The sequence below is a fragment of the Watersipora subatra genome, chromosome 5 (genome assembly GCF_963576615.1).
Source record: "Watersipora subatra chromosome 5, tzWatSuba1.1, whole genome shotgun sequence".
NCBI classification, from domain to species: Eukaryota; Metazoa; Bryozoa; class Gymnolaemata; order Cheilostomatida; family Watersiporidae; genus Watersipora; species Watersipora subatra.
This window is the reverse complement of record NC_088712.1, coordinates 60814864-60886952: the sequence shown is the minus strand read 5'-3', so window position 1 is coordinate 60886952 and position 72089 is coordinate 60814864. Positions and strand designations below refer to the sequence as shown.

General features: G+C 36.0%; 2 protein-coding genes across 2 annotated transcripts; both read right to left on the bottom strand.

Annotated features, from left to right (window-relative positions):
* Positions 1–23900: 23900 nt before the first annotated feature.
* On the bottom strand, positions 23901–27550 carry LOC137397555 (uncharacterized). Its single transcript, XM_068083846.1, has 2 exons — positions 26950–27550; positions 23901–26866 (listed from the first exon to the last, which is right to left on the bottom strand). The coding sequence occupies exons 1-2, from the start codon at positions 27548–27550 to the stop codon at positions 23901–23903; spliced, it is 3567 nt and encodes a 1188-aa protein (XP_067939947.1).
* Positions 27551–30702: 3152 nt separating this feature from the next.
* Positions 30703–60474, bottom strand: LOC137396905 (N-terminal kinase-like protein). Its single transcript, XM_068083204.1, has 16 exons — positions 60303–60474; positions 59861–60001; positions 59494–59616; positions 56287–56510; positions 55355–55445; positions 51747–51902; positions 46499–46657; positions 45321–45542; positions 43273–43428; positions 41013–41129; positions 39015–39162; positions 38142–38336; positions 37025–37161; positions 36287–36496; positions 34616–34751; positions 30703–31284 (listed from the first exon to the last, which is right to left on the bottom strand). The coding sequence occupies exons 1-16, from the start codon at positions 60414–60416 to the stop codon at positions 31145–31147; spliced, it is 2469 nt and encodes an 822-aa protein (XP_067939305.1). The 5' UTR covers positions 60417–60474; the 3' UTR covers positions 30703–31144.
* Positions 60475–72089: the final 11615 nt, after the last annotated feature.

The window sequence follows — 72089 nt, the reverse complement described above, 5'->3', positions numbered from 1 at the left end:
TAATAATTACTCATTTTACTTCAAACTATGCTTTCGCTCTAAAATTTAGCTATAAATGTACTTTTTTTCTTTCAAAATTTGCAGGCTGCAACACACTTGTCTTTTTTCTGCTAAAATATTCTCTATACTTCACAATAAAGTGTAGAGTTCCTGCTTGAGTCAGTCAATGATGATTCTGCTTGGGCCCTTATTATTATTATATATATATATCATCATCATTATTATTAAATAGACACAGCAAATATCTGGCACTTTCAACCTTGCATCTACAGACGCACACTACATAGTGTGCGTCACACTACAGCACAATGGAGCATTTCATAGCTCTATAAACAATAACATATTCATTGATCACCAGAACTACAATAATCACTCTATGTTTTAGGGTATTTATGCATGCGCTAGGCTAAGAAAAGACAAGTTTGATGAGTGTAAAATGGTGGTAAGCTCTGATGAATACACAGCAGCTGGAAGTCAAGTAGGAAGAAAACTTATTAGAGGCTGGAACCATGATGGAATGTACAGCAATTACTTATGGCAAGAACTATCAAATGGTAAGATATACATGTATCTGTACTGAACGATGAGTTATATTTCTGTTTCCATGTTTCAAGTTTAATGCTTTCATCATGGCTCTAAATATTTCTATCTAGTGTCAATTGTTTATATGTGAGAGAACCTGATGGAGTTCAGCCTGAAAACTTTTATGTTCTCATGTTAGCAGACCAGAGAATATATTAATTATGGTGATGACCCACTTGTTAATCCAATAAAATTGTGATTGTACCTGTTCACTTAAATATTCATCTAGAGACTGATAAACTGCAAGCTACAATTGTTAGTGTCAGTTTGCTTTAAACATTTATAGCATTTTTAAAGGCAATTATTGCAAATGAAAGGCCATTACGCTGAAATAGTTTACACATATTTTATAATATATACTGTGTTTCGTTTAAAATGTTGCTTAAAATTATAACAAGATTTTTAATAGCAAAACAACTTTTTTAATTTGAATGTTTAAATACTGATGTACTATTAGCACGTAAAACTTTTATAAATTTTTTAACTATTATTTAAATGCAATAAAATATAAGAAAGTTAAAACCACTATTTATGCATTGTTCAACCTAATTTTAAAAAGGCTAAAAACAATAAAGCATCACTGTGCAACAATATGGTATTTCCTAAAAGTAATTAGTAATTTAGGAACTCACAAATATAAATATTTAACAATACAAGTAAGTGTTCATATCTACTTTGTTCATATACAATAATTCTGACAATAATAGTTTAGGTAAATTTGTATAAAATGTCAGTTGTGAACACAACATATGCTATTGGCCAAGAACAGACAATGTACATGTAATTATTGATATGACAAGCATAGCGTTTAGACTAAGTCTTGTACAAAGCCTGTTTGTTATAATATTTATGATTGTTGATTTGCTATGTAAAGAAATTTTCTACTTGCATCATTTTAAATCTCCTATCTTCATGTTCTACTGTATTTTTGTTGATACTGTTCTAGCCACTATAGGTACTTGTGATATGTTGCTTGAGTTTTTGAATCATAACTGGTGGTGATTAGCACAATAGCTAGGTAAATCACAAGTTTAGTGTATGTCTGCGGATGACCAAGACCTTCAGATATTAGAAAAACTGTGAAAAATCTCAAAGACCTCTCTAGTCACCTTTAGTTTAGATTATTCAATCTCATTCTTTTACTTTAAAAAGTTTAGATGGTAAACCAACTCGGTCTATTTGGCATTCAAGTCTAGACCTGAGTTCATATGCTTTCATCCTTTTCTGTATTGGCTATATAATAGCATGGTTATTACTATATTGGTATAATCATGCTGTTGGTATAAGAATAGCATTACCATCGATATGAGGCTTTTTTTGCACACTCAATGATGATGTAAAGGTTTTTATTCAGAGGTTTATTTTTAACCTTCCTTCTTCCCAACTTGAGCATTTCTCAAGGGATTTTGTTACAGCTTGCTGACCAACCATTTTTAATTGTTTTAGTACTCTCTCAATTTTTAAGTATAGCTCAAAACTAAACTGTGTCTGTTCAGATTTTGGAAAGCAATAACATCAATATATGACTGTTGCTTAAAGGGTACATTAAAAGTACTTTTTATTTAAAAGTAGTCTGATGGCAGCGTTATTCTTTGGTAAATTTTGATTTTGCCAAGCATAGGTATTACGCTTTGGTATATTTTTATGCCTAAAGGTGTTTCTGAACGTTTAAACTCTGCTTTGACCAGCTGGTTGTAGATCTTGTTTAAAGATGAACTGACATGACAAGTTAAGGTAAAATATTAAATGGTAAGCTCTAATCATAAATATAAATATGAAATGAAAATGATTACAGGTGTAAACCGATATGACTTGACTAGCTATATTGAAGACTTTGAAAATGCTACGATGCTCAACTTTGACAATCAAACATTCATCAGATATATCAGGTAGGAGATTTAATTACGTTTATTAAGTTAAAGGAATCTATTTTGTTTCCATTAATATACATACAGGCTGATTAATGTTTACGCAAACATTTATTTGAGAAATTATGTATGAGCTTTATACAACGAATACCTTGTTTAATTGTCATTTGTTTAAAGGTCATTAGAAGTCATTTGTTTAAATAACTTAGTACTATTAGTAAGCTCGACACAGACATGGATGTGTATCAATGAGATCTACCTAAATTATTGTACTAGAGCCAATATATAACCAGTATATAATATTTGCGCTTCTGATTTTCTCATCTTCTCTTTATATAGTATACATTTCAGGTGATGACAAAGAAAAAATAAATCTATTTTAGGATAAGAACTTTGTCAGCTGAAGGTCTCATATGTAGAGATGTTAGCTAATTTCCTTGCATAAATGAACATTTACAAGACCAACTAAAAGAATATCTAAACTAATTCAATTCATACAAAATAATTAAATATTTTATAAAATTTTCGTTTTCTATCAGTTCAACTTTAGGTAAAATAGATTATAATTTAAATAGCTTATTATCATAGCCATTATATGTATGTATTTTTTCTAGTGCAAGTACAACTGAACAATTAGATTCTACAGCTTGGTATCAAGCAGACAATGTTGACCTTGGAGAGAGAAAAGCTACTATGGCCATCCCTTTCAATGAAACCTTCATGGTTCTAGCTGATGTAAAAGGTGTGATTCTTTTCCTTGAATTGGAACCTAAGGAAAGTAGAGGTGAGTTCACTTCAAAAAAATTTTTTGTCATAATAAATAAATTAAATATATTTTAAATGAAAACATACCAGTTTAAACCTTTTAAAACAATTTGCAGTTTTTTTGAGTTAATTTGCTAAAGAAACCTTTTTTCTTTACAAAAAACAATGATTATAACCACTACTTGTGATAACTATGATAACTACTACCCAGCACTTACTTGCCATTTATATTTACTGCAGATGTCCTACATGATGCTTGTGCGAATGACTTTGCAAGGACCAGAAATGAAATACACAGGCTAGAAGGTTGTGATTTTACAGGAGATCATTACAGATTCTTCGACCTGTCTGTAGGTAAGATAAGAATATTGGGAAAGAGAGGAAAAAGCTGGAGGAAGAAGAGTGGGGAGGAAGGGGAGTAGGAATGGGTAAAGAAAGGACAGTTGGGAGAGAAAAAGAGGGTGAGAGAGAAAAATATGAAGAAAGCGAGAAATGGAAAGAGAAAGAGAGGGGGGAAGGGAAGAGCAAGAGAGAGAGGGAGGGAGAAAAAGGAGACAAGAATAGAGAGAGAGATGGGGAGAAAGAAGGAGGGAGGGGGGAAAGAAGGAGGGAGGGGGGAAAGACGGAGGGAGGGGGGAAAGAAGGAGGGAGGGGGGAAAGAAGGAGGGAGGGGGGAAAGAAGGAGGGAGGGGGGAAAGAAGGAGGGAGGGGGAAAGAAGGAAGGAGGGGGGAAAGAAGGAGGGAGGGGGGAAAGAAGGAGGGAGGGGGGAAAGAAGGAGGGAGGGGGGAAAGAAGGAGGGAGGGGGGAAAGAAGGAGGGAGGGGGGAAAGAAGGAGGGAGGGGGGAAAGAAGGAGGGAGGGGGAAAGAAGGAGGGAGGGGGGAAAGAAGGAGGGAGGGAGGAAAGAAGGAGGGAGGGGGGAAAGAAGGAAAGAGGGGGGAAAGAAGGAGAGAGAGCGATAGAGAGAGAGAGAGAGAGAGAGAGAGGGAGAGAGAAAGAGGGGAAAAAAGAGGGAGTCAGGGCAAGAGGGAGTCAGGGCAAGAGAAAGCTAGAGAGAGCGAGTTAGAGAAAGAGGGAGTTAGGGCGAGAGTTAGAGTTAGAGAGAGTTAGAAAAAGATTGAAAGAGCAAAAAATTGAGCGAGTAAAAGTGTGTACGAGTGAGCAAAATAGTGAATGAGAAGAAAAAGAGCAAAACTTGCAGAAGCGTTGTGGATAAACAAATACTATGAATGACTGTAGGTGACTACGAGCCTGAACCTGAACTTCTGGCAGACCCCATACTTGATATTGATACCGTCGCGTATTTTAACCTAGCCGAGGATACACCGATTTTGGAATATGTATGCCTCAACACAATTCAGGTAATTGTTCTTCATATAATTGTTGCATCATCAAGTTAAGTCATCTAGGTTACTACTGATTTACGTGTAATAGGACATACAAAAATGAGCTTTATGTGGTTAACACGCAGGCTGTCAACAACAAAGACTAGGTTCAAACTCTCACATACTTGACTGTTTTTTAACAAGTTTTACCTGAAGTGTAGTCTCTTTCTACCTTTCTCTATCTGTTCATCTCTCCATATCTCTTCAGCTCATTAACTTATAAGACTTATATAACTATATATATATATATACATGATATATGCATATACATATATATAACTATATATATATATATATATTTTTTTTTTCATTTTAGTACAATCGCGTCTGAGGAGTGCTTCGCACGAAACAAATTTGTAACGCAAATACTAAAAGTTTACTTTTTTCGCAATAATTTTTCATATATATATATATATATATATATATATATATATATATATATGGTAACTAAAAGCAGGTGCAGATGCATATAAAAAGAGAACTCTACACTAAAAAACCTAAAAATCTTTTTAGGTTTTCAGTGTAGAGTTCTCTTTTTATATACTTTTGCACCTGCTTTTAGTTACTATAGATTTACTCCACTGACGTTTTTCACATCGGCAAGATATTTTTGATTTTCAATTTTATTTTGTTGAGAATTACTACGGTGTTGAGCACTCTCCCAAAAGCTAAAAATGGAAAAAGTAGATTTTGGTTACTCTATGAAAAATGTACCAATGCCAAAAAATCAAATTACTTGCAAAGATTAATAGAAATGACCAAAAAGTTAACTCACCGAATGAGGTGGAAAGCACATTTTTACTTGAACCCAAATCAGCAATCAGAACAAAAAGAAACCTATGGATTCAAAACAAAGCAACTGCCACCTTTTATAAAATAAATGCCAGATTTTGAAAGTAAGATAACAGAAATGATACAAAACATCAAATTCAAGTCATACAACAGTGAGCTTCAACGAAGACTGCTTCAAGACACATGGTTCAATCACATGGTACAACCCCCCCATTCAGCGCCAATGTTGCAACCAATATTGGACAAAAATTCTTCAGCATAGTTACGACATGCTTCCCAAAGAAACACCCACTCCAAGCAATATTTAATAGACAAACCTTAAAACTGAGCTACTCAGTAAGGCCAAACATGAAAACAATCATTGATGCGAGCAACAAAACCCTTACTAAAACCATTACACCACAAAGAGAAGACAACGAAAAAAGTTGCAACTAAAGACAGAAGAACAACTGCCCTTTGGAAGGAAAATGCAGAGCCAAAATTTGATCTATCAAGCAACAGTAAGCAACCATACAACTAACCACGTAGCGACCTACATAAGACTTTGCTCAACAGAATTTAAAACTAGATACAGCAACCATAAAGCCTCGTTTAACCACAAAAACAAACAACACCACACAGAATTGAGCAAGCACATTTAGAAGTTGAAAGACAGCAACTCAACATACAACATAACATGGAACATATTAGCTCAAGCACAACCATAAACCAAACAAAACAAAACGATGTAAACTATGTTTACTAGAAAATACTTCATAATATGCAAACCACTCTTAGGCACATTGAATGAAAGAAATGAATCGACTTCTAATTGCAGACATGCTAGGAGTTACCTTCTCGGTTACACTTAGCACTAAATGAGGTTAGTTCTACATCCGGACTAACAAGCATGTCCTAGCGAACCAACCAGATATAGTGGTGGTGGACAAGGAGAACAAGAAGGCTACTATAATAGATATAGCAGTACCCAATGACTACAATATAGCCAGCAAAAAAAAAGAAAAGGTAGAGAAATATCTCCCTCTTGGAGAAGAGATTGAAAAATGCTGGAATGTAAGAACAACTGTAATCCCAGTAGTCAATGGGGCACCGGGCGCAATGACACCGCCGCATAAAATGTGGCTTGCCCAAATACCAACAGCAATCAACTCAGGTGAGTGGCAGAAAAGTGCGCTATTGGGAACAGCTAAGATCTTGAGGCGAGTGCACAAACTCCCAAGTCTCTGGTAGGAGACCCGAGTTAGAGCAGAAATTACCACCTATACGGGTTAATCGGGTTGAGGAAACAATTTATATATATATATATATATATATATATATATATATACATAAGTAAAGTCGTAAGATCCGAGCAGAGTGCTCAATGATAAAATCAGAGCAAGTTCAAATCAATAAAACAAACTATAACTTCAGATAAAACACTTTATTACTATTACTTTCATGCTTGGTAAGAGCAATCTTCAGATAAAATGTGAGCACCAGTTTTGGTTACATATATACAGCTAGAACTATTAAAATTACTAAAACTTCATAGCTGGGAGATTATGGATTCATAGAAGCATTAGGTTTTAAAATTGGACAGTAAAAATTTGCTAGCATATCTGCAGGCGCTGACGGGTTCAGTGCGTTTGTTCAATGAACCAAGGTGTGGCCTGTATATAATATAACAATTATCTTGTAGACACAAGGTACAGTTTTTAGAGCCATTGGCCAGCGGTATGGACTGCTCCAGTATTCTCCAGTTGATGGAATAGTTAGTGTTTGAATCCTTCAACCGACATATGTGCTTGCTGAGTTCAGTGGCAGTTCTTTCATGTCGTTGTGTAAATGACGCTTTGTGATTGTTATAGCGCGTTTTAAATGAAGTTTCTGTTTAGCCAATGTAGTTAGCTTCACCGTCGGAGGAGGTGACAATGGCTTGGTAAATTATAGCAGACTGCAAACATTTCCCCTGTAGTGGGCAGTTGGCTTTTACACAACAGTTGCAAGAATTTGCTGGTGAATTTTTCCTAGTAGATTCTTCGCCCTTCAAGAGTTTCAGGTTGTGCGAGTCGATGATGTTTTTTACGTTTTTCATACAGCTGTAGCTGATTTTTAGAGTGTTCTTGTTGAATATGGTGTGCAGTGGATGGTTCTCAGGAAATTCTTCCCTGACGATTCTTAAGAATTGTCTGCCGATGTTGGTTGCGACATGTTTGCTGAATGGGGAGTTATACCAAGTAGTGTTACGCGCTCGGTTTTTCCTTTTAGTTTGAGGTGTTGTTGCTATAGGAGAGTATTGGAGTTTGTGGTTGTACCCACTATTCTTTGAGGCTGTTTGGTAGATTTTGGTCGATGGCTCGAATGTATTGCGGTCAGAGGAGAGCGCGCAAAGCCTGCTGCTTATACCTGCAGGTGGTTTTTGATGATGTTTCTAGGGTAGTTGGATTTTGAGCTCACATAGATTGGCAAGTTATTTGGCTTGTTGAAAGGCTTGTAATTGCCGTTGTTTAAATCCAGGGTAATGTCGAGGTAGTTCACTGACTTTCTGTTTGCATCAATATTGATCCACAGTCCATGGTTTTTGAATATCTTGCAGAGGTCTTTTTTAATTTTTTCTATTTGTCGTAAAGTGTCTTTTATTATTCCCAGCCCGTCATCTCTGTACAGTCCAAATGAATTGCCGTACTTTGCTGCTAATTTGCTTAGTATGAAGTTTCCTACAAGCTCACACGTTTCGGCTCCGTCAAAGTATCCCAATGGATGCTTCGATGGAGCCGAGACGTTCTGGTGTGAGCTTGGTGGCCGAGACCAAGGTGTGAGCTTGGTTCGTTTGCTCAATGAACCAAGTTCACACCTTGGTTCATTGAACAAACGCACTGAACTCGTCAGCGCCTGCAGACATGCTAGCAAGTTTCTACTGTCCAATTTTAAAACCTAATGTTTCTATGAATCCATAATCTCCCAGCTATGAAGTTTTAGTAATTTTAATAGTTCTAGCTGTATATAAGTAACCAAAACTGGTGCTAACATTTTATCTGAAGATTGCTCTTACCAAGCATGAAACTAATAGTAATAAAGTGTTTAATCTAAAGTTATAGTCTGTTTTATTGATTATATATATATATATATATATATATATATATATATATATATATATATATATATATATATATATATGTATATATACATGTATGTTATATGTATATATACATGTATATATACATGTATATATACATGTATATATACATGTATATATACATGTATATATACATGTATATATACATGTATATATACATGTATGTTTTATGTATATATACATGTATATATACATATATTGCTACATATATATATGAATATGTAGCTCATGTTATATATATATATATATATATATGTAGCATGAGTGTATATATATACTAGCTGTGCTACCCGGCATTGCCTGGATAATAAACAGTTCTTTGGACAGAAAATTGATTTGTATGTAACATATAACAACCTTTCCCATTCTAGCTTTCAGACTACATATCCTGAGAGAAGTGTTTGGTGTAGTTGAAATAAATTAAAAGAGAAAATAAAAACAGCTGTAAAGTTTTTCAAATTTCGTCAAACAGCTGTAACTAAAGGTTTCATGCAAGACAATTAAATTAAAAATAAGTAAAAAACTGTAAAGGTTTTCAAACGACTGTAAATTTAAAATTTCATAGCTTTTAGGGACGTAAATCTTTCAATGCTGTACCGTAAACCTCAGTTCTTGGACATAATCAGTTCCTGAAGAATGCTCGAGATCCGAAACAATTTTTTCCATTAGAATGAATGCAAGTAAATTTTAATCCATTACAAAGTGCAAAAACAACTTGGGTAAACTATTTTACATCTCACACCATAAACTGTACTGTATGCTGCATCCTATAAATAAAAACGGGTAGATATGGATCGTGTTTATTTTTAATAAAAGGTTTTCTATTTATGATGATGGAATAAGAAAATAAAAGTAAACATTCTATATGTTTTGCTCTTAAAACATCATAAACATTAAAGGTTAACATACAATGACAAAAATTGCAGAAATTGATAATGAAACCGCAAAAAGATGCAACAGATCAGTTACATCAAAAATCATTGGAAAAAGAAAATATAAACAGCAATGGCACATTTACTTCACATCTTTGAAGGTTAATCCTCCTCCGAAACAATTTAGGGTAACTCGACTGGAGGGGTTATTTCCCTAGCAAATCTTTTCCATAAAGGAGACCTCGTTCCAGATGGTTCCTCCATTTTTGTAAAGAATTAATGAAGCATAAATTGCTTCTCCGTTTGTTAACGAATGTTTCTATGCTGTTTCTAGAGCTGTTCCAATTCCAACGCACATGCTCCCTGCGTACATTGTTTTTTTAACCATTTGGCTATACTTAACACGCTGGTTTAAAAGTTCTTAAACCATGATTTACTGAAAACTTACTTGATTCATTCAAAAATGACTTGAGTTAATAAAATTTGACAAACACTTGCTTCTAAAAATCTATATTGATCTATTGCTGCTAACGCTTGCTTGCTAAACATATACCAACCTCAATTTGCATTCTAAATCTATCACAAGCTAACCATTCTTTAGTTATTCATGCCACAAAGTTTTTGAACAAAACCCCTGCTGTGTCTAGCTTGTGCTTTGTGGTGTGACAGACATTGATTTAAGCTTGTTATGCAGTGATTACGCTGGAGTGTATTTGTCCATGGCTTTGTTCATGAAGGCAGTCGACAAAAAAGGATTTTCTGACTGTCTGCTTCACTTAAAAGCCTAGAACTTTTCAAATACCTTCCAATTTAATACCTCGTCAGATGGAATTAAGTTGAGCTAGGCACAAGTACTTGCCATTGTAGCTCTGAATGTAACTTCACAAAACTTATCTTTTAATGTGTTTTTAGCATTGTACAATTCTGTAATGAAATGATATTTCACTTTTGACATAAAATCATTCTTAGATAATTTAACCAATCCCATTGGACTCACCCAGTAGTTTGTTGACATGAACAACAAGCAACAACAAAAATTTAAAAGTTCCGCCCTTTGTCTCTGACAGTTTATAGAATAATATTTCATGTATAGTGCTTACTTTACATGTGGACATATAGTAGGTGTTGTGAAGGGACTATAAACACTGTTTGTAGAACTACAAACACTACAAGTTACTACTAACAATACACACCAATGTTTTCTTGTGATAAAACTTTGTTTAATCTTTATTACAAGAGACGTTTGTGCGACAGCTCAATCTGGGCTGCTAATCAGACAAAAATTATATATATAAAAATGACTGTTAAATTTTAAACAAATGATGGAAATAAAATTAAACTAATATTATCATAAAATTTGAACATCATGAACAAATATTTTTAGCTTGCTTCTACCAGAACAATGAAGAGCATTATTCAAACAGCATTATTATTGCCATGTGATCATTGGCACTTGTTCTTTATCAACTAAAAAGCGATAGTTTATACAAATTATTCTTTTTTTATAAAGTGTGACCCATTACTGATACGCCTGTTTGTGGCAAACCAGATGGTCAACTTATATAGAGGGTGTTCAAAATAACTTATCTTTTATGTATAATACATAAAATACATATATACACTAAATAATATACTTAGTAGCTTCAACGAAGCTTTTCGGTTTTAATTGAGTAGTTTATACAACCTACTCAGTTCTTATTTGGTAGTGTAACCAACCTGCTCAGTTCTGACTGGTTAGTGTAACCAATTCGCTTAGTTCAGATTTGGTGGTGTAGCCAGTCGCTCAGTTCTGATTGGGTAGTGTAACCAACCTACTCAGTTGTGATTGGGTGGTGTAATCTCTGCTCAGGTAGTGTAACAACATTAACTGGAAAAATTCCCTGTAATGGTGGTTGCTTGAATTTGTGACGACATTCTACTTTGAATTAGTTGTGACATAAACAGTAGTGCTTATCGTTGTTAACACTTACGCTAACAAAGGTGATTGATGGTGAAATACTCAGACAGAGTTTGGGCATATTATTTGTTGGCAATCTAACAATCTTTGAGACATTTTGTCTGTCTCTAAAATCTGGTGGCTACCTGCTTTAAATGAGGGATTTCTAGAATCTCCGGCAGCGGAATCAGAAGGCAAGCCAGCAATCATGGAGAGCATCATTAAGCAGTGGTTCATTCTCAGCATCATTCACAGCTAAAACCCTAGATAGTATCTGAAACTAAAGAGTGTCAAAAATAAAGAGTTCTCTTATTAGTGTGGAAATACTTCAATATTTACTATAGTAAAAAGCGTGTATATCCGTTTGTTTGTTTAAAGCCATAGTTGGAAATTGTGAAAAAAGATGGCATCGTAGGGGGTTCGAACTTCTGTGTATAAGTGTATGACAGCATTATTTTCTGTTAAGTTGACAGAAACGCTACTAGAACGATAAGACATATGTAGTAATGTGTTTGCAGGTAGACAAGTTAGATGAGGAAAAACTGCTGATAGGAATATGCCAGCCAATTGATCTCTCCTCTGGGGGTTTTGTCAGCAGTTCTTCAAGTGGTATCGGGCATCTCTTTGCAAACATTTTTACAGAACTACAAGTAACAGATGTTGCTGGTCAGTCAAACCATTATACATGACAAATAATTATATCACCAGTTGACAATCATAAGATCAAAACAGAAAACTGATTTATTTGAGGCTTTAAGAGAAATCACACAACTCCTACAGAGAAGCCTTTTTATTCAATACTCTATGAAAGAACACGAGTCAACTTTGCTACCCTTTTAGACAATTAGAGACACAAAACTTCATGATTTCAACTTGAAACTCGCTACACAAATAATGTACATGATGATGTGATAACAGGCTTTTGGCATGAAAAACGTAGGAGCTAGTAGTTAGACCCTGACTTTTTGTTAGTTTGTAGTTCTATAAATGTACAAATTATTTCAACCCTCAAGCTGCAAAGGGCCAAAATAATCAAATTCAAAGAAAGTGTTTTCAACTCAAAATACTTCCAAAGGCTCTACTCACTGTAGACCAGACGTTGCTCATTCTGCAAATAATTGTATAAAGGATTGCTATATGAACAACAAATTATATTGTCTGGCTATAACAAATATGACTATGTTTTAGTTTTATATGGAAATCCAACGACAGCTATTACCTTACCTTCTGATTCTTGGGATGGTGCTGCTGCGGACTCCATCATCGCCTTACCAGAGCACTTGACTCAGACTTCAGATGGTAGAGCACTGTATTTCATTGATGCAAGGTCATGCTTGAGAAAGATCAGTAGGGTGAATGGAGAAGTGAAGACAGTACTAGGTGGGTTCTGGTGATAAGAAACAAACTAAGGTGTGTATGTAAACTGTTGTTATAATGTTACAGTAGTAGAGCAATATGGTGACATATTTTATAGTGTAAAGGTTTCTGTGCCACACACAAGCAGGTGACTGTCCTAGCAATATGGTGACATATTTTATAGTGTAAAGGTTTCTGTGCCACACACAAGCAGGTGACTGTCCTAGCAATATGGTGACATATTTTATAGTGTAAAGGTTTCTGTGCCACACACAAGCAGGTGACTGTCCTAGCAATATGGTGACATATTTTATAGTGTAAAGGTTTCTGTGCCACACACAAGCAGGTGACTGTCCTAGCAATATGGCAACATATTTTATAGTGTAAAGGTTTCTGTGCCACACACAAGCAGGTGACTGTCCTAAACAAAATTTTCCTCTGTTTCATAATTTGGTTCTTTAAATTAACGGATCAGCAAAAACCAACAAGGCTCTTTTTTACATTATAATGCAGGCAGCTGAAAGTGAGTTGTACTGCTGGCAGCAATAATGAGCTGCAATAATGAGCAATAATATAACTGTTAGCCATAATGAAAATTTCTGAACAGTTAACCTTGAAATAATGGTAGCTTTTGCTTAAATGTAGTAGCGTTATTGTTTTTAAATGAGTAAGTTAAAGAGTCAATACAGTGTACAGAGTACAATATATTTTATAGTTACTATATGATGCTAGAGTATTCTCTTCACTGGTGGGGGCCTTCACCTGAATACATATAGCAGTATACTGCCAGCGCAATTGCTAAGGCATAAAGAGAACACAGTCTATTGGTACGAAACTCTCATCACCTGGTTGTGAGCCGGTTGATGTCAACGATACAAATGAATTTCTCACAAGAATAGCTTGAAACGGCTTATGAACTATTGAATGAAAGTTGAATATTCCTCCTACATAAACATATAGTTGCTATATAAAGGCTTTTATTACTTTGGTAGCCTGACACTGCCAGACACTGCCTGACACTGTCTGACACTGCCTGACACTGCCTGACACTGCCTGACACTGCCTGACACTGCCTGACACTGCCTGACACTGCCTGACACTGCCTGACACTGATACAAATGAATTTCTCACAAGAATAGCTTGAAATGGCTTCTTAACTATTGAATGAAAGTTGAATATTCCCCCTTCATGAACATATAGCTTTTCATCACTTTGCTAGCCTGACACTGATTGGTTGAAGAATATTTATCATTGATTATGCCTCCGATTCCTACCCCAGTCGTTCTTCTTCGTTCAGTTCCCTTTTATTAAATATGCGCCATGTAAGATGACGTGGATGAGCAGTTGCATGTACATGTAAAAACCAATACATGTAAGTCTGTGTAAATGTAGGTAATAGTACATGCAAATACATGAGCGTGTTAATACATACGCATGCAAATACGTTTGTATGGAAGTAGATGTAAGCACACGTACAAGTATGTAAATTTATATGTAAGTACATGTATAGTTAAGCCAATGTACTTGTAAGTACATGTTCATTTAAGTACAAATGCATTAAGTACATGTAATACACATACATGTAAGTACATATACATGTTTGTGCAGGCATACATACATGTGAGAATGTATGCATGAAAGTAAACAGACACAGCAGTACACATACATGTAAATACACGTAAGTACACATACATATACATAATTGTACATTTAAGTACATGTGAAAGTAAGTCCAGGTTCATATGTACATGTAAGTACATGTACGTGGAAGTACATAAGGTAAAACCTCTGCTGAGCGCCACGGCGCCCTATTTTTCAACCCTTCTTTTATATTGGCGGTCAATTGGAGGCGTTTAAATAGAGGCTGTCAGTGTATCTTTCAAATGCCTCGTCAGAATTTTGAGAAGATTTGGAGAATGCCGCCTATATTTTGCCCTTTCTTTCCGCCAGAGCGATGTTAAACTTTTCAGATGCAATAAGTCTGCTAACTTACCTCCAACTTGTGGAAGATCTCCTAATAAATATGCATTGAGAAACAGAGAAATATCTCTACCAGTTGATATCTATTGCTTGTAATTGACCTGCGATGATATTATAGACTGTCTCCAGCTTAGGAGTTGGACAACAAGAAAACCGATTGTCATTGATGTAAACGATTCCATATTGATACAATTTTGTGGACACTTTTCTACTGATTACTTAATATTGAGTTCATAAAAATCCAATATTGTCAAAGTGGCAGTCCAATGGAAGTGGTGTTCAATTAGAGGTTTTAAGGTACATGTGTACTTACATGTATATGTAAGTATATGGAAGTACTTGAACTTGCATGAATTTATACGATCTAAATTGGCACCCGATAATTTCTCAGGCTACATTAATGGTCCTCATAATATCGCAGACTACATTAATGGTCCCCATAATTTCTCAGGCTACATTAATGGTCCTCATAATATCGCAGGCTACATTAATAGTTCCCATAATATCCCAGGCTACATTAATGATCCCCATAATATCCTAGGTTACATTATTAACTATGTTGAAAACAAACTTACAGGGAGCTGCCTTAACAGTAGTCTTGGAATACCAGGCTCAGGTGACATGAGTGTTCATGGAATGGTACACTTTGAGAGCAGACAACTCTTTGTATTCACTGTTGCTAACTCTGTAAGTTGGCTTTTATTGTTAACGAGCCCTGTTGCTTAGTGAATAGGGTGAATTTTACATAGGGCTTTCAAAACAATCTGTCAATACAATGTAGAAAAAAAGGTTTTACATTGGTTATGGCTGATTGGATTATGTTGAACAAGGGTTTGATTAAGAAGAACAAACCTGAATGAAACAATTATTTTTTTCAATACAAATGAAAATAAATATGATTGGTTAATAGAAAGTTATGTTTGTTATTGACCAGCCAACCAGGATTATTGTATCATTATTTATTTTTATTTGTAAATCTGAATACATGTCACAATTTATTCCTGTTTCATCTTAGCCAACAATTTATTTGCCAGAACTGGTAGACTTTACTTTTTTAATAAATATATGCTGAAGGGAATTTACCTCTGCTACCAAGAAAACATCACTGAAGAAACGTACGCATGCAGACAGCTAATAGATAGTCATAACTTGGAAGGGGAAGGATGGATGATGAGCAGAGGGTTTGACACATCTGGGGAGCCAAATAACTATATCTGGCAGAAAGTCGGTCATGGTAAGTTGCTGATCTGTTTTATAAAACTTGTGTCTCTAACATCATTGTTATTTATCTGAATCACCAGATAATCACTAACTAGTATTATTAACTGGCTAATCATGAAAAAAATTAGAACTTACAAATCATTGAGACAACTTAAGAACTGATACCATTCATAAATGCTCATTACAAAATGGAGTTTATAGATGCATAAACACGCCGCATGTACATTTTCAAAATCTTCCTAGCTGTATTCCAATGTGACACCGATGTTTTTAAAAAAAATTCTTAGACCATTACCAGGTCAAAACAAGTTATCTATCATAACGATGTTTTTGTATCATACGTATTTTAGGTATAAATCGGTATGACATGACAGAAGTCTTTCAGCATTTAGACAACCATTCTACAGAGTTACTATATGACAACAAGACATTTATTTACTATGCAAGGTTGGTTCTATGGGTAAATGCTCGCAACTCCTACGTATACTCTTTCTTATATAACTTTCTTGCAGCAGCAATTGAGTAGACAAATCCCAACAATGTGTCAAGGAGTGATAGGAATTACCAATTGTCTTTACTGTTAGATCTACACAGCTATGGTTTTTCATGTACTGATTTATTATCAGCAGAGACTCAATTTCTATTACATTTAGTGTGAGTGAAGGAGCCAGCCTTCAACCTAATGCTTGGTATAAAGACAACACAAAGACCCTAGGAAACTCAGCAGCGAGTATTTACTTGTCACCTGATGGTAAACTCATGCAGATAATAGACCCTGATGAAGGTGGACTGTTCTTTCTTGACCTAGATGAAAGTGATGGGATAGGTGAGTATTTGGACGCTCTCTGCTCATTCTAGTGATCAATTGTTGTTAAATTCTGATTAGATATAAATAATCATTTAAAAAGTTAACATTGAACTCGGCTCATCATTGCTATAAGAATAACTCCAGATTAAACACTTTTGCTATTTAAATTTATATGCATATAAAACTGATAATCCTTGTTGTCTTGTTTGATACCATCATGAGAAGACAATCTTTTGAAGGTACCTGTTTGCACTAATAATTGAGCAACTGGTTCAAAACTTATTTAAAAACTTCAAAATCTTTTATAAGACAAAAGCAACAAACTATTTTATGTTGTCTGTCAGTACTTGTGAATGTATTTTTATTAAAGAAAATGTCAGCAGCCTTGTCATTAACTCACTTACTAAGGGTTTTTATCATTTTATCAAAATAATTTTAAGGGATGCAGTTTTCATATCGCCTTTACTAAAAATGTGAAGGCTTCCTTGATTCGTCACTGGCTGATAATTTGCAATATGACAAAAGACTGCATTTGTATCAGAGTGCTAACTATAAATATTTTACACCAATTTAGATTTTCCTGTCCAAGCTTTCATATGACAAGTATTTTCTATTTTAGCACGAATTAAAAAATACTGCAATAAAACCATAGGCGCTTTAATAGATGAAATAGAAAGCTGTACATTTGGACCAATGATCAGCGGTGGGGCTTGGCTTCATGACAGACACCTGACTGTTGTTACAGAGGCATTTCCTTATTTCATTAGGATTGGTAAGAACATCTATTGCTCAATAGTCACTACTAACAATCAAACTTTATTTTGCATTATTATCATTACTTCAACATTTGAAATAATTGGAAGTGATGATAAAAGTAACTGTCTATATGCCATCTTGAGTAGAACCAAGTATTAAAAGCTAGCAATGCCAGAGTAGGTGCACTCAAGCTTTCTGATATACGAGTAGTCGGGCAACAAGGACTTCTGAACGTCAGTTGGCTAACTAAAAAACTGTACAATAATGTCTTTGAACATGTAATAGTGATTGGTCGATACGCTTTTGAAGTGACCTAACTAGTAGCTAATTTAAGCAACTATTTTAGAGTCTCTGCCGCAAGAGTGTGATGAAGTTATGCCGGGTTTTAGATAAAAACATCATTGCGGTTAAATATTGTATTACTCTCTGGTCTTTGCAAAGTGTATGAAAATTCATTTTTTTAGTCAATCGTCAGACATTTTAATAAACACCTTCTAACAGTTTTGCTTATTCAAATAGTTATATTGTAACAAATTCAGCTGATGAAATGCAAGTTAATTGACACGCACTATTTTGAAAAATCTCATTCGGTTACTTTGGATATTTATACCTTTTATGTGGTAATTCTGTTTTACATGCCACTGAAAAGGGAAAGTTTTATTATTTCAGTGGTGCATTTTGCAATTAATTAAATATATAATAATAAATAAATATACAAAAAATACATTATTAAACAAAAAATTTCCTGAATAATAGCAATAACTGATTGTATATACTCTTACATACTTCATTTCCATTATTTACCTTGCATAGATTATACAGCTGAATAGGTGCTAAAAATGCCATTTCTAGTTGTAACTTTCATTGAAAAAAATGTCCAAAGTTTTAAATTGTTTTATACTTTTGTGAGCTTGAAGCAATAAGATCAGCATTAAATAACCAAAAAAATTGCAAGAGAAGATATGTACCAGTTTGCAAAGAGTTGGTATGGTCATCAAGGAATGAAAACATACAACAAAAAAGGAATAGTTAAATACATTAAGTAATTAACTCGCAGGCCTCCATTGAGTGGAGTTTTAGATATGTTATTTTAAAAGCAGATTCTTAAGAAAACTCAAGAAACCTGTAAACAAAGTATGAAATTTATATACCTGTACTATTTTAAAATTTCTATGCAAGCTGACTTTCACCTGTACAGTGCATTTTGGGAAGGTTTTGCCTGTGGTTCTTCGCGAAATTTGAACAGCACTAAACTCTTGCGCCGGGTACCGCCGGTAGTTGCCGGCGGTCCTCGGCAGTACCTAGCCCGTAGGTTTCCATTTCAACACTAATAGCCTGCAATGTTGTCGCCGGTGCTTTGCGACGTGTATGGGAACCAGGCTTAAATTAGCGTAGTCAAGGTCTGTCCAAGAGACACTATTTTAGGACAGGCCATTCAGAACGAACAGAAGGCCAGTAGATAAATTAATTCCGAGAATGAAGCTCTCTCTTATTCAGCAGACATCATGTGAATAATAACAAGTCAGGGACCATTTAATATCCAGCACTAATAAAACTGGTGAAATATTCAACTCTGGTGAAGTCTATCAGTGACAACCAAATCTAGTATTAATGCTAATTACATTCTGATTGTTTAGGATGTTTTCTTTATGCTAAGTAGTGTGGCTTTTTTGTGAAGTCAGATAATACTCTCTTATTCTTTAGGCAGCAAAAATTATATAGGCTTGTACTCAGCAGAATTACAAGCAGTAAAATTAGCAAAACTCACAAAAGACTAATCCAGACATTACCTTAAATTTGAAATGCATCCGTATTCGCTAAATAGCATCTATGAAATTATTAATGCATAAAATAGTTTTTCTTCTTCTTTATTGGCCACTGGTAGCAATGATAGATATATGTTATCTAATTATTTGACAAACCATATTTTTCCTTGCCATTGTTTCACTTATTTACCCAGTTTTGACGGTAACACTGTTAAAACTCTATAACTAGATTGTTCAAAAGAAAATAAATGAGTAAACTAACTTGTTTTGTATTACTCATTCTGTGTACATGTATATACTCAAATATATATTTTATTTATAGTTTTGTTATACAGTTTATACAATTTAAAAATACATCACAGCATACTAATAAATTTTAGTGAGAACTAGAGATTTGACTACCACAACAAAAAGAATGACCACTGTAATGCCAACATCAACCTGGCCATCAACACGTGCTAGTACTGTGATGCCAGCGAGCGCTACTGACAAGGTAGCAACAGGTGCTACTACGAGAGTAACAAATGGTGCTACTACAAAAGGACCAACAGGAGCAAGAAGTGTGATGACAACCGGTCCCAGTACTGTAGCGAATGTTGAAGATCCGTTGGCTGTAAATTCTAGTGTGGAAAAAAACATTGTGATTTCTACAGAAGGCGTAAACTCAGGGAGTCCTTCTGGCAGACAAACAAGTAGATAAAATATAAACATAAGATTAAAATGACTAGCGAGTATTTCTCTAGTGTAAGGTTCATCTACACCATGTTTCCATTTTGTGGGTGATAGTGATTTGGAGTTGTGTGCACATTGCATTACTACGCGCTCAGTGTTTTAATGGTCACTCACATGATTCGGATTAACGCGGGTGCTTTGTTAAAAAATACGGAATTTTAGGTCAAAGGTCATATCGGTGCACTGCTGTATCGAACAGCAGCACACTTTCCAAATAAGAATGACTGAATTATGGAAATTAATGTAAATTAGAATAGTTTGCACGGCATTTTCTCACGCATAATTTGCAAGTGCCAGCTTTATCTTCCATAAGCATGAAACATTCGATAAAATTTCTGAGTAATAATTTATATGTTTTTTCCACTTTATATTGTGGACTCAAACTTGCTGACTAACTGGGCCTTGCAAACAGTGGTTCTAGGCGGATATTAAAACAGGCTGGTAAATCTAGGTTACCCCAAACTATTGGAAAAGCTCTTTTGCAGGACATGAAATAACCAAGTTCTATGGTTGGGCACTTTGCTAAATATTATTAATAAAATAACCTTAGCATGATTTAAGTTGTCTCAAAGGAAACTTTTTCTGATACAAAAAGAACCAAATTGTGAGTTTGTTCACCAATATTTCATTTTCAAGTTAAAAAACATCTTACCTGAAATCTTTTTCCGATAACTACCATCATGTCATTTTCAAACGCCAACAGAGCTCGCTGGCATTTTAGCTCACCACATTCAGACTTTTATCATCAGTTTAAAATTTGACTTACTTTTGAATTTGAAAAGTATTTTAGTTTAGTTTATAAACAAATTTCAAAGTATGTAAAAACTTCATGCTAGTGCAATAAAGAATGCTTATGCTAATATTTAGCCCAACCCATTTTAGAGCCGGTGCCAGATTAGTTGTGGACAATATGATCCATGATGCAGGTTGTAGGGTTTTTTATGGTTATCTGATAGCAGGCACAAACGCCTGACCTAATTTAAAAACAACCAAAGGCATGCTTGTAAAACCTGCTATCTGTGCAGGAAATTACAAAACAATTACCAATTGTTCTTATTAATTTCTTTTAACTTTTTGTTTTTAAAATTATCAATCAATCTAAAAGTAGAGTTTCTCAAAAAGAGTTATTTTTTGAGTGATAACTGATAAGATATACCTCATGGTATTTTGTATGAAGAAAAACCGCCTTTTAATACAGCTAAAAATGGTTAATGGTCAATTGTAGTAAACAGGTTATTTGTACGTAGCTGTGCCGTTGATACCTATAAAAAAATTTAGTCAAAAAACAAGAACTCATGCTTTGTGCTTACTTACCCTATTAAAAATTTGGAATTCATAATACAAATATTCTAATGATAATACTCTTTACTATAATGAGAGCCGGGTTTATCCGTTCAGCTGTTTGTCAACCCCAAGCATGAGATTCAGAAGCAAGCATGCTACCACAACTCCACGCGTGTTACTGCTTCATGCAATAATTCTCCATACACTGATTACTCTTGACAGTTTCTCACTGTTACATATTAGCAACAGTGCTAGTGCGCTAGTAATGAAAGTAATAATAATGATAATAGTATTAGTAATAATAGTGTAAGCATTAACCAACTAAATTGCCTGAAACCTGCATACGTAAATGGTGAATGTGAATCTGTTTCAAAGCGGAAATATTTGTTATTAGCCAATCGAGTCTGATTCCTAGCTAGTCTGATCCAAGTCAGTCAGTTATTATCCACTTTTATACTTTACATAGAGCATTACTTTTTTAGCCCCATTTCATTTTAAACAGAAATGTTCTCCAAATTATTCAGTACAAGAATCATCAAAAAGTCAAATAAATAGTTTGACAAACAGTGTTTAAACTTCCTTTTTCTGCTAAGAGAACGGATATTAAGTGAACAATTGTTAAAGAAGCTAGCAATGATATCCCCATAATATTTGTTAGAAGTAATATGTAATTTACTCATATCACATAATTTGAAATGAATTGAAAGACTGTAACTCTCATGTAAAAATAAGGACACAAACCATGAATGACCTTGAAACACGTAACTGATGTGAGATACAAAGTTAGCGTAAGCAGGGTAAGACGTACAGATATGGAAATATCCTTCATTTGAATAAGATATGCTGGAATATAATGGAGATTTACTGATAAGATTTAAGTTTGGCCAAGAATCTCTCATGAAATGAGCATACTTTAGAGATACTGAGCTAGTGCACTAGTCAAGTCCTTTTTTACAGCACTGAGCTGCAGTATCACAGTATATACTATGCACTGAGCTGCAGTATCACAGTATGCACTGAGCTGCAGTATCACAGTATGCACTCTGCAGTATGCACTATGCACTGAGCTGCAGTATCACAGTATGCAGTATGCACTGAGCTGCAGTATCACAGTATGCACTCTGCAGTATGCACTATGCACTGAGCTGCAGTATCACAGTATGCACTGAGCTGCAGTATCACAGTATGCACTGTGCAGTATGCACTGTGCAGTATGTGCTGAGCTGCAGTATCACAGTATGCACTATGCAGTATGCACTATGCAGTATGCACTGTGCTGCAGTATCATAGATTATTTGGTTACAAGTCTCAGACTTGATTTGCCTATTTTTATGGATTTGTAGTGAGCTGACATTGTATGAAAAATAATTCTGGCATAAAAGTTTGCAAATGTAATTTTAAAAAATGGTGAAGATAGGTATATCAACTAAATAATTCAATTATGTTGTAGGCTGGATGTGTACATGCATCATCACTGGCCTCTGGCTTCTACTTTCAGCCGCATCATCACTGATCATCGGCTAGTACTATTAAACTGTATTCACAATTTAGATTGGATTGTTTGCTCCATTTTCCAAAATCTGTTTTAATTTTTGCTTGTCTTGCATTATGTAATGTTCTGTAACACTATTAAAAATTAGGAGCTTTTTAAAAATTGAATATTATTTAAGTTACATCTTTATTGTAACACGGTTATTGTTCAAATATAATGATATCACATTATAAGATTCTGTACAGATTATCTGTGATAACTTGACTCAGTTATTCTTCAAATATAATGATATGACATCATAAGATTCTGTACAGACTATCAGTGATAACTTGACTCAGTTATTCTTCAAATGTAATGATATCACATCATAAGATTTTGTAAAAATTATTACTAGTGAATGACTCAGTTAATGTTCAAAGGTAATTACTGTAAAACCTCTATTTGAACGCTATGGCACTGTATTTTCAACCCTTTCCTACAGTGGGGCCTTATAAGGGTGACGTTCAAATAGAGGGTGGCGTTGTAATTTTCAAATAGCTGAACAGAATTTTGGGAAAATCAATTAAACTCTTTTACAAGGGAAGCAAATGTCACCTATACTTTGTACTCTCATTCGGGCGAGCGACATTAACCTTTTGAATGCACAAAATCTTCTCCAACTCACTTGTAATTTGTCGAAGATTTCTATATAAATATACATTGGAAAACTGACTAATATCTCTACCAGTTGATATCTATTGCTTGCAATCAACCTACAATGATCTTTTAGCCTGCATTGCAATTTGTTGGAGCTTTTAATATTTTGATTTCGTTTTAAATTTGAAGGCATATATTTGTCTTATAACTATATTTAACCATGTAGCTTGTTTGTCAGTGTATTAAACTCAGCTCTTTATTTACTATCAAGATTCAATAACATTACCGTACAGTACTCAAGCGAATTTACAACTGACTGCCCAGTTATTCATCAGCACTAACAATATGGATAGGATATGTGGTTACAGCAGGAAGGCATAAAACTTAAAACGGACATAAGACATAAAGCAGCATCTGTGGTTACATAACGATGGCTATTCCTAACCAATATGCACTTGCAATCTCGGGGAATCTCCCACTAAATATTCACATCACATCACCCCTTGATTTAAAAATCACACAACACTTGCACCGAAAGATTGCACATAAATATCAAAATGTATATGATTCTCCAAAACGTTCTGGTGGCCTTCTTTCACGTACAGGCCTACCTGGGTCAACACTACATGATTCATCGTCATTACTACCACCACTATCAGTTACACTACTGCTAGCATTGCCAAATTCTAGTTCCACAAAATTCACCTCGTCACTAGTGCTGTCACTCGATAGTGTAGGGCCATTACAGTCGCTGTTACCTCGGCGGTACGCTAAACGGAGATCAGCCACATGCCTGTTAAAGCCGTTAACTTCAACCGCAGTATCTAAGACTATGCCTGTCACTTTGCCTCCAAGCCATTCTGTGGTACATTTTGCTCCCACTGGCTTGACGTAGACAATGTCACCCACTCTGTACGAATTCGACAGGTTGTCGGAGTCGTCTGCTTCTACTTGAACATCAGGATTCCTAACATTGTACGAATACACTTCCTGTGATGGCACAGTACCATCCGCGTTTGGCGTATTGTTATACCAGAAGACCATTTCCTGTATACTATTCCCAGACCGCGCTGCCATTCGCTTGATCGTTCGGTGGTTTCGTTCCACAATCCCATTACCAGTTGGTCTGTAAGCACAGCTAAACACTTGGCGCACATTCCATTTCTTTAGCATTGTACTAAGCTGTGTGCTCTTAAAACAGGGTCCATTGTCAGACAAAAGCTCTACAGGCGGCCCGCGTTCACTAAATACACACTGCAAGTGAGTACCAACCGAGCTGGCAGTCTCATCCCGTAACTTTATCCAAATTGCGAATCTGCTCGGGCCACAATCTATGATTGACAGATACGGTATATTGTTCATGTGAGTAATATCCACTGCTAGTCTGTGCCAGACCTTGTCTACAGCAAGTGTCCCTTTGTCCCAGCTGGCAGGAGCTGGATCTACTCGTCTGCACACCAAGCATTCTTTAACCACATTCTCCACAATTCCTCTTTCTATGTCCGCCCCGAACCTCTGCTTTGCTAGGTAGAGCGTGCTACCAACACCCAGGTGGTGCATTTCATGCATACTCTTCACTGCTGCTTTCACATCGATTGGTTGACCAGCTGCTGCAATAGTTGGCTGATTCCTCTTTAGCCACTTCCGATCTACTCTTGTCAATGCATCTGCCTTGTTACATGCTGATTTCACCAGAGACACACTCAACTCAATGTTGTATGTGGTCATAAGTTCTCCAATCACCCCTAGCCGCCTCTTAACTATCATCTCACACATGCCATTCACTTTTGGCCTGTGACTGTCTGTGATGACAGACTTAACCCAATTGTACACCGTAACTGAATCTGTGATAATAGTTGTTTCTATCATTCCCCATTTAATTGCCAGATTCAGTCCCTTTATTACAGCTTCCAGCTCAGCTACATTGATATGCATGCTGTCATCGACTTTCCTGAGCCATGCAGCATCTTCTACAATATGCCCCTCGACCTCTATGCTAGCACCGACTGCTATGCTACTAGCATCACACCATACCTTGCAGCGCTTAGTGTCACTTACTGACCATTCACCTTGCACAGGATCATTTGCTAGTACTCGATTCACCATTTCATGCAACATTGTTACCGTGCTACCTGGTATAGCATTGTCCCAACTTCCAACTTCCGCTAATCTTTTTACATAACTGCAGGCCACCCTTAGCCATCCTGCTACCGGGTAGTGTCCTAACAACTTGCCACATATAGAGAACAGCTCTCGTTTGCTGACATTGGTTCCTACTTCCGGAATGCTAGTGTCACGCGCCCATTGATGGTTACCGAACTCATCTCTAGTCACCTTCAGACCCAAAACGCGAGCCTCAGTTAGTGCCACTGGCTCCTTGGTGACCAACCCAAACTTATATAAATGTTCACGGACTACATCAACTGAAACCACTGACTCATTTACCCAAATATCGTCAATGTAGTGATCGGTGCCGGCATCCACCCCTCTATCGAGTGACAACACTTTTGACAAGATCTTAGTCATGATCTTAGGTGCTACATTAAGGCCAAAACCCATACGTGTCATAACATATGTTTTTCCACAATACCTTACAGCCTGAAAACGTTGCAAAGAAACATCAACATGCAATTGCAAGTAAGCTTTCTGCAAGTCAAGTACACATGCATTACCGCCTAACTTACGCCACTCACGTAACTTTTCTTGGCACACTGCTGTATCTAACCCTGAGTGGTTGCTTATGTAGTCATTCAGTTCTTTACTATAGTCCATTACCGGTCTTACTTTCGTCGGTTTATTTGGTTGGCGGGCAGCCAACAATGGTATTAGTCCAGTCACTTGTCCATGGATTGTTTTGTCATATGGCTGAAGCCAACCATTTCCTATCCATTGCTGAACCTGCTTGTCGTACTCTTCACGCATATTGTCAGCAACCGCATACTCTGCACACATGTTTTTTAGCATTGGTTCACCGTCTTTCCATTTCCACTTTACAGTCCACTGCCACCCATCAAAATGTGCACTAAAGTCTTGATCATCAATGTCAATTGTCTGCTGTTTCGAATCAGTTGTATCTGGTAGCTTGTTGCTGGAACTCAATAATCCAACAGCTTTAGGTGTCAGCGCATTAAATACAACATCACGAGTGTTACTCACTGTTACACCACCAAGTTTGCTTATAACGTCCATTCCCAGGATCACTTTACAGCCACCAACTAGTTCTTGTGCTACCATACACTGCACACTCATGCTCTGGTGACTTCCTATTTTTACAGCTATCGTAGCCTCACCTTTACATGTAGTTGTTTGCCCATTTAGCATTAACACTTGCCGCACTGGGCCTCGAGGAACCAACTTCAGCTCTCTAGCTAGTCTCTCCTGCACTACTGATTGCTCACAGCCAGTGTCTACTAATGCTTTTACATTGACTCCTTGAACTTGTATGGATATAAATGGTAGCACCGCGCTGTTTACTTGGGGTGAGCATCCGGTGCATACGCTCCCCCATTTTCGTTTCCCTGTTGTGGTTGTGCGCAAAATCTCCTTATATGTCCAAGCTCATTGCAGTTATAACACCTCAATTCACGTTTATTGCTCTGACCTCTGCTCTTTGTAAGACAGTTACGAGCTAAGTGTGGTCCTGAGCAATGGTAACATCTCAACCGTTGCTCTGTTGAACGCTGCACTGCTGCACACATAGCTGCGTGACCATTGCTTGTCGTTAACATCATTCTAGCCCTAGCCGCTAAAGCTCCAAGCTCAAGACTTTCTACAGCGGCCACTGATTTTAACTGCGTTGCCACTTCACTTGGCAAGCCTGCCATAAATGCGCATTTAAGCAGTGGCTCGGGATCAGTTTGACCTATTAATGCTACCAACCGCTGCAAATCTGCTAAAAACACGTCAACTGTCTCTCCTTCCATCAAAATTCTCGCACGTAACTGCTCGTAAGCACTAAAGTTGTTTACACTAAATGCAGTGAGCAATGCTTTCTTTAGCACTCCAAAGTCGGATTTGGCTTCTTCCGATAGTTGTTTGTATACGGCAAATGCATCTCCAGCCAAAAATAGCGGCAAGAAGGTTGTAAGATCGGTGATCTTCTGAAGCTTGGCAACTAACTCCAACTTATCTATCCACACACTAAAGTCTTCACCTTTGCTGTTGTCATAGCATTTGATTAAGTCCGATAATTTCACAGCCATTATGTTATGCCGAAATAGCTTGTAGCTTGTTTGTCAGTGTATTAAACTCAGCTCTTTATTTACTATCAAGATTCAATAACATTACCGTACAGTACTCAAGCGAATTTACAACTGACTGCCCAGTTATTCATCAGCACTAACAATATGGATAGGATATGTGGTTACAGCAGGAAGGCATAAAACTTTAAACGGACATAAGACATAAAGCAGCATCTGTGGTTACATAACGATGGCTATTCCTAACCAATATGCACTTGCAATCTCAGGGCATCTCCCACTAAATATTCACATCACAAACCATTTTGTATAGATACACTTATATTATCTATGCATACTTACACTCATAGATATGTTTGCTACAGTTTGCACCTAAAACTGGCTTTTCGTGTGCTATAGAAGAGGAGCTATGAGCATTGATCCATCATAAGCCGAGTTAAGATAACTGCAATGATGCTATTAAATATTATGCCATGAATTTTTAAACTAATAAGTTATATAACCATTATTATAATCTAGCAAATGCGACAAATATATATCAAGAACAAGAGATATAAACAAACCATATTTATAATATATGCATAAACAAAAATTAACATTTTTGAAACAAAAATATTTGCATCGTTTGCTTTGCATGTTCTGATTGTTGCTTTTGCTTGAATCCATTTCGATTTCTTCTGGCTATTCAAATACCTTCCACAGTGTTTTCTGACCTTAACTCTTTTTCTGCGCTGATGATCTAGTAGATATTTGCGTCCAAACAACTTTTTTATAAGAAACAATTCTTTAATGCGCTACGTTTAGAATACCTGTCGGGCGAATAAAAAAAAAGTGTCATCTTGCAAATGCGTGCAAAGAATATGTCGCACAAATAAAGGAAACCACGTGTAATCTTGCACAGGCGTGCGAAGAAGAAGTTCCAGCCTCAAGATATTAGTACAGATTCCATTGAAATCGCTAAACCATTTTTTACGGCGCGTTAAACAAGCCTGAAACTATTAACCTAATTCAGGTATCATTTCTATGGTGTTGCTTTCAAAGTTTTGGCAAACACCGAAAAGCTTTGGAGTTAGAAAATGGACTTTAATACAAACAGCAACAATTCAAGAGATGATTGTTATTCATGTAACCAAGTCATTGTTATTACCATGTTGTAGACTTTGTCTACTGATCACTTTCCATAATTGGTTCATAAAGATCTAAAAATGCCAAAATAGCAATCAAATAAAGATGGTATTTAATTAGTGGGTGGAGCTTTATTTTTCAATTCCTTTCCTATAGTGGCGTTCAAATAGAGATGGCATTCAAAATGGTTTTATGACATATTACACCATGAGCCAGCAACTCGAAGTAGGCAAAGGAGATAACTCCCATTGCCAATAAATATTGACTTTCTGTCATGAAATTACTACCGGTAAGCTGTCTAATAGGCTTTAAGAAAATCATAAGCGGCAAAAAAGTACTCAAATTACAAAAGTGATAAGAATTGTATTATGGCCAATATTGCCGCACAGATAGTTCAACAAAACCATAGAATGGGAGCGATATACACAAGTTACAGACCATACCGTTTTGGCTATTTAAGCCTCGTCAGTGCAGCTCAAATGTATACGTGTATATATACATATCTCAATGGTCTTGTCCATATGCTTCTGGAATTCTCGACACGTTTCTGTTTTGTAGCTTTTTCATGTTCAACTTTGCAGATGGTTTTTTTCATTTTTCTTTTTCCTTCTTTCAGTGTAAAGGCAACTCTGAACAACACTGTGCTGTAGTTAATTCTACATTCACTACTTCTCATTGCGCTAGCGCCTAGTATGTGATTCATGTCTTGTATGCGTATTACAGCACAGTCCAGAAAATGCATGTGTTTTGACCAGTGATACACCCATTTGGCTTGGCTGTTTCCTTTATTTGAAAACTTGCTGAATGGCCGGCGTTGCACGGATAATAAAGTACTTACCATATGTATTTGAGTAACTTGGCTGAAAAACTAGATCTTTACTAAAGCAATACCCACATTTTGAGCCAGCTTAATAATCGTTACGCAGAATGACCAACAGTGCTAGTTATTAACTCCAAGAAAACGCTTTAAACATGTGTATCCTAACCAATGTAAATGCCATTTGCCCAGCGCATCCATTCTATTTTGTGTAGCTTAAAGGTCAAGTTCTATAGATCAGGAGGTCCCGAGATCAAATCTAATGCCGTGCTGCTTTTCCATTGCTAGATTCTAATTGCTAGAATTAGACACAAGGTTTAAAAAAGACAAACTGTGAGATTTATATATAGATGGTATTAATTAGAACAAGGCTATACACCAAGAAAACTAGTACATAGTTCACCTATTGAGTTGCACTTTCTAATGCCATTATTGCCAAAGGCATTAGGTCAGTTTCTAGTTCTAGTGTTACAATCACTAGCTACGATCAGCTTATGAGAGATGGGAACTTATATTAGTTACTCTTAGCATATAGAATTCCTTTTTTATCTCTACAGGGTTTGCCATTGTTCGAACATACGCACTTATGAAAGCAGCATACAGTTTTCTGGCTAGCTGCAGTCGCCACTCCAATGGCCATGAGGTTCGTATGAGCCTGAAGATTGGTAAGAAGTGGTGCGGAAAGTAGAAAAACGCATATTTGACTTTTACACGTAATACTATTAATAGAAACAAAAAACAAGCTAGCCTTATGACCTGCAATTATTTTAAGCATAACATTCCTAAGCAAACAGGAAGTCTGAGTAGTTCAAGCCACCTGTGCTGCGTAGAAGGGAGGAATGCTAGTCCTTTGGGGTGTAACTATGTTTCACATTGGCATTGTCTATTGATCTATTTACACAGACACATTTTCATCCGCTACGAAGTCATTTTTTTGTAACCAAATACCATGTTTTAAGGTTGATATGAAAAAGAAACTAGCTGATGGCTCGCGTGTGCAAGCTGATCACAAGCAACTTTATCTGTAACGATCGCAAATGGTTGAACTGCAGTGATGATCTAAAAGCCACTATCTCTAAACTTGGTTTATATGAAGCGAGTGTGGCTCGGTTTTTAAAATCAATCTATGAAATTAGCTCGACCTTAAATTAGCAAGCTGTACCATTAGTAAACTACCTAAATCATTCTTGTGGTATATAAACCGACCACTAGCGAAAAGTATTTGCTGCATATATTTCTGAATTCTGGAGTACACCAGCATCTACCTGACACTGTGCTAAACACAATCATAAAAACCATTCTGATATTGTACAGAAGGCTGATTTTGCCAACATAATGTAGTATAAAAATTCATTTGACACACTTGGCTTCCATCATATGGCCTAGAAATGCGTCACTGCTTTGCCTAGTATGTCGATTCTTCTGTCGATATTCTCTTAAATAAATAGACATGAGAATAAATACTGGTGATTGCCAAAGTGTCAAGCTTGAGCATTTAGCGCATTATCCAGAGAGCGTGGCAGGCACTCACAGGTGCTTGAGCATTAAATATAACTACCAAGAAAAACTGGCAGCAGCTCAAGAGTGCTAATCAGTAGAATAGTTTCAAGCCATAAAACTTTGCATCTAGACAAGATCATTCTCCAGTCACACTTTCAATCTTGAGCCATTTTTTTCGCTCCGAGTTTTAGTGCTCTGCCACCAGTTTTTGGAGTAGCCTTTCGTGCAGCCATAGCCCGCTGCCGCTCCTGTCTTTTCTCTTCTCTTTCTTTCTTCTTACGTTCCGCCTCTTCCGCTGAATAGAAAATACTGATATAGAACAGCATAAGCATAGAAGGGCTATTTGACTAAACCTTCACCAAATACTAGTAGAATAATAGCTGGGGTATATGCTTTGGAATAGCGGCAGAATTATGATGTAACACATTTAAGTTATTTATTAGGAGGAAAAGCATTGGTAATATACACTTGTCTTAACTAGTTGATATCATAAATCTGAGAAAAGCATTGCCACTGTATATATATATATATATATATATATATATATATATATATATATATATATATATATATATATATAGAAGTAATAAAGATAATAAAAATGTTTTGCACAAAAAATTGCCTTATATTTAACATATAGTTAACATATAACAACATTTAACATTCTAACATTTAAACTTCATATCATGAGAAAAGTGTTTTGTACAGTTCAAATAAATTAAAAGTAATAATAAAACAACTGTAAAGATGTCCAAATGTAAAATCATCATAGCAAATAATGGCTAAATAGTCTGTTTTGCTACAATGATTACAATGAACAATTATTTGATAATGATACATTTAATACGAACTGAGAAAACAGAATAAAAATCATGAATATGTTGAATTAATAATAACAATGATTACATAGAAGTGTGCGCATAAAAATGTTACCATTACAACAGAAACTCGATGTATTCAAGGTGTTGATGGACGATACTGGTACCTCTCGATACCGGTACCTCTCGATACCGGTACCTCTCGATACCGGTACCTCTCGATACCGGTACCTCTCGATACCGGTACCTCTCGATACCGGTACCTCTCGATACCGGTACCTCTCGATACCGGTACCTCTCGATACCGGTACCTCTCGATACCGGTACCTCTCGATACCGGTACCTCTCGATACCGGTACCTCTCGATACCGGTACCTCTCGATACCGGTACCTCTCGATACCGGTACATCTCGATACTGGTACAAAAGGAAAATTTAAAATGACTATTACAAAGTGTCCGAGCAACAAGTAAATGATAAACCCTGATGAAGGATGATCATGCTCAATTGTGATTTACACAAAGTATTATTATTTTAAATTAGGCATATAGTATTCACATAGTCAAATATAGATTTCTACACGGTACTATAATAAGAATAATAGCCAATACCGTCTAAATTGTTACATAGAACTTACTAGCAGTTAATTAGACATACTAATTTTTTTCTGAAACGTAGAAAACCACTAATGCAAGTTCACCTAACGCTAAGGTATGTAATAAACTCACGCGTATCAGCTTAGAATTAAAGTATTTTGACATAAAACATTAAATGACCTCTCGAAGACTTGGGAAATACTTCGTACATTTCCGATATATTGATTGATTTAAATGTATGCTTTGTTTACCCTTACGTGCTTCAACACAGCCATTCTAAATCGGATTAAATTTATAGTAATAATTTTCTCCCGACTTCAAACGCATATGCTCCATGACTTCCGCCACATTGCTAACAATATTTGGTTTGAAAACCCTGTCTGGTGTCCGAGTATCAGCCTCTTAAGCACCGCCTACCGGACTGCCTGATTGAAAGTGAAAGAACTCCAGCGCACCAGACTTATTACTAGTAAGAAATACAAACTACTGTAAAACATCGTAAACTGAAAATGTCATAAAGAGAGGTATGGAAAGCCATAGTAATTCTCTAATGCAAACAGACTTTGGTGAAATCATCAAAATTTTATATACGTACTTTACATATTAAAAATTAGTAACAGAACAATATGTTAACTTTAGTAACTATAGTTACCTACATTAACTTTCATGTATTTAGTGGATATGATATGCAATAAAATGTAACATTACAATGTATTATGTGCAGTACATACCATAGGGAGTGCTTACCATTAAGACAGATATAAATAACATAAACGTTGAGTTTAACTTAAATGAATTTAGCTTACCGTACTTTTCGGACTATAAACCGCACACCTACATGTATATAAGCCGCATCTGCTTTGGCTGCACAATACACAATCAATACATAGGCTGCACCTTTGTATAGGCCGCAGAACTCAGGACAGTGCTTTTTAACACGGCAGCAACTTTCCGGTTTATAACAGAACAGTGCCTAACGGCACAGTTTCGTATTAACCGACGCTTTTAATCTGGTGCCTAACGGAACAGTACAGCTGTTAGGCATTGTTTTGTATTTTCTTTCACCGCTAGAGGCACACTAACCGGAGATTATGGTTAATGCGAACTAGTGATGAAACAAAAAGCCACAGAATAGCCACACCCTTATATAAGCTGCATGGCTCAAATCATCAGAAAAAAGTAGCGGCTAAAAGTCCGAAAAGTACAGTACTAAACACGTACTTAAGGTAAGTCTTAGTATGTATTTTACTAAACTAAAGTTCAACTTTGTCATCTGTTAAAACTTTATTACCAATCTGTTTCTGGTTTCGTTTTCACTAAAACTTAAAATGAATAGTGCTGAACGGAGAGAGAGTGCATCGTGTCACTTTGAGGTATTGTGGGAAAGATTTTGGCGAATAGCATATCAGTATATGCTATTCACCGCAGTATATACTTACTCTGATGAAATCTTCGTTGATGTCGTATGGCGGGGACGCAAAAAACATCATTTTTCATATCATAAAGCAAAGAAATTGGGTAACAGGGACATCATCCGAGTGGCACAGTGTACCATTTTGTGGAAATTTTTCTACTAATTAGTTTCTGTTAGGGGTCCGTCAAGATAAAACAATGAATGGCGAAGAGGTGGTTTAATAGAGGTGGCGTTGAATTTAAGGATGGCACTATATTTTTCAACCTTTCTTATATAGTGACGCTCTATTAGAGGTGGCATTCAAATAAAGGTTTTATGGTAATTGCAGATGTGCAATAGAGGTACGAACACCCCTAAAAACATAATTTTCCTCGTGCAGATGACGTGGTATTGAAATTGTGCACACATTGAGTTACGATGTGATAAGTGTTTCAATGAACAATTGCGGATTGACGCGGCTGCTTTATTAAAAAAGATAAGGAATTCTACACCAGAGGTCATAGCGGCACACTTTTGCCTCGTCAAATCACAATAGGAATGGCTGAAATGGGGAAAATGTTTAAAATAAAACAAATTGCGCTGCATTGTCTTGCGCATCATTTATGAGTACTGTTTCCTTCTTTCGCAAGCATGAAACATCCAATAAACTGTTGCGAGTATCAAAACTCGCTTGACTCGTGAGTTTTCGCCGTTTTTATATTGCAGATGACGCAAGCGCACGGATTAACCGTGTCATAGAATCATGATGTTTGTCTTGCAGGCATCTGCAACATCGACATTAAAGAGCAGCTTCACTCACCTGTGTGTATACTAGTGGCAGGTGGAGGTTGATTCCAGTTATCGGAAGCTCCCCAACCATCATCTGCTCCCCAGCCATCAGCGGTCACATGATCACTCTTCTGTTCCACATTTGTTGTTTTGGACTTGACAGAAGGCTGTGGAAAAAGACTTGAGAGGGTGACTACTGAACAGTGCAGTCATAATACTAAGCAGATACGTGCAACTGGAGAGTTTCAAAGCCGAAACACACAGAGAAAATATTGAGGAAATGCGTGAGTGAGTTTGTCGATGATGATGTTAGTTAAGAATGATATCAAAATGGAGCGCTTGATATTTCCTCCTTCTGCTACACCATGATTGGCTAACTGATTATTGAAGATAATTTTGAAAGTAAAACTGGAGACCCAATGAAAGAAAATACTTCGACCGAATAATAGGTCTTTGAATAAAATTGGTTTTCAAACAATTTATCAACAACAAACACTAAAAAAATACACATTTCATATTACAAACCTCATAAAATAATTGATTTCCATGAATGTCAAGGACAAAATTTGTCGAAACTGAAACAAACCAACTTCAGACTACACCATCATTGTGAAACAAAACAGAAGCACCAGTAATATGTTTTGACCCCGTAATAAGTGAAGACCCACAAATACTTGAAAAAATTGCTATTTATATATACGGTGCCTTTATCGTCTGTATTACACCCACCAATGGAAACCTGGTTTATGAGTCTTGCATGACTTTGTCTAAGTGATGCTGCTGACACGAAACTGGTATCAAATGAATAACATTAATCATTCATTAATGATTCTCAAGCTAACAAAAACAGATTTTTCTGTTGCAAATTTTATGTAGGTGAAATATAATCATCTCGGAGCAACCAAGAGCCTATGTGCGCTGTTAAAGAGGCTACAGACAAAAATCCAATCTGGGTGCAATTTTTGATCATTTCAGCGCTTATTGTATGCGGATGAGCTAGGGAACTTAACAAAAATTAAAACGATTGCATGTAGAATTATAGTTGTAAAAGTGGTACTTCTTAATCTAATTTTTAAAAACCTTTTTACTGATTGTCCTAATAATTTAGTATTTGCAACAATTTATGTATGTGCATTCGGGTTTTTTTGCAGTTTTCCATAATAAAATGATTTTAATTCAATATGCAGTTATTTGAGACACTTATTGCCTTTTTGAGGAGTTTTTAAACAAATTAAGAGTATACAATATATTCTTATAAGGATATTTGCTCCAGCATATGATGTTTCAACATAAAAAGCTAATATCATAATGAATAAACCTTTCGTGTCGATGATTGACTTTATATCCGTGTTAATAAATGTCACTTTATCATTGTACGTTTGTCTGTTAGTCTGGTCATCCACTATGCATTTCTAACTTTTTTGTTGATTTAATCCAAACTTAAACAAGCATATGCGCTGCGCCTTCCGCCAGTTCGCTAAAAATATTCGGTTTCAAACTCTATCTGGTTCCCGAGAGTCAGAATTTAGAACACCCACCTGTGGGCTATCTTATTAAAAATGAAATAAGTCCCACGCATCGCTGCGCTCACCGCTGGACAATTATAGACGAGACAGCTATAAATAATTACCAAGGTACCACACAATAGTTGATATAGCTGAGAAACAGGAAGCAAAGACTAATTCCAGGTTACGAAGCTCACCTTGGTTTCACTGGCAATGGAAGAGAAGAAATCATCAGCAACCTTTTCCTTACTATGGCTGTCCCAGTTATAAGCGCTGGCTGTCGCCATATCACTGGTTGCCTCTATCGGTTCAAATTCTTCCTCTGTGTCTTTCCACTCGCTCTCACCATCATCCCAAGAGGAACCCCAGTTGTCAGCATCTGTCTCCTCCCACGCTGACTTGGAAGACTGTAATATTAACTGGTATTGAACAAAAAGCTGGTGACTGGTGCAGCACCAAACATGAAGCTTGCAAAAACCCAAAATTTGCTGGTAAACGTAATAAAACTACTAATCTAAAAAAGGCTATTACTACTTTGCCCAAAAGAATGTAGTTTAGCTTACATATATGAAGGAATCATTTCTGTCTATCACCACCACCACCCCTATCTCATAACCCCTATCTCTCTTGCAGAACAACTCAATACTGGAGTGCAAAAAAGTTATATATATCTATATATATATATCTATATATATATATCTATCTATCTATATATATATATATATATATATATATATATATATATATATATATATATATATAACTATATTAAAACAGATCGTTAGTTTGAGCCTGAATGAACTTTCTACTACTACAAAAGTACCAGAGAAGAATACTACCTTGGACATGTCATCTACCAGATACAACGCTGATCAGGGAGTTAGTAATAACAAAGGTGGCCATTGATAATAAAAAGGAAACAAAACAAGGCATACCTTCGGTTTGTCTGCTGGAGGGTCATTGATGGTTCCCCAGTCTTCGTCGTCATTCCAAAGACTACTTTCTCCTCCCAACCCCTCGTTGTTTGGCGCTTTTTGCGTAGCTGGCTTTGGTCTGTTGGTTGAGGCAGAAACTGTAGAACACGATGAGGCTTGCAACATAAATTTATGAACTCAAGCTGACAGCGTCAGCAGGTTTAATGAATATAAATTAAAAGCAAAATGATAAGTCAAAGGGTTAAACTGCAAAAGCATAAACTTGACATGAAAAGCTATTTCCACAGTAGGGTTTATCAAGTTGCTTAAACCAATTCAGTTTTATAAGTGACAGGGAAGAAGTCTGATCAAACAAACTACAGATGAACATAAAAAATTTGAAACAAACTAAGTCAGTTTAGTTCTAGCCTAAGTTGTAGCCAGTTGCACTGCTTATCTCTACTGATATATCTACCTGTAAACGCATCTCTGAGTCTATCCTTTCCATTTTGTATTTCTGTTGAAAGTAACATAACAATAAAACATGTTTTTACTGATCATAACTTTATTACTTTTGTATTCCACTCATAATCTATACGTTCATATTCAGTAGTGGCTTTATATACGGTATTCAGGCTATGTGTGATTACCTAAGTTATTTATTGTTAGCCTTCTAGATTAAAGACAAAAAAGAAGAATGAAATAAAATGCATTCTCCTACAAATATTTGCTACACTATGTGAGCATTTATGTGTGTGGAGCAGATCTTGGAGAGTATTAACTCTCCATGAAGAGGTTTGATTATATAAATAGGAGCACATCACTTGATGTGGTTGAGAACTTTTATTGGTCGCAGTATATTAGAGTGCGCAAGCTGTAGAACAGCGGGCTAAACGTAATGCCATGGAACTAATGCTAGACATGAAAGTATTTTGCCAATGCAAGCATCATTTATACATGGAGAATTTGAAGGATAACTTAGTATTTACGACGATGAAGCTGTTTATCCAATATACCAAATGTTTGATGGGAATTAGCATTTCATTTACTTGAATAAACGTTTTGCAGCTAGCCACTAGTGAATGAATCATCACCATCAGCCGATGAGTAACAAATACTAGAGATACATAGAACTTACCTGGCTGTTCACTGGGAGAAGTTTGAGAAGTGACTTCGGGAGCCGCAGCGCTATCGCTACCCGCTTGCTGCCGACTTTTAAATTTGGAAGTAAAAGAGGACAGAGAACTAAGGGAGGTAACCCCGGCTGTCATCGCCCAGCCAGTCCAAGACTGAGATTCTGATGCTGTAGCCGAGGAGCTTGTCAATTCTTTCTCTGCATGAACATGAATATAAAAATAAAGATATAAAATATATATAAAAATAAGAAATAAAGAAAAGTAGCAAATGAAAGAATATCAATTAATTGCTAGTAAATATTTATGAGAGTTTCATCACAAGGTATTTAGAAGAGGAAAAATCATGATTGACATCAACATAAAAGTATGACGTTTATTGTATAAGTGTATATAGAATACTAGTAAGGAGTATATATAGTTAACCCATTAATGTAAACTAGCAAACAATATACAGACTACTAGAAAGTATATAAAAACCATTAAAAAGCTTCAAAAGCCAATGACTATTCGTAAAATGTATGTAGAACACTAGAGAGAGAAGTAAATATGGAGTGGTGCCATAGTGAATAATACTGTATGTGTGCACTTACAATATCCAAAAGAGAGTTCACAAAGAGCTATAATTGTTTGCACCCTTTATACTAAAAGTTAGTATAAAGGGTACAAACGGAGAGTGTACTACCAGTAAAATTTCACAGAGCTATATCAAGTGAATTACTACTCAGCGGAATGTACACGAATATTTTAGCCTACACAGAGAGTATGCTTCGAGTGCCAACTACAATGTAAGGACTACTCATAGAGAGTAAGTAAAAGGCAACAAATGAATACTGAAGCACTGCTGAAGTGCTGTCAGATCACTAGCAAATATGTACCCATTTCAACGAGGACTTCTGGATCCTCTGACACCTTCTTCAGCCTTTCTATAAAAGACTCCATGACACTGAATGCCTGGTCCCTTACCGACTTCTCAGGATCTCTGGTGAGAGGACAGATGGAGGGCAGGAGACGACCAGCCAGGTCCTGCAATATCAGTACGCTAGTGTTGCAGTTGGTACAGTGTATGTATATTCAGTGGTGTTGTATATAACCATTTGAATGCACTCCGGTGTATAAACAGACAGCGGTACATAAGTCTTCACAACAAAATTGGAGCTTTTACATGAAGAATATTATAATCCTTTTTTTAAGAGACAGTGACTTGAGAAGGAAGAGGGCAGCGATCCTATGTAACTTATTCTGGCAGACACTAAAGTGGCTGTGGTAACAGGAAAGTACTGACCAGAAGCGAGTTAGGGATGTGGGCACATTATATTATGTGGACAACAGTGAACAGGACACAGAGAGACCCTGAATTACGACCTGTTCTAGCCTCGGCACACAGTTTGGTATTTATTGCGAAAAACAACTCTATTCTTTATTGCTGTCCACAATCGTTGATACAATGTTTTTAAAGCCAACTGCTACAAAATTTTTACTTTTACCAAATCAACCTTACTTAAATATTAAGCATTGTGCAAAGTGCAAGACATGCTAGAAATGATATGGTAGAAAAATAGAAACCACAATAAAAATCAAAATATGCAAAAATGGCTTCTATTTGAACTTTATAAAACTTTTTCGCCACTCCTTGAAACACACTTGTATATAGTCAATATTTAATATAAACCACTTGTACTGAGGATAATCTTTTTCGTGCAAAAGTAAATATTTAAAACAGGTTGAGTGAACCAGCAGGATAGATGTACGAATGTACCGTATATCTTTGCGCATAAGCTGAGTTTGAAACACCAAAAGGTTGCCAGACTAAGGGGTTGGCTTACACACCCCTAACTCTCATCACACTCAAGTGAAATGACATTATGCTAACTTAATTATAACAACAACTTGAACCATGCTGAGCATGCTGCTGGTAGACTGTTACCAAAGTTTTTGTACTACTGTGGTTAACAAGTTGAGCATGCTCCGGAGTCAGACAATTCATCACAATTGCTATAGCTTACGGCATTATTACTATTAAAATAAACAGTTAACGTCACTGGTACAATTACTCAACAAATAATCATCAGAAGTCTATTGATCTACAGTTGGTGAAGCCTCCGTAGCTGTAATGGTCTGACACAGCTGTTATTTGAGAAGAAATTACGATAAAATGTTGTTTCTTCAAAATGAAACTAACTTTTTCATCGGCTCGACACAGACAAATGACTGTTTCATTTCATTTATGTTGACACGATAGGCTAACTAATCAACTACTCACTAAAGAGAAACTTTTTTTTATGAAGACTACAAAAGCTGCACCACGTGGCTCTTGGCTGTACATAAGCATGGCTCATGGTACACAATGTGTTAATTCTCTTCTGCAGCCGTTTGCTCTGACAAACACCTACGACGTGCCACAACTTGTAAGTTTGGCTTTGATGCAAACTTTTATCAAATTCGTCGTTTTAGGGCTGTGTTTCTATGATCATTTGTATGTGAGGAAGGCTTATATGCGAGGATATACGGTAGTTGTTTTGATGAAAACCTATCCTAACTAATACAGACCTTACTTTGGCTTCCTTAATCTACTCACTGTAACATGACAGAGCCTGTAGTTAAAGCAACACCTTTAAGTTTTCATCTGTAAAAATAATCACCAATCAGTACTGATATATACATGTATAAGCCATCAATTTGTCAAAACACGTTATTTTCCTACAAGTGTCCCCTTTCATCCACCCCTGCGCTCTTCCGTTGAAAGCTTATTTAGAAATGGTTCAGTTGCATACCTACAATAGCATGCCTGAAGGACACCAATACACACCAGTTGACATAAAGAAACAGGCAGGTGCTGCCATAGACAGGCACTACAGAAGAGAATACTCTCTCACCTGTATAGGAAAATATTGCACAGACGCGGACATGGCCAAAAGAGTAGCTTGTCTAGCTGGTGTAAACGGATCCTTCAAAGCTCTTGTGTAGGCGGAGGGAAGAACCTTCTGTCTAATCTACAACACGCGACACTCACAGCTTCTAAAAAGTCATAAGCTCACGAAACATCCAAGTATATTCTCCACCGCTTTGAAAACCTAAATCTCCCAATTTTGTGAGAAGGTAACTTCTAATATCAGCTCCTACAAACTTGCATAGTTAGGGGAGCAGATGTTAGTGTCATATATTTCTTCACTCTCTTACAAGCTCGCTTAAAGTGTGTAGGAAGTCTTTTGTGTTGTCACATGATCTGTCACAACTAATGAGCTACACTTATAGCAGTTTGTCGACTGTAAACCAATTGTCTATGACAATATAATTGACCCGGAGACCTCAGTTATAACCCTAAGGGAAAACCCAAAGCTGGACTTGCGCACTGATCTCCTACTCCCAAACCACAACAAAAAATACCATTTATACTCTGGTGGCTCAGGTGTTCTTTTTAGCTACTGATAAAGCAATCAGCTTCCTAAGGAACAATCATATTAAAACAGACCAGAGAATTATTTATTGTACAGTATTTGTGTTCCATGTCTGAACACTAATCAACCCAAGATCCAGTCAATTAATCTGTAAGTAAATTCTATGGTTTAGGTAAGATAAGACATGGGAGTCTCTGCTCATCCTCAATCGAAGACACAAAGGAAGTAAAGAAATATGGAGAGAAGAATGTTTAGGAGTCAGAAGAGGATCTATTCACCGATACAGACAACTGGGCAAGCGACCGCAGCAATAACAATTAGCTATGCACAAATTCTAAGATAGATTTTGCATTGTGTCAGTTTTTCATACAAGTGTTATATGTAGTTATATATATAATATAGTTATATATTATATATATAATATAGTTATCCCACGACCAAACAAGAGTGAAGCGATTGATTGGGAGATTTATGATAAATGCACATGTGCACACAACTCACGAAAAATTATCCGTTAACGGCCGTCACCAAACCCTTGCAACGAAATCCTATCAACAAATTTAACTATTTTTCAGTAGAGTCATTTAAGTATAATAATGATACAAAACACATATAAACCTATTTAAATATGTTACCAAGCCTTTGAAAGGTTACCGCAAATTCCTAAAACTAACCCATCTGATCGGATTACACACAAATATACAGATTAATTTGGACGAAAATCGCCACAAAACGCTTGAAAAGCTTGGTTTAATAAAAGTTAAGACCGGAAATTGAAACGCCGAGCGACAGATAATAGAACGATAAAGTCTTGCGCATTTCACGAAAAAAAGTGCACTTTTCACCAGTCTATAGCATTGTCGAATTGCCGAAGGTTTCGGCAATTAACATAGGAGTACAGAAATCGTTTCATTCTTGCCGATTTCAATTTTTTCAATTTCATTTGCCGACACATTTGAGTACTTTCGTATTCTAACTGATGTCCAACGCAGTATAAGTAAAGGAAATGACGATGATATTTTTTAACGGTTCTTATGAGATTATTACAATAATTAATTATAAGTTTGGATGACTACAGAACAATGACTACGTAGTACAGATTTTCTAAAAATCTAACGAAGTGTAAGTAAAGGGATATTCGATGATATTTTTTCTAACGGTTCTAATGAGATTATTACAATAATTCATTATAAGTTTGGATGACTACAGAACACTGACTACGTAGTACAGCTTTTCTAAAAATCTATATAAATATCACAACTTCGTGATATTGTTAGCTATGACGTTTTGAAATGTAAACAAAATTGTGCATTGGTTTTCTATTATTACTGTATTACTATATTAATAATATTGGTTATTCTAATAATATCAGTGCATTTTACTTCTAATATTGGCCAATATTGCATTTCTCTTTTTGCAGGAGGAGAGATATAAACATATAATATTTTCCTTTCATCATTGCTATTTGTTGTATATATAATAACACCCACACCCAGTACATTACAGCTACCATTGCAGTTATCCTATTTGACTGCTAATATTGAATTTCTCAACCATCAGTACCCTTTCTTTTTTCCAATATCACTTTGGTTGTGGGCTGTATGAGAGTGGAATTTCTAGTATATATATATAAGTTATATATCAGTTCGCAGACTGTGTAAAGCATGGTGCAACCAGAAGTGGTTGGCATTGATGAGTTTCATTTGTAATTCAGTGAGAGGAAGTGAGACTAACTTGCCTGAGGGTTGAGATAGCAAGCTATCTTGCCCAGACACACTGTAGTATTTGTTCTGATGCCACCCTGCTCATCCTTAGACTGTAGCCGAGCGAAATGCTTCATCAAGTCTTCATTGAGGTTCTTATAGTTGAGTTTACTGGCCATGTGTAGCATCGCCTACCATGCAACAGAAATACCAGGTGACAGATAACTGGTGATGCATAACTAGTGACAGATAACTGGTGACAAATAGCTGGTGACAGATAATTGGTGACAAACAACTGGTGACAAATAACTGGCAACAGATAACTGGTGACAGATAATTGGTGACAGATGACTGGTGACAAATATTTTGTCACAGATATCTGGTGACAGATGAATGGTGGCAGTTAACTGGCAACAGATAACTGACGACATATGACTGGCGACAAATAACTGGTGACAGATAACTGGCAACATATAACTGGCGACAGATAACTAGTGACAGATAACTGGTGATATTTAGGATCATATGTTTTAAAACAGCACGGAATGATTTATATTCTAAGCATACGCTGTAAATATTTTCAAAACATCAAGGGTCACCAAAGAAAAGCATGTTTTGATATTAGACTAGTCAAATCCGACATACACACTTTGATATTATTTTTCTTTTACAGCATAGATCCTGCTGTCTAGAAAAATAGGGAAAAAATTGTTTAAAATAGACATTGCAGGTGTACGCTGGCCTAACTTAAAGGTTGACTTGCAACCAAATTCACATTACAGTTATTTGATATGAAAAGATTCACCATGTCTTACTCTGTTGTGTTGTAGGTGCCAAATGTGTGGAAAGGTGATTACAAGCTCTTAAAAGCTCAAAAACGAACAGAAAATCGCAGCCACACGAGACCGGCGTAGTTTGGATTCGCTTTCCAAAATGGCTCAATTGGGACGTAGTTGTTACAGGATGGTTTCTGTTTACACTTTCATGCAACCTCATTCGTCGAAATATTTTCACAAATATACTTCACGCATTCAATAAAACCATGTCTATTGTTCTTACACGTCTATTTTATTGTCATTGTAATGCTGTCACTTTTAGCACTGATATCTTATAACTTACGTAAAAATTCGTTAAACTTTTTAACCTTAGCTCGAAGGAGTACATATCATTGTCTGAAAATCATGACGAACCTGTTGGTCAACTGTGATAATCGAAAAGTACTGCACAAATTATTTGCAAAGTATTGGGTCACATGATCAGATTACGACTTGACGATTAGATAATGCCGAAGCAAAACTGTAAAGTAGCGAGCATCTATATTTGATACGGGGTCTTCGGTAAAACCCGAAGTGTTTGTCATAAACTAGAGCTACGATTAAGTTTATATTGAGCTTTTTATTGGCCTTTCAATTCACGTGAGAACATCATGTGACAAGACGATAACCAAACTGTAATGACTACGTTAGATAAATAAATAGATTCCAATCTATCGTTTTTGAGCTTAAAAGAGCTTGTAATAACATTCCCACATATTTTGCACCTACAACACAACAAAGTAAGACATGGTGAATCTTTTCATATCAAATAACTGTAATGTGAATTTTATTGCAAGTCAACCTTTAACGTAGAAATCCGGTAATCATGAACACTAAACCAAGTACGAGTCATATGAGAAAAGAGAAGAGTTGTCCATACAAACCCTCCATACTACAGTTACTGTACAGTGATTAAATTAAAGTTTAATTTGTTTCAATTTAAAGCGCCAAAGTGGTGAGTTCAGGAAGATCTTGAAACGGATTCGGTTATTTACATGTATTTTCCAGTTAAAAATGTGTAAAATTTCTAGAACGTAAATGAGCTCAGAATGGATTTGTTATGTTATAGGGGTGGCGTCTGTATGTTGTTATTCAATGAAACTGCTGTCATTACTGTTAGAGCCTAATAAACTTATATGAAAAACAAGTAATGAAAATGAAAACAGAATGTAAATGCAAAGAATCGAGGGAATCCTTCCCTAAAGCAAGAGGCAAGCATTTCATCAAATATAATATGAAGGGCGTTTACAAAATTTTAGAGTGAGCACCTTAATCGTTGTTTCTCGTACAAGAGGGTTCGTATCATTGAAGCCCATCGAGATACTAGGGTAGAGTTTCTCATTGACTATCACTACAGGAATGTGCTCAATATAGAGGTTCATCTGTTGAAGCAATCTCACTCTTGTCTGCCGGTCTGTAATGCTGAACATCTTGACTATGCAAGGCACCACCTGCCGCTGGTACTCCTCGGCACTCAGCATCTTTCCAACCTACGCATAGGCACCTGGGCTAATTGAATATTGTTAGCTGTTACCAACAATATGAAAACTTGATCTGCGCAAAACCTATCATACATGGATACACACGCAAGACCTTTCATGCATGGATATACACGCAAGAATTTTCATGGGTGAATATATATGTACAGCTGAACTGAATCGATGTATTTGATGTATTGATGCCTAAGCAACTTTGCTACATATGGTACAACCTGTTCTATGAATGTTACATATCTGCGCTTTAGCAGTAAGGTTGAGCAGCGATGCACTTCTATAAAAACACGGACCCGTTTTTAAACATTTCCTCACCTTAAATGAAGCATGACATGATAATTTTAAACACTTTATACAGAAATACACTCCTTATGTTTGGATTTATGCTGTAGCCAAATGAAAATTTCTCTCAATAGCTCAACCTATTCACGGAAAAATCCATATACACGAGATAAGAAAAAAATAAAAAAACTGAACCGTCCTTATATTTACAGCGCAACTAAAATTGGAAGAATTTGCAAACTTGCAGCATCTAAGTATTTAAAATGCGTAATAAGACAAAAGTTCCACCGATGGAAAACTTTGCTGATGTTTGAGCTAAGGAAATAGCAGTATACTATTTCTCACATAGATAAAAAGAGGTATGAAATTCGACTAATTGATGGTAGACTTAAATTTCGCAGAGATGTGATGCGCAATTGGGTACAAAGGAAATGCCGCCACAATCCTGTTACTGATAAGAAATGCTTTGTGGCACATGTGAAAATAACTTGACAAAGTTCTTCAAAAATCGCTGGTCCCCGAGAGTGATTCGATGCTAACAAATGTTCAAAGCAGTAAATATATAGTTAGCAGAGTAGATGATCATCTACATCACTATTATGACAAGGCTTCCTTGTTATCATGGTCAACTCTCATCTAAGTAGAGATGTAAGAATGATAGACTGTCTTACCTTGAGTAGCGGTGTAAGAATATTAGCACCAGCATCGCCGTACTCAAATGCCTTGATGAGTTGTGGTAAAATTTTGTGTATGCAGAAGGAAGATGGAAAGTTATCTATTTCAGAATTGAGACTCTCTAGAAACTCTGTTTTCTGCGCCTGATCTTTGATCTATTAACAGAAGAATTCAGGGATAAAACTCTCTTCTACCTACACTCTAAACTCAGGTAATACTACTAAGACTATAGATATGTCCATGAAGGTCTTCGCCCGTAAACTGTCATGAAGAACACTGAAGGTAACCAATCAGAAGATTGCAGCTGTTGCAGAAGCATGAAAAAGGCAGCTGTCCTAAATTTTCCTTTATATATGCTAATGAGAAGCTTTTGAGTTGGTTAGAGTAAAAATGTGTTGTCAACGGCATTGAAAAGCACCATTGCACAAAGGGTAAAGCAAGGAGGCTTTACCTTTTGTGCTTTACTTGAAAGCAAAGAAGCCTGGAACTGACTGTGAAATTAAAAAATGTGTTACTGTGGCAGGATTTGATAACTCAGCCCTTGCTAAAAGGAGTGTGTATGGTACAATTAGAAAAACTAATTCACAATATGCTTCAAGGTAGGTGGTGAGTTGAAAGGCCCTCGTGGTCATCATCCCCTGGTTACACTACTGCAACTTAACTAATGTACACAATGACTTACATATAATTTTGCCTTGCCCAGCGAAATGTTAGATTAACCTATAAGATTGTGAATTTAAAAATTTTATAATACTTATAGTTTTATATTTTATAATGTCATATAATAATTATATAACAAAAAAGTATTAAATAATCATTATATAATCATTATATAACAAAGGTTTTGCTGACAAAGAAGTCTAGCACCATATTTTGAATGACCTGAAACCAGGTTTCTGAAGCAATGATTTACCCTCCCTAGATGTTTTACTCTACCTTTTTTTGACTGGATTTAAGGGTATTTTTACCAAGGACTAGTCTAGGAATTCTCACTAAGGACTATCTGGACTTTAGAGAATAATAATAAATTGTTGAGTAGTTTATCTGACTAATACTAAAGACATCGGTGGACTGTTATAAAAATGTTGTTAAGGTTCAGAAGGATCAACGAATTAGAGAGCTGTAACAGTGAACATGTCAACTCAACAAACAGAGAGAGCATGTATAGTTGCCTTTCCATATTTCCAATCAATCCAACATCTGCCAGATGTTAAAAACTACAAACCAAATAAGAACAAGAGGTGAGGATTGTCTGGTTTTCTTTGATGCATAGTTGCAATTTGTGGAGGAAAGACAGAGTTATAGGAAATTGCATACATGGATAAAACTATAAGCTAGTTGATTTGTAGGTTCACTTAACAAAGTACAGAGTTGTCTCCCCAGTATTAAGATAAATCTAACAAGGGACGTAAGCCTGGTTGACACTGAAGGTTTTTTAAACATCATATTAACAGGATTCGAATTTGAACACTTTACTATGTAAACCAGAATGGCTCTGTTTGTGATGCTGGATCAAGGTGAACCATACAGTGTCAGACAGTATTTCTCTAGACGCAGTTAAATTTCATTTGCAAATTTAACATGATTGAAACATTCCAGATATTTTAAATAAATTAGAGGCAGCTAATGGTATTTGAGCAGTTCACCTGGTCCTATATTCAATAGTCCATCAATACTCAACAGTTAGCGCGGAACACCTAGATGTTATGGCTTGACACCTAGCAATGCGTCCTCCTGCAAAGGTTTTCTCTAGAAGCAATGTGTTCCTAAATAAAACATGCTATCTATTAACTATCAGAGGTCAAAGAGAAAGAGCAATGCCAATTGTTCAATATTTTAAGATAAACACCCTCCAATACTAAAATTTCCAGTATCCTATGATATAATACACCAACTATAATCCACTTGGTAAAATAAAACCTACACATAAATCATCTGGTTTTGGTGATGCTTGGCAAACCAGATAATTCACAAACAATGTGACCTATAAAGACTAATGGCCTTGGTATTTATCTTTCCCCCAAAGGAAGCATGCTCAATGCCAACAACACGAATCATAGAACAAGATGTGTTAGCCTTATTTGAAATTGGTTTTGTGCTTAGATGTAAAAGTAGCCTGGGCTCCAAACAAATGATTCTCATGCAGATCTAGTATTATTCTAAATTGTTGTGATGGTCACCCTTCCTATATGTGGATTAGTCTCCCCTGTTGTATTACACTTACACGTATTTACTATAATAAAAAAACACAATTCTGTATGATGCTTGTAGTTAGATGGACTATAAATACATTTATACTGTTTTATTTTACTAAATGGATTATATGTTATGTATTTATTTATGTAACATTAACAATCATGGCAATCAGGAGAATACACTTGATGATTGGCATGCTGTAATTGAAAACATTCTATCTTAAAATAAACTGATCAAATGGCAAAACTTCCTTTTTCATTGAACTCATGATTAATAGAGGGCACAATATGTATAAGAACACATTTTTACTACAAAATCTCTGCTGGAATAGACAATGCTAGTTAGTCTGGTCAAAACATCTTCTGGCGATCCACCTATCATGGAATGGGCAGTCTGGCAATGACATTTAGTGTATATCTAATCTTAGTATCAGGATTGGCTTGGTTTAAACCGAGCGGTTTAAACCAGCTGAAAAAACCGGTTTTTATGGTTTTTCATTTTTTTGTCAAAAACATAATATTTTAAGCTCCTAGTGATTCCTGTGTGGTAGAAATGCAATTATATGTAATTATCAACTGCCGAAGTTTATTTAGGACACAGTAGCAAATTGATGGCAGAGCTCAAGTTCAATTAGTGAATTTCATTTTCGATTGCTTTTATCAAGTGAAATAATGATCTCTTTAATGATGAAATATAAAAACTATGTGAAATGTACTAATCCAATCATCGTCTCTAATAATGAATGAATACTTTCTCAAGTCTGGCCAGTGAGAAAGGATTACTTATAATTAGAAATTAAAACAGTAAAATCCTTTTGGGTAAAAGCTCTAAGTTTGCAAACTAATATTTCATTTATTGGGTACAAGCCAAAGTAGTTGGATTGTTAGAATTCAGTTTATCAAGTTTTTTTGTATTTTGAAAAGTTGTCTCAAATTTCCAACACACCTCGCAACCATGAGCCCATTTGGCAGTTTTTTACTCGATCTGCAAAAGGCAAAGGTTTTAAGGCAAAATGTAATAGGTGTGCTGTCATAACGCAACGTCACGCAGATAGGCTTAAAGCTCACGTACCAAATTGTCAAGCTGAAAACACCCATTTAGACAGTGATGCTAGTGTTCAGGTGATAGAAGTTGAGTCATCTGCCACTGCTCCAAACACTAGCAATGCATATGTATTAATGCTCTGCTCTACGCTACCACACGACTAATCACTTGGATTAAAATTCCTACTTATACATAGAGCTGTATGTAAAATATTCACTTTATGTGATAAGATTTCTGCTCTGTATTCCATCAATCATGTTTGACTAAAGACTCATTCCAAAATTTCCATGTTTTCTCTCTTTTGTCCCATAACAACTCCCACAGTACCATCTTTAACAGATGATTCCACATATGTATGTTCAATACTCAATCATGCAGCTATAGTAAGTGATGTTAATTAGACTTAAACCATAACTGTCAACTTTTATCGTATTTGCTAGGTAAATCAGACACGCTGATTCCGATTTTGTACTCAAAATAAACATTAGTCCACTAACTTTCAGAGTAATGAAGGCTTTTTTACAGCGCTTAAATATCGGTCTCGAAAACAACACGATCGCCATAACAAGCTCCGCCCATAAATACGTGACGTAACCTAGCTTTTTAGGAACAGAAGGTACGTAGGGATGTTTATACCGATTTAGAATAATAGAGATCGGTGTTTTAAAATTCATTAATATCTAAATTCAGCCTTAAAAATAATATCAGTCTTTTTTGAAAGGTAGACCAGCTATTTAGCATTGCATATTTAAAAAAGCGCGATAACAACGCTAGCTTGTGATAAAACCGCGCTTTTTGAGCTCATTTTTCTCGGTGTTCAGCCCATTTAAACGTCATGTAACAAGCTACGAGCAATTTTAAATAGTTTATATACCTTTCAAAAAAAAACTGAAATTATTTTACAGGCTGGATTTAGATCGGACTAAACATTCCTAACTTCCATTCCTGAAAAAGCTAGGTTTCGTCACATATTTATGGGCGGAGCTTGTGATGTCGATTGTGTTGTTTTCGAAACGGATATTGAAAAGCTTTAAAAAAGCCTACATGACTTTGAAGGTTAGTGGACTAATCTTTATTTTGAGTACAAAACTGGAATCAGCGTGTCTGATTTACCTAGTAAATACATGTACGATAAAAGTTGTTCGTGACAGTTATGGTTTAAAATTGCAAAAACCTTGGTAAAATTATAAAATCCGGTTTAAATGATAAAAACCGGTTTAAACAAAAAAACCAGATTTTTTCCAACCCAGCTTAGTATAAGATTGTCGGATAGGAAAGTCATAGAATCTATTGGACATCCAGCAATCAAACAGGTAGTCCGGCCATATTAACCGGTGGTTACCCACCCGAGAGGTATAACTGCTGGATCATATGGCTGTCGTATCTGGTACCTACCAGCTGCAGACCCAGGATAGCTGGATAGCCACAACATATTATATGGTTATGATCCAGCAATCATGGAGTAGATAGTGAGACCGTAGTATCTGGTGGCCATCCAGTCTGCTAGGCTACAGGTATGCTAGGTTAAAGGTCTATCCCACCTTGAACGCTACACAGTAATACTGTGAACCATTGACAACACCACAGTATATCGATATACCTGTTTTTATCCTTTTAGTGTGAGCTTAAAAAAGTGGAGCCAGTACATGACTGGATTGATCAGTGCACAGAGTACAACCCACATGCCAAACTTCATCTGGCTCTAGGAAAAACTTACCAACACAATCCTTCCATCTTCAAATATATTTTTCCACAAATTAAATTTCTTGGTGACTTCCATCTGAACCCACAAAGAAACGAGTGATGGATGAATATGGGGCATGATCCGGTACAATGCTCAACCCAAAAATACATGTAAAGGTGTCAGCCACTACCGCTGCCAGATAATCCAATGCCCATAACATTGATAAATCTGCTGCAATTATAAGCTAATAGTTGTCCTGACCTACTGTCCCCCTCTTATGATACTAATTCGCAAGAGCAACAAATATAACATCCACACACCTGAATCTGCTCGACAAAGAGCATAGCCTCTATAAACTTGTTTGCCATAAAACCACCAGGCTTTTGACAGGTTTCCAAAAATGCTGTTGGATTTGGCCGAGTCTTTGGATTTGCACTGACCAATGTAGCATAACTCCCGGTAATAGACTTGGGTAGCTACAAAAATCATTGGTTAATTAACGCATCTGGTAAATCTGGTCGGTACGACCTGGTTCCTTTATTCCTGCTTGATAAACAAAGTACAATCTGGTACCCTTGCTACTGTTTGAAGGCTCTATAATGTAAATACTGTAAGTTCAATTAACACCAGATACTTGGAAACTTCACAATGACCACAGAAGCTGGCTTAAACCTGGCTTGTAAATCCTGTATTTAAACGCCACCTTTATTGGAACACCCCTTTAATAAAGCGTCACTATATGAGAAGGGTTGAAAAATACAGTGCCATTCTTTAATTTAATGCCATTTCTAGTTGAACGCCACCTCTAGTTGAACGCCACCTCTAGTTGAACGCCACTTCTAGTTGAACGCCACTTCTAGTTGAGCGCCACTTCTAGTTGAACGCCACCTCTAGTTGAACGCCACTTCTAGTTGAACGCCACCTCTAGTTGAACGCCACCTCTAGTTGAACGCCACTTCTAGTTGAACGCCACCTCTAGTTGAACGCCACCTCTAGTTGAACGCCACTTCTAGTTGAACGCCATTTCTAGTTGAACGCCACTTCTAGTTGAACGCCACCTCTAGTTGAACGCCACCTCTAGTTGAACGCCACCTCTAGTTGAACGCCACTTCTAGTTGAACGCCACTTCTAGTTGAACGCCACCTCTAGTTGAACGCCACCTCTAGTTGAACGCCACTTCTAGTTGAATGCCACTTCTAGTTGAACGCCACCTCTAGTTGAACGCCACCTCTAGTTGAACGCCACTTCTAGTTGAACGCCACCTCTAGTTGAACGCCACCTCTAGTTGAACGCCACTTCTAGTTGAATGCCACTTCTAGTTGAACGCCACTTCTAGTTGAACGCCACTTCTAGTTGAACGCCATTTCTAGTTGAATGCCACTTCTAGTTGAACGCCACTTCTAGTTGAACGCCACCTCTAGTTGAACGCCACCTCTAGTTGAACGCCACCTCTAGTTGAACGACACTTCTAGTTGAATGCCACTTCTAGTTGAACGCCACCTCTAGTTGAACGCCACTTCTAGTTGAACGCCACTTCTAGTTGAACGCCACTTCTAGTTGAACGCCACCTCTAGTTGAACGCCACCTCTAGTTGAACGCCATTTCTAGTTGAACGCCACCTCTAGTTGAACGCCACTTCTAGTTGAACGCCACTTCTAGTTGAATGCCATTTCTAGTTGAATGCCACTTCTAGTTGAACGCCACCTCTAGTTGAACGCCACCTCTAGTTGAACGCCACTTCTAGTTGAACGCCACCTCTAGTTGAACGCCACCTCTAGTTGAACGCCACTTCTAGTTGAACGCCACTTCTAGTTGAACGCCACCTCTAGTTGAACGCCACCTCTAGTTGAACGCCACTTCTAGTTGAATGCCACTTCTAGTTGAACGCCACCTCTAGTTGAACGCCACCTCTAGTTGAACGCCACTTCTAGTTGAACGCCACCTCTAGTTGAACGCCACCTCTAGTTGAACGCCACCTCTAGTTGAACGCCACCTCTAGTTGAACGCCACCTCTAGTTGAACGCCACTTCTAGTTGAACGCCACTTCTAGTTGAACGCCACTTCTAGTTGAACGCCACTTCTAGTTGAACGCCACTTCTAGTTGAATGCCACTTCTAGTTGAACGCCACCTCTAGTTGAACGCCACCTCTAGTTGAACGCCACCTCTAGTTGAACGCCACCTCTAGTTGAACGCCACCTCTAGTTGAACGCCACCTCTAGTTGAACGCCACTTCTAGTTGAACGCCACTTCTAGTTGAACGCCACCTCTAGTTGAACGCCACTTCTAGCTGAATGCCACTTCTAGTTGAACGCCACCTCTAGTTGAACGCCACCTCTAGTTGAACGCCACTTCTAGTTGAACGCCACTTCTAGTTGAACGCCACCTCTAGTTGAACGCCACTTCTAGCTGAATGCCACTTCTAGTTGAACGCCACCTCTAGTTGAACGCCACTTCTAGTTGAACGCCACTTCTAGCTGAATGCCACTTCTAGTTGAATGCCACCTCTAGTTGAACGCCACTTCTAGTTGAACGCCACCTCTAGTTGAACGCCACTTCTAGTTGAACGCCACTTCTATTTGACCGCCACATTTTGAAATTTTTAATCCTTACGAAAACAAAATATTAAGTTATCAATAGAACAGTGTTAAAAAAACCTGCTAACAATGACTCGATTACATCAATAACAATTAATTCGTTCATGGTTTCTGCTCGTATCGAAGTTCGTTTTCCAACTCCAAGTCTTTAGTTTTTTGCACTAAAAACTTTGATTGCAACGTCAACGAAATAATTAGTAACTATCAGGCTAACAGTATTTTCTTGTTTTTGATGCGGTTTTGATAATTCAACGTAGGTGACAACGTTTTAGCAATTACAATGCTTTGGACAGCTTGGGACGGGCGCGCATTTGACTAAAAGCTTATCATTATTTTCGTGAGAAGTGGTTCAAATAGCAGCGCCCGTAAAAGCTTTGCTCTGCTAAAAAAATTGTTTAGATGCTAATATCAACTAGCTCACCAGTGCAGAAGAAGAGTTCAAGTCAGCAAACACTGTGGAAGGTATTGAACTGCTAGCAGATGATGACATAGTTCCATACGAAAGTAACAATCAGAAGGCAACATGTGAAGCAAATGATGCAAATATTTTTGGTTCAAAAATGTTATTTTGTTTCTGCATGTACATGTATTATAATTATGGTTTGTTTATGTCATTTGTTCTTGAATATATATTTGTAGCATTTGATAGATTATTATTATAAAACTTATAAATTTGCAGAATTATAGCACATTATTTGATGGCATCATCACGGTAATCTGAACTCAGCTTACAATTGATCAATGCTCGCAACTCCTCTTCTATTGCAGATAAAAAGCCAGTTTTGGCTGCAAACTGTAGCAAACATATCGATGGATGCAATGAGCTTTTATGCAACCTTGTTAAATATAGTTATAAAATAAAAAACATGCCTTCAAATTTAAAATGAAATAAAAAACTTCAAAGGTCGAACAAATTATAACGCAGACTATAAGATCATCGTAAGTTAATTGCAAGCAATAGATATCAACTGGTAGAGTCATGTACATGTATCAGCTTCCTCGTGCATATTCATTTAGAGAGTTGTAATACGTCAACATGGAGGTAAATTAGCAAATTTCTTGCGTCCAAAAGGGTTAAAGTTACACCACCCGAATGAAAGTGCAAAATATGGGCAACATTCGATTCGCCCAAGAAAAGGTTGTATTTATCTTAACATTTTGACAATGTGTTTGAAAAATACAACGCCACTCTTTATTTGAACGCCCCCTCTAATAAAGGGCCACTCTAAGGAAAGGGTTGAAAAATAGAGCGCCATGGCATTCAAATAGAGGTTTTACGGTAACTATGATATTGGGAAACATTTGAAAGACAATTCTCATAATGCTTTCTCACCTTGCCTACAGACTTTAGGTCAGCCGTACGATTAAGGGGCCCATTGAAGACCTCCCATATAAGACAGCCAAGACCCCACATGTCAACAGACCTACAACCAAAGCCAACGCTGTGCATAATTGCTGTTAAATAGCCTGCATTCACAGAACATGATGTGTAAATTATCTTCTTCAAGTGATAAAGAACAAGTTTGGAAAACAAGGATTGTTAAAATGCGCGACATATGTAGCATATGTTGAATGATTTTATTAAAGTTCTGAACATACAGGTCAGGTGATGAACATACAGATCCTGTGATAAACATACAGGTCATGTGATGAACATACAAGTCATGTGATGAACACACAGGTGACGTGAGGAACATACGGGTGATGTGAGAAACACACAGGTGATGTGAGAAACATACAGGTGATGTGATGAACATACAGGTGATGTGATGAACATACAGGTCTTCTTGTGATGAACATACAGGTCTTCTTGTGATGATCATACAGGTGATGTGATGAACATACAAGTCATGTGATGAACACACAGGTGACGTGAGGAACAAACGGGTGATGTGAGAAACACACAGGTGATGTGAGGAACACACAAGTGATGTGATGAACATACAGGTCTGGTGATGAACATACAGGTGATGTGATGAACATACAGGTCTGGTGATGAACATACAGGTGATGTGAGGAACATACAAGTCGTGTGATGAACACACAGGTGACATGAGGAACATACAGGTGATGTGAGAAACACACAGGTGATGTGAGGAACACACAGGTGATGTGAGGAACATACAGGTGATGTGATGAACATACAGGTCTGGTGATGAACATACAGGTGATGTGATAAGCTATTCATAAGAATTGCCAAAACATTCTTCAGCAAATATTCCAGACAGCACTGACCGCATACGCATCTACACTGCTATTACTAACCAATCAGTTTTAGCGGAGAGTTTTTGTGTTACCCTCTCAGGCGGGTCATATTTCTCAAGGAGAGGAAGGATTTTGATTGGAGGAGTGTTGTGTTCTCCCCGAGTGGGGTACATGTATTCTAGACCACCAAGTAGCCATTCTCCGGCCTTATTCACAAAGACTGATGTAAGGCACATGTTGTTATGCACTAGTCCGCAGTCATTGTTGAGAAATGACAATCCCTTCTGCAAGATATATTCCTGACGAATGACTGGCTGGCAATAAAATGCGTGCTCACTAAACAAGATGAGCTCTTAACTAGAAAACAACTACTTCCAATAAATATAAAAACACGAGTTATTGCACCGACTGTCATAGAAGGAGAATTGACACTTCAAATGGTTTGAAAACTAAATTATCTCTAAAAAAAATTAACGTTATGTTACCATGTTTTATCGCGATGTTTAAGGTTTTTAGAATGCGGTAGACACTCTATAACATATGCCTCCTATGTGAAGAACCTATGTGAAGTTATTCCTTCGTATTGTGTAAAAAATTCCATAAAAGCCCTCTAATTCAATTTGAAAACTCGACTCAATTACAGTAGAATTTGAGAATTTTAATCTCTATTGCCAAATTTGGAAGAGGAAAAAACAACATATGTGCAGAGTTATATCTACTATATATACAATTTCAGTGACATTCTAGCTAATCGTGATAGATTGCCAGATGTGTCGACAAAACAGAGAATTGAGTACCTGCGCAATGATTCATAAATGCATAGAGGCGATCGATTGGTCCAGGTGTTACAGCATCCCATCTGAATGTCAAGAGCTAGATCATCTTTGAAAATTATCATTTATCTTAACATTGACCCCTGGATACGAATAGATGATGAACAGGTAGTACCGCTTTTCATGGTAAAATTATTTTAGTGTTTTGTTTTATTGCAAACGTATAAAATAATTGTTATTAATTTTACTTTGCAAAATAGACTGCTGTTTAGAAAGAATAAGCAAATCATTTTAAATGAACGTTGAAGATGTGCGCTTCCATCAACTTATTTTAAAATTACCGCAATCATGGTCTATAACACCAGTGAGATTGATCAGATAAAAAACAAAAGCAATAATACAAACCAATAATACTGCAGTTACGGTACAAATAAATAAATAAAAAAATAAGTCTAGTTTTTTTTCTTTTTGTATGGCCAATGGGGTGAGTTTGGAAAGATCTTAGAATGGATTAGGCAATTTACATGTATTTTACTGTTCATATAACGTAGAATCCCTATAACGTAAATGTTCCTGGAACAGACTATTTACATTGTAGGAGCACCTAATGTAACTAGAAACTAGCAGACAACACCGTGAATGATTGTATTGCTATTTTTTTATTACACATCAACGGAGTCTTCACATAAATAACAGAATTAAAGAGCCACTGAGCAAATGGTACCTTACTTAAACCGTAACTGTCACGAACAACTTTTATCGTATTTACTAGGTAAATCAGACACGCTGATTCCGATTTTGTACTCAAAATAAAGACTAGTCCACTAACTTTCAGAGTAATGAAGGCTTTTTTACAGCGTTTTAATATCGGTCTCGAAAACAACACAATCGGCATAACAAGCTCTGCCCATAAATACCTGACGTAACCTAGCTTTTTAGGAAAGAAGTTACGTAGGGATGTTTAGACCGATTTAGAATAATAGAGATGGGTGTTTGAAAATGCATTAATATCTAAATTCAGCCTTAAAAATAATATCAGTTTTTTCTGAAAGGTAGATAAGCTATTTAGCATTGCATATTTAAAAAAGCGTGATAACAACGCTAGCTTGTGTAGCCTGTCTTGACAAGCTGTTGTTTTTGCGTAGTTGTCCCCCGTCGAGCGGCGAGCAACAACAGCTTGTCACAAGACGTACTGCACCTGATGCATCAGCTGCACTTATAGGGAGTTGTTCTCTTCCGTCTACACGGCTTGGCTGCGATGTTATTCCGATCGCTCCATTGGTAATCATAATGGATTTCACGCAAAAATTTATGTAAAAAAAAACAAGATTACGACGTTTAATCAAAGACCAGTTTCTGTGATAAACTTTAGTAGAACTTAAGAATAAAATAAACTCAAAATAAAATCCATAAGAACAAATAAAACTGACTGATACAAAAATAGAAATAAAACTGACTGAGCGCACAAATAACGACATGTTTAGTCGCTGTTGTTGCCTAAGTTCTCAAATTCTAATAAAGTTTACTGCAGAGAGGGGTCGCCAGTTAAACGTTCTTATCTTAATTTTTCTACATAAATTTTTGCGTGAAATCCATTATGATTACCAATGGAGCGACCGGAATAACATCGCAGCCAAGCCGTGTAGACGAAAGAGAACAACTCCTTATAAGTGCAGCTGATGCATCAGGTGCAGTACGTCTTGTGACAAGCTGTTGTTGCTCGCCGCTCGACGGGGGGACAACTACGCAAAAACAACAGCTTGTCAAGACAGGCTAGAGCTTGTGATAAAACCGCGCTTTTTGAGCTCATTTTTCTCGGCGTTCAGCACATTTAAACATCATGTAACAAGCTACGAGCAATTTTAAATTGTTTATATACTTTTCATAAAAAACTGAAACTATTTTACAGGCTGGAATTAGATAATGGGTTTTAAGACACCCATTTCTATTATTCTAAATCGGACTAAACATTCCTAACTTCCGTTCCTGAAAAAGCTAGGTTTCGTCACATATTTATGAGCGGAGCTTGTAATGCCGATTGTGTTGTTTTCGAAACGGATATTGAAATGTTTTAAAAAAGCCTAAATTACTTTGAAGGTTAGTGGACCAATCTTTATTTTGAGTACAAAATCGGAATCAGCGTGGCTGATTTACCTAAAATATACGATAAAAGTTTTTCGTGACAGTTATGGTTTAAGGTAACAGTTCATAAAGAAGTTTTCTACATGAAGAACGATCACTCAACGAAAATAGATCTGAAATTCATGGATGGAAACTCTACTAATACTTCCAGGCACTGACAAAATTTTTCAACTTCATGTTAGGTACCTGTTTGTAACACAATGATACAACATGATACAGCTTAATGGAAGACACGGAACTTAGTCTTTAAAACATATAATTTGATTAGCTATTGCCAATAAGGCCTTTAAGCATTTGAAAATAGGTACTATCAATAAATGGGTTTATACAGTCAAGATGTGAACATACTAACCGTAACCTGAAAAATTCCCCAAGAAATGGCAAACTCATTCCTACTGCCCTCTGACTCATGCTGATTGAGATAAGTTGTTAACAGCATAACCGGCTCTGTCACAACATATAGCACCTTGTCTGACTGTAACCAAAATTCCATATCAGGCTCATCAAATGTACAGAACAAGCTACAACTCAAAATTCTATGTCTACAACTGAAAATGAGATGAATATGTATTACAACTCGCACTGATATGTAATCATTTGATCGAGCACGGCAATTCTTTATAATAAAAAATTTCGCTGACTGCACCTCATGTCAAAACACATTCTACATTGTCCATGCTGTCGTTGTCTATGGTGCAACATATAAAGCCATAACTCACCTCGAGTCCATCCACGTAGGTGACTAAGTTCGGATGGCGTAATGTTTTCATTCTCTTGAATGAAGCCTTCGCTACTTGAGCTTGTGCTTCCGATGCATTTTTTAGCTCAAATACAAATATGGAGCATTCATCCCCAGTAGTCTATAACACTAAATAGTATTAGCTAATTCACGACAATCGTTATGCATGTTCACAAACATAATCAAACAGCAGAGTCAAGCGTATTATCAAAGCAAACTAGTAATCACAATTTCAAACCAGAAAAATAAGACGTTGACAAGCTAGAATATTTGAGTTTGTCGAATTACGAATAATTTTATGAGAAGAGATATTCTAATCAAAACTCTTAATTCGTGACCAATTGATAAACGTGTAAGTGTAATAAACGTGTATTCAAATATTGATTATATTACTAGCTTTTGATAAGTGTCCCTATTCTCACCTTCTTTTTTCCTTTGTGGAGACGCCAAAGTGATTTGTCTTCTAAGCCAGAACAAAACTCTAAAATTTCATAACTAAACGAGCTTGCAGGATCTCTTGAAAATATCGACCACATAATGATATGCTACGTTTACTCCATTATATCGAGTTTAGCTATTCATTACACATACATGTATCTGATGTGTCTTGTTTAAAACGGAAATCACTGAACTTAAGCCGATTACACGCCTTGCAGGTAACGTGGCGCGTTGATTTTTGACGCTGTGTTTGGTATTTTGCGGGGTATTTACATTTGATCTCTCTGAATAAAGCAATCGCGAGCGAATTTGATTTGCTCACGATACATGATTTTGGTCGTTGTGCAGCAGACCGGCATGTACGGTTAACTGGAACTTCTGCGTACTCCAATACGTACTCTGATTGAATTTGTATCATGTCGAACTTAGATTGTTCTATCCAAAGGGTAGCCTCATCAATCTCTACAATAGTCATGCTAAGCTGCAACGATGAATTCCGGACAACGATGTCAGCCATCGTTGCGCCGGATACTCTATGCGGTGCCAAGGTATTAAATAAAAGTGTTTGCGTAAGAGACAAGACGATGTTTTATAAACTGATCAACACTATTGCTAAAGCTTGTGAAAAGTGCTATAAAAATTGCCTAGTTTATTAAGTCTAGTTTAGGATCCCATGTGTTTTATCAGGATAATCTACATGTAAGGCTTTGTTTTTGTTACGTTACCTCATCAAAGCGTTACACTGGATAAAAACTCATAATCCACTACCAGGCTTTTATAACTAACACTAAGAAAGCAAGCTGTACATATTCCAATACTGAATTCCTGTATTTACCTGACTCGAATACATACAGTATACAATAGACAAATATAAGACAAACATTTTATAGTAAGACAGTTATGCAATCAGAGAAACAATGGACACAGGAGAAAAATCACTACATGACAAGACAGCTATGCAATCACTTGAACAAAAAAGGAGAGATAAAGGTATAAACAATTTATAATAAGACAGTTGAGCAACCACAGAATATTTAAGACAAAAGACAATGAAATCACTACAAGAAATTATTATGACATATTTACTCAAAAGTATCTGTTATGCTATGATGAAGTAATTGCAGACAACTAAAGCACACATAATGTATACAACCACACAGACTTTACACAGTTTGCTGCTGACAACATCACTATTAAGTGTAAGACAGCAATTAACTGCAGCCAAGCATATATTTATGATTGCCTTATCACGGGAGTTTGGTTGCATACAGAATAAAATTCCAGCGTTATGTCCATATCACGTTTTTATTTGAAATCATATCAGTTACAGACTTATTTGGTTAAAATCACATCACCTGTTTATGTCAAATGATATCTAAAAAATCAAATCGCCCGCCTGATGCGCAAAATTCAATTCCCAAAACACTCAATAGTGACTTGGAAATATTTGACTAATTATTGATTACTATAACATCTAACAAGCAAAGCAAATGTTCAAAAAGATACAGTAGGATAGGTTACCATAAGTTTTATCTTTGGTTCATCAGTTGATTTAACGATGATGTCATATACAGTTCTGCTTACAAGTAATAATAATAAGTCGATTGCCAATGAAGCATTTCTTTCCTTTTGTATTCATAGATGTGTTAAGTATGGTTCATTTATTTAGAAACAAATACATAGTAATCAAAACAAAAAATGTTTAAAAGAAACTTCTTATCATTAGCATTAAAAAAATCATCATAACCAGGTATCAATCCAGGATAAGGCCAGCTGTTTCAAATCAGCAAATTGGTTGGAAAACTTTTACATGTGTGCCAAAGTCAGCCGCACTGACTACTATGTAGTTGCTAGATGCAGATGCAATGTTTTTTAATTTTTCAGGATTTATTGGTTGCTTATAAATAGTGGCAGACTCATTTTATCAATGAAATTCAAGCAAGCTAGCAACTACTTGCCGTTTTTTCAGTATATGTTATGTTTAGTAGGATCTAATATGCTTAGCTCAATCGGTTTTTGATTTCAGAAAAATTATCATTTCCAAGGAAGGGCTTTGCAGCTTAGTGGTTAATTGACTGCATTTTAAATTTACATCTACTTGTAAAAATACAATAATGGTATTTCATTTTTCAGCAATTATTTGGATGTTAGAAAAACCACAAACTGGTTTTTAAAACGAAAACACTCGCAGTACAAATTCAAAGGACAAAATGAGATTATTTTGTCGGCGGGAAATTGACCTATGATCTTAATGTAAATGATTAGCAAATGCATGTATGCAAGGCATAAGCACTTCAATTTGTTGACTGCCATTTTTATACATTTTTCTACTCACCAAGCTACACCATTACGGTTACCCAACATGGCAGATAATCTATATATACAGATCTCAATTATTTATTCATATTTATACAAATATATATATATAAATCTCTGTGTTTGTCATTTGTTTGTTGATTGTGAGTGTCCAGTTACAGCGATAGAGTTCTAAGAATGAAAAATGCTATTCACAGTTAATTTGAACTCTTAACTTACAGGTGTGGAGGCAAACGCTCTACCTGATAGGCCAAGCCGCTACATTGCTATACAAGGAATAATTGTAGTCATACTCAGTATATTATTATATTTTATTATTATTATATATATTATATAAAATACATATGGTTGAAGTACTTTGGAAAATACTATTGGTTACTACTAGCAAGCTTAAAAATCATGATTGCATGAGAGATCATTATGCGTAATGATCTCTCATAATGATGTAATGATTAACAATTTTTAATGCTTATTAAACTGGTTTCAGACATGGCTCTTATGATAGTAAAGACTTAGACTAGCTTAAGTCACTAGTTAAAGTTACTCAAATTCATTAGGTAATTATTTTATTAGCTAGTTATGACACAAGGTCGGAGTAGATTCCACAAATAACAAAAACATCTGCTGAAAATATTTGTAGAGCTTCAAGCATTTTCATAGTATTGCTAGTCTGTTAGGACTATACTCTATGCTTCTACTGGGTACTTCTATGCTCCTCTATATTCTACAACTTTGTTGTAAATAACGGGAGCATGTTGCCGCATCCCCTAGTCACTAGTTCCTCACATGCCATACTAGTACACTGTAATCTAGCAAAACATTGTTGGTTTTTTGTATAGCACAAGATTTAGGAGATCATCAACTAGCTTTGGTGCATGAAAACTTGATAATATATAATTAATATTTGTAGAACATGGAAGGACTAAGCCGATTTGTTTATCGTACCCTGGAGAAGAAATTAAAAGTGTTGACGGGTAGCGAGGATGACTCTGATGACATGGCAGACTTACCTGATAAAGGGATGAAACATCTACAGGTTAGCATAGATAGTTATCACCGGCATTATAAACATTTCAATAATGAAAGAGTTTGGTGCTTGCTAAAATATTTTTTTCAAGTTAATTTATTTGACCAGAAGCTGTTGCCCTATTTATAAAGGAATTTTTAGAAGCGCAACATACATGCATTTTTGAAAATGCCATAATGTTAAAATGAGTCATAATGAAGGTTGGAATGCGACTTCTAGCTGAGAAAAAGGCAGTGTTCAATTCGTTACGAGGAATCACTACTTATTTGGCAGAGAAGTAATAGCTACAGGTTGTCGTCAACTTTCAATCTATTTGTAGCTTCTGACTGAGTTTACGACGGCTGCGACTTTATAATATTCTTATAATTGATACACGTATTTAGTAAACTAATGAGTAGATATGTCATGCCTAGTAATAAATGTAGTACATCTATGAGTATTTTATTATTTTAACTAGCCTGAATACAAAATACAGTAACAGTGAACCTTTTTTGCCTACCTGGTAGTATATTGTGGAGAAGAATGTTCACTGTCCTAAATAAAAAAGACAGCTTTGAAAATAAATTGTATTTTAGTTTTGTATAGCATATTTATATGTTTTATAGCTTTTGTAAATACATAAAATATAAGTTATACAATTATTTTATTTTAAACTACAAAGCATTTCAAAAGTAAACTGATGTGCAGGCTAATAGGCATAGCAACTTAGGTATAGCCTCAGCGATGCCTAGGTTAAGTCTCTCATTGAAAATCTTATTACATTAAAAAACTAAATCGCGCGAAGATGATAGGATTTATGCAGTACCTGTACATGTGTATGCTAAATGATGGTATGGCTAGGCTATCATTTGGCTACCACCGCAGGCTAGAAAATTTGATAAAATTACACAATAAAAAGATTAAATATACTATACAACATGATCCACAAATTATAAGATTTTATTTAGTACCATAAACTTGATGTACACAATATATAATCGCCCACATTACAATATTTAAACAGTTGTATAAATAGTATTATGTTTAATGGTTCAACTTCGGTCCAGACAGGCTTATACTGTCAGTCTGACCATAACATACAGGTAAGTCGATCACAATTTGTACTTTATAGAATACTTCATAAATATCTTATGCTGAATCTGACTTACGTTAATAAAAGAAGTTTATGTAGCGAATTCGAGTTACTCGCAGTTATTCATCCAAGTTTTATTTTGTTTTAACAACAAAAGTGTCATTTGCACTAAATTAGCAAAAGTTTTTTCATCAATAGTTAGCATGGTTTTCTGGTGTGCCAGACAGTTGTTGGATTGATTTGTTAAATATTAATTGACAGAATTTTTATATATTATTATGACAGTTATATATAGCTGTCATAATAATATATAAAAATTATGTCAGTAAAATCTATCATTAATGATATTTGAACTATGATATTTGGGTCTTTTCCGTTGAATTTGATATTAACATAACAAAAATCAGTTTGGGATACAGAAAGGCTTTACTTGGCAAACAAGCTTCTGTAAGAAATAAAAAAGTGATGTTTTGGCAAAACATTGACATATGATTTACTGATGCCAATTCGGCTGATTAGCCAATGCATAATGTTACAAATGTATGTCGGTTGCTGTTTTCGCTACGTTTCTCCTATCCACTCACCTTTAGATTCACTGTTGTGTTTTTCAATTTCGCTACCAATTACAACGCACAGATTCTGAAAAGACTTTTTACAGAGAGCTACTTGTTGAAGTGGCTGATTGTTAAAAATATGTTCTAATGAAGCCTTTTACACCTGTTTAAGATTAGGACAGGTCATATATTTTTTGAATAGTAACTTTTTTGGATTGGTAGCCAGGTAGGAAAAATTATTTCAAAACCGCATTCATAAAATAAATGTTTTTATTTCTATCTAAAGTTTTAATAGTTTTTCTAATGAATGCGTTTCTGTTTTATAGGAAGGAACAGCTACATTCGCATCAAACGAATCAGATGGTTTGGTTTGTAATCAAAACATGGGCGCTGTAAGGTTGGATCTAATAGACAAAGATCTTAACTGTGAGGACATTGAATGGAACATTTGCAGTTTGTCCCAAAATCTTACCGGTGTTGGACTTTCTGTTGGGCATTCCTCAGAAAATCAGGTTCCCAACTTGTCAATGCTTCCGAGGGAGAGCATTGATTTGAAGAGCACTTCATCAGTGGATGAAGTGAAATCTACTGACTGCCCTGATCTTAATCCTGAAGATTTTGACTGGACTAGCAAACAGAATGCTATACAGCCTGATGAATTCCCAGAAACAAGCATGCTGGGGAAAGATTCGGCGAAGAAGATAGAATCGCCTATAATTTTGCCAGTTGCACAATCTTTTGGCAATCTATTGGCAGATTTGCCCCTATCTGCTGCTGAAGTGAGTGAAGATGGTGATTATAATATGACCGAAATGCTTTCGGAAACCAATAGTGAAGCCTCAGTAATGGAAACTTCTAGACCATTTTCGCCATCCAATGATGAGCATGCAATTATAGCTGACAGTCTTGACGGATTATTTTATTCCTTTGACACCGAGTTTAACTCTGAGGACTTTCAGTGGCCGAGGCGGAATTTAAGCTCTTCTCATCTGCACAGTACTTCGAAGTTAGCTGAAGAAGACAAAGATGGAGCGAGATATCACCATTTAGAAAGGCTCAAAAGGCAATACGAGTCACCAATGGACACAACTAATCTCTCCCAACTACAGCACGATAATATTCCCTTAAATGTTGAGATGTGTACACAACAGCATTCTCTTACACTTCAATCTTCAAAAGACTTTCCTGCTACAACAGCCGATTGCATCAACTGTGACTATGCCACAGACACCAGCTTTGACCTCTCTTGGGATGATACCCGGGATGATAAGTGCAGAACTCTAGTTTCATCAATTTCAAAAGAGCTCTCCGAAGCTTAAGCAATTCATTGCCTAGTAACAATGACTCATTGTCTAGTAACAATTGCTCATTTTGGTAATAAGGAAGGTTGTGTTTTTCTTGGACTGCTCGATTTAATTAAAACAGAAAGTAGGAGTTCGAGAATCTTGATTCCTTTGATTACTAAAAATTTATCCTGTTTGCCTAGGCTAAAATTATCTGCAGGCTCATTATCATAGACATGTCTCCAGGAAAGATGCGCTGTATTCATTCAATACATGTATGCAACAGAGGCCTAATATGCTAATGTACATTTGGTACAGGTTAAGCCTTTCTCTATGAATCCGAGGTTGGAACAACAATTTTAAACCACTAGAGAAGTCTCATGATCTTGCTGTCAAGACAAATGTTGACCTCAAATGGTGATTTTCTCTTACAGCAAACTACGTCGCGTAACAGTTTAGTACAGTTAGCATTCAGGTTTTGGTAGTCTATGGTAGACTTGACCGAGACAGCAGACTAGTCTAATGTAACTTAGGCTCCTGACCTTTAATTAAGTTAACATAACTTTGTTTTTTAATCTTGTTTTTTTGTTTGTTTTCAGTTAACATGTCCATGTCTCTCACCACTCTCATATGTTCAAGCTTTTTCTTTTTACCACATTCTTTTTATTTATTGTTGTGACCATTAGAGAGCTTAGATTTTTAAGAAAATGAATTCAAATGTTTGTTTATAGTTACCACAATTTGTTACCCCAATTTGTAGGCTATATACCTATTTGTGAGAAACTTTGGGAGCTATATGTGGTAACTTGCATGTGACTCGAATAAAATATTTGCTCCAATCTCATGTTAAAAAATTCAAATATTAAAGTCTTTGTAAGTCGAATATTAAGTGTATAAAAATTGTCTGTTGGTGCTCACAAGCACTAAGAATAGTCATTCTATATCTGTCTATAACGTGTGCATATAACATATAAGTTCAATTAGTATTTATCATGTTTAAATGGACCCTTTTAATCTTCATTGCTTTTTGTAGTACATGGACCGTATGTTACCAATTAATGAAATAAATTTTAGTATGTGAGTTTTGCAGTTAATTAAACCAGCTAGACATGTAGAATGTAATGGTTGCATTTTTCATTGCCTGTAGGAAGGCTGTAAGATGTTTAGTACATAGAATTGCAGTGCTTTAGTGTTTATTATCATCTCTTTTCTTTGTGTTATGAGTTTTAAATACATGTACATGTATATTATAATATAATATTAGTCGTCATTTAGCATGTAATCGAACAGCATTACTTTAGTAAGTTCAGCTCATATGTCAAAGGTCATAGCTCAAAATGTACCAAGATTAAATTTATTGCAGCTTACAGATAAAAATAAACTGTTTGCAAAAAATATTCACATTATTGGTGATAAGATAAATGGAAAACTTTGAGTGGAGATGATCTTAAATTCAGGATCTTTCATTACCTACTTTGATCACCTGTAGTGATCCTCAATTTCAAAGCTTTCACGGCTGGATATATATTTTTACATCTAATCAATAAACTTCAATTCTTGATACCAATATTATCAGCTACCTCAAGTCTGAACAGGTATAATTGCCTAAATGATTTAAGGACGCAATCGTTATGCTAACTGCTTTGCATATTATACAAATATCACTTTAGTTTCCTAGAAGCCCCTCTGCCAGTGCTAAAGAGCTTGCTATAATAGCAGAAAAACTGACATCAGAAGCTACCAACCGTGTTGCGCCATCAGTTTGATTATTGATGGTAAATATGTGTGTAATTAGACTGAACATGAGAAATAAATTTTTATTGAGATTTTTATCCTTGCATTATGAGAAAGGACCTACATGTAAACTCAAGCTTTCATGGTGAAGAATGTTACTATATTTATAGGCTTTCGAAAAATAAACATTTATTCAGTGGGTATTGTTCGAAATGGAGACAATTGAAGATTGAAGTATTACGAGTCAGTCTCAAGATAAATTGAGAAAAGCTATTAGACCTCAGCAGAAGGTCCTACTGTGTCAAGTTAATTATTAAGAGGTTTAATTAGAGAGGTTTGAGCCAATTAAAGATGTGATTGCAACAATGAAGTCATTCAAACGAAATAAAGACCAATATTATTATAAGGCTAACACATCAGCTACAATGTAATGCCATTTTTGCCTTTGTAGACTAGCCAAAAGTATATTTTAAAAAATAAGTCCAAAAATATACTGTAATAGTTTGAATGAGATTCTTTATTAAAATGTTCAGATTTGAGCGGATGGTTTTACTGTGATGTATATAGTGAGCGTATATAGAAAATGGTTTTATTGTGATGTATATAGTGAGGTATATAGAAAATGGTTTTATTGTGATGTATATAGTGAGCGTATATAGAAAATGGTTTGATTGTGACGTATATAGTGAGCGTATATAGAAAATGGTTTGATTGTGACGTATATAGTGAGCGTATATAGAAAATGGGTTTATTGTGACGTATATAGTGAGCGGATATAGAAAATGGTTTTATTGTGACGTATATAGTGAGCGTATATAGAAAATGGTTTTATTGTGATGTATATAGTGAGCATATATAGAAAATGGTTTTATTGTGATGTATATAGTGAGCGTATATAGAAAATGGTTTTATTGTGACGTATATAGTGAGCGGATATAGAAAATGGTTTTATTGTGACGTATATAGTGAGCGTATATAGAAAATGGTTTTATTGTGACATATATAGTGAGCATATATAGAAAATGGTTTTATTGTGATGTATATAGTGAGCGTATATAGAAAATGGTTTGATTGTGACGTATATAATGAGCGTATGTAGAAAATGGTTTTATTGTGACGTATATAGTGAGCGTATATAGAAAATGGTTTTATTGTGACGTATATAGTGAGCGTATATAGAAAATGGTTTTATTGTGACGTATATAGTGAGCGTATATAGAAAATGGTTTTATTGTGCTTTATATAGTGAGCGTATATAGAAAATGGTTTTATTGTGACGTATATAGTGAGCTTATATAGAAAATGGTTTTATTGTGATGTATATAGTGAGGCATATAGAAAATGGTTTTATTGTGATGTATATAGTGAGCATATATAGAAAAAGTCTGTGGGAGATAAATATATGATCTCTTCTTTAGCCATTCCTCAGCACGAAATCTTTATGTTCATAAATGTTCATAAATGTCATAAATGTTATCATTTGCAAACTCATTGTCGGTGATCATGCTTTCCAGTTCCAGCAAAAGTGGCTCAGTTTTTTGAGCACCAGCTGGTTAAGGATTGGAGCAGACAGCTTATGGCTAGAGCTGACAGGCATCAGCAGCGTTATTCTACAGAGAAAAATAGGAGAACAGAAATAAATCTATTATCTCGATAAATTACATTGAATTATTAATCTAGATAAATCTATCTTTAAAATCTACATATATATATATACATGTATGTACTAAAGTAATGGTAATAATTCTACTAGTCATGAGTACATATACTTATTATTAAAATGATAATTTTTTCTCCTCGTTTCATAACTTTATCATCTCACCTCGCTTGAACCTTTGCTTCAAATTTTATATGGCTGTTTTAGCTAGTAAATTAGATTCATGGCTAGAAATTATGTTCACTTCTTACTTGTAAAAAGTAAGGAAAATAGATTGATTGATGCTCATCTGTAACTCCCAAAAACAAAGCTTCAAATTGTTGCCTTTGCAACAATTTGAAGCTTGAGCAAATGGTGGTGTGAGAATGACTTCACCGTAACACATTCAATACAGTATACTTTTGCGATGCTACATAGCAACCTTTAAATTCAACTTATTGGAAAATCTTACAGTTTGGCACTTTCCATCTCACTTTTGCTGTTAACTGGTTGTTTTTATAGCTTTTCAATTTGGTTGGCAAGAAAAGCCTAGCTATGCTGTTCTTGAGAGTAACCTCTCGGGTACTTGGCAGCTACATTCAAAACTCTGTTCTCAAGGCTGTTTGGGAACACATCTCAAGGCTTGAAAATCTGCTTGTATCCCTATGTATTTTTATGACTGTTTAATGTTATCTAGTCAATAATATTGCTCTAATTTGTAGAGACTGTTTCACCGATCATGTTTTACAATTATTTGATAAAGGTAAAAAATGATTTTAAATGATATCCGAAATAGTATACGTAAAGCAGTGACAATTGTTTTGAAAACCGTTGTGGTGAAAAATTTAATTTGGATTGATGTAACCTAGGCATTGTTAGTATCATTTTAGAAACTTTCTAATTATTTTGTTGCGATTAGTTCATGAAGTTCTTGACACATCTTTAAAGTCAAATAAAGTGTTTTGTTGGTACTCATGCATCCAGATGCATGAGCCACAAACAAACCGGCGGAGCAACCAAAGAGAATTAGACGTGCAACTTGGTATGTACAGAAAGTGTTTGGAGTCTACAAATATTTGGCATTTCGAACTACTCAGAAGGACTATCAACTTACATATAACGAGTACCTGGTACCCGTGGCTGAAACTGTATGTGGGCAGCTATTAGTTTGGATGTTTTCAACAAAGACTTTGTTGCAATTTAACTTTTGTCTTCAATTGCTCGACTCGCAACTGGCCAAATATTAAGAGAAACTCAAAAGTTCTATTCACCATTCGAAATGCAAACAGACCTGGCCAGGAAATGTTGTCTGCTGGCTCACCCATGAACAAAGCCATAGACAACTGCACTCGCTTGCATCGCATAACCATACCAAACCATTGTGAGCCCACACCACAAGTCACAAAGTAGGTGTGAAAAGGTTTGCCTTCTCGCGCTTGGCAAAAGTAAAACTCTTTGCCAGGCCAAGTTTATTTTTATTTTGTCATGTGGATATATCAATTTCAAAGAAAGTCATTAAGATTGGCATTCGCTAATCGCATCCCATAAAAAACATTTGCTTGTGCCTTATCAACCAATTATAAAATATTATCAGCTACTTCTCTATATATTTATACTAACAATTTCTAGATAACGATGAATACACACGACTTTAAGAGATGCAGTTGGTTTCACCACATCGTCGAATTATTCCTTTCGAAGATGTGGCTACTCAGCCCTAGCACGACGTCAACGTCTGCATCTTGCTAAGGTTCCTCCATCAGTGCCTTGAGCCATTGCGTAAGGTATCCTAATGTTTAAGGCTCCTCGAAACACGCAAAGCACATCAGAAGGCGTCCAACTTAGTACCGCAGCCAGCACCTGGTACATCTCAGCCTTAGGTACTAAGTCGATCTTTTTATATATATTAGGTATATAATATATATATATGTATATATCAGGTATATAATATATATGTATATATTATGTATATAATATATAATATATGTATATATTAGATATATAATATATTTGTAATATATATAGCCTACAAAATGAACCTCAAAATAAAAACCTGTGGTTCACAAATGAAGTTGGCAAAGCATAAAAAGTTACACAAAAAATACAGTGCCTGAATGTCTAATGCCGAGAAAACAGGCATCGAAACACA

Coding starts and splice junctions, on each gene's coding strand:
- LOC137397555 (XM_068083846.1), bottom strand. CDS start 27,550: ATGGCTGTGAAATTATCGGACTTAATCAAATGCTATGACAACAGCAAA. Junction 26,867..26,949: donor CTGTCTTACAAAGAGCAGAG/GTCAGAGCAATA, acceptor CAACCACAACAG/GGAAACGAAAATGGGGGAGC.
- LOC137396905 (XM_068083204.1), bottom strand. CDS start 60,416: ATGTGGTCGATATTTTCAAGAGATCCTGCAAGCTCGTTTAGTTATGAA. Junction 59,617..59,860: donor CCTACGTGGATGGACTCGAG/GTGAGTTATGGC, acceptor TTTTGGTTACAG/TCAGACAAGGTGCTATATGT. Junction 45,543..46,498: donor TTCTTACACCGCTACTCAAG/GTAAGACAGTCT, acceptor GCCTATGCGTAG/GTTGGAAAGATGCTGAGTGC.